The sequence below is a fragment of the Crinia signifera genome, chromosome 4 (genome assembly GCF_055691185.1).
Source record: "Crinia signifera chromosome 4, ASM5569118v1, whole genome shotgun sequence".
NCBI lineage: Eukaryota > Metazoa > Chordata > Amphibia > Anura > Myobatrachidae > Crinia > Crinia signifera.
In genome coordinates, this window is record NC_139220.1 from 122819567 (window position 1) to 122891655 (window position 72089).

The following is a 72089-nucleotide window of genomic DNA, read 5'->3' on the forward strand; positions in this document are numbered from 1 at the left end:
TAAATTATATATTTTTCACCCTGATTAAACACCTGTATTACATGGTGTCAGGGTGAAAATACTTTACAATGGACTCATATATACAACAGTGCAGAGCATGAACTTTAAAAGCAGTAATGTTTTGGAAATTAGATCAGATAGAAAGAGCCCGGCATTTGCAGGGCTTGAAGGTCATAAAGGACAGATGAATAGAATAAAACCAGATATTTGATACGCTTTAGATACAAAGGCTGAGACATTCAGAGCACTGAACACATGCAGAGTTTAGGTTACTAGAAGTTAAAGGTGTGCAAGGTAATATTTGCAATGTTGGAAATGGGTCATACAATTATATTTAATATATAAAAAAAAAATCACCTGCACAGTTGACAACACTGCCATCATTAAGCACACCAACATTAGCTGGTAGTGCTATTGCATGTTTCTGTTTTCTTAAGGTGCCCACATACGGTGAGATGTGTGCTTGATGCATTTTGTACTAGATCACATGACATCTAATTCAAATTGCATTTGATAAACTATAGAACAGCACGCAATTTGAACTAGAGGCGATGCAATACAAAAAGTACTGCCTGCATGTACTTTTTTGACTTGCGATATGTGATGCGCAGGAGCGCACATTATATCACAAGCCAAAAGAAACATGGGGCCCTTTTCTGGTTTCATCACTCCCCCGCGCTTTTGCACGGTGGAGCGATGTTTTGCATCTGAGCATTTATGCTCATGTGCAGATGCTGGGTGCAAGCGGGCAAGGTGAACTGCTATTTCACCACCTCATTCGTAGCTAACAATGTGGCAGGGGGGCAGCAGCGATGGGCTGTGCCCACGGGAATGCATTCTCATGCAAATGCTGGGCGTTCCCATGCAAATGGCGCCGGGACACAAGTGCCAGGGACGAGCAGATGATGTCACTGGATGTCAGCTGCCCACTTTCTTTCCAGACCATGCAAAGCTAAGACACCAGAGAGTGTCTTAGTTTTGTGTGCACCTTCCAAATCATTCGATGGTCAGCAACCCTCAGATGAATTGACCCCCACAACCAAGGCTACAGATGGATGTTTATGCAAAACATCCATTCGCAGCTGTGCGGAGAACTCGGCATGTGAGGTGGGAGGGGGGTCGGCGGCACCATGTATAGGCACCTTTACTTCATGGAGTGAAGCATTCTGAAATGGAAAGTTACAGATTTTTCCTTTACTTAAATAATTTATACATGTACTGTAGCTGCTTATTGTCTGCAAACAAAATAATTAAACAATTGCATTCTCATTTTATCTAGCTGTACTTTCTTTCAAATGTATAATTATTAAAGCTATTGTACCCACAATTACACTAGGGTAAATTTACTTAAGCTTCTAAAAATAAAAAAGGTAATGTTTCCCATAGCAACCATTCAGATTCTGTCTATCATTTTCTAGGGTGCACCAGAAAAATGCCAGACAGCAACAAATGCCAATAGCAACAATTAGTTGGTATATTGGCAACATCACCTCTTTTCATTTTTAAAAGCATCAGTACATTTCACATTCACATTGTAGTACAGATACTGGGCTGCAACTGTAGCAGGTATTTAACTTTAAACACATACAAAGTCACAGATAAAGGCCAGTTTGCTTTGGAGCCCTTCTTTCTCATATTTGGTCACACACATATGTACTGTAAAAAGTTTACAAATCAAATTGATTGGTGAAAATTTTATTGCTCCAAAATTGTATTAAAATGGTACAACTTGAGCAACAGTGAATAATAACTTATCTGTAGTCACATGATTCATCGTAAAGGTCAATACAGCTATTAGTTTAAATACTCATCCCCTTTTTGAGTAAGGAATCTCTATATGTGTTAATAACTAGTCAGATTAATACTTTGGGGGATATTCAATCTGTGTTGCTATTTCTGCCTGCAGAAATTGTGGCACTCGTCTATTCAATGCTGCTCTTTCCGACAGCATTGATTGCTTTCAGATTCAGCTTCTTTTAAAGTCGAATCTGAATTGTCGGAAACAGCATCTAATTGTTGAATTCACGGCCAAATTCGACAATTTAGCGGCCATTCCTGACAAAACGTGGCCTTCTGACCCTCGACAGTCACAACATACCGACTTTCGAGTTACAGTTGGAAACGGTTGAAAATGGACGTGAATCTGACTGTCGGAAACGTCCCAAAAGTTGGATTCGGGATTCAATACCCCACCTTGTCATAAAGCATGCATTTATTGTGTGATAACCACACAGTGCACTAAATGAAATCATCATGTTTCTGACATCAAATTTTAAAAAGTAAATTATAAAATATATTATACTTGGGGCAATATAAAATCCAATTTTTATTAAAAACATACAACATACAAACAATAAACAAAAAAACAGCTCATACAAAAAAGCTTCCCACCAAAAAGAATGGGATATGATATATGTCTTACTCTAAAGCAATGAGAAAACTCACCTCATCACCTGGGAATATAAATAGAATAAATAGTCAGGACAATACAAGATATTTAATCTAGGCAGAGTCACACCCTATTCAAAGCTGATAGCTACTAGAAGTTAATTTAATCACAAACTTATCCAAGCAGAAAATCACAGGCCTCAGGAGCCAGACAATACAAAAGATCCAATCAAGGCAGAGTCACACTCTAGTCTACATTCATGGCAACTACTGTAGAAGTTAATTTAATAAGAAACTGATCCAAGCAGCAAATTACAACCAACCAGGTCCTACAGTAACTGCCATATTACAGGCTGTGTTTCGAAAAAGGACAGGAGCTGGTTGGCTGGTACTGTACTTTATATCTCTTTACTTGTCCAAGCCTTATTACATAGAAACCTTGATCTCCAGGCTAGAACATTTTCTACCAGCTCTTATGTTACAGTATATCTCTATGAAAGATGATGTAACACAACTTTTTTTCCAAATGTCATGTCTGGTATTTGAATGAAATGTTATCTGGAATTCAAACCTAGAGAACATAAAGCATCACCCAGTATTTAAAGTGGTCATCACAAGTATTAACTGCACTTTTCCACTCATCTTTATCTCTGATTTGGATGAGGTTACAGACATCATGAAGATCCGAATTAGAAAATGTATTTGCACCTTTTACAGAGGATATTGATATTGATGGAAATCTTCTTTAGGCTTCTATAATCTAAGCAAGGATGTAAGCCACCCTACTTTTTTGATAAAAAAAAGTATCCTGCTGGTGATAGAATTATGAACCATCTGTCCATATTTTCTTTAATATAATCAAATCTGAGACACTGAGCTGCAACTACAGAGGATTCCTAAAGATATGTGCTATATAGTAAATTGCAAGTGCTGGGTATGGTAGAAGGGTTTACAGTATGTACCCAATTTGTGAAAATAACATATATTCTGCTTTTCATACACACACACAATCTTGACAAAGTTCATAATGAAAAGTGACGCAAAATGGACAACAGGGAGGAGGGTGATGGTGAGGATGATGACATATTCGAAATATGGTAGTGATTAACAACACTGCTTATTATCTTAAGCCTATTGATAGGTTGTCCAAACAAATGAAACACTTCATCCACGTAAGTAGTAGACCCAGTCACTGAAGTGCTTTGTTTGCTAACTGTGCATGCCCTTTTTAGTATACAGCATAAAGGTGGCTGTGAGGCCTTCATCAGAAATGGTAAATCCTGACAAGTGAGCCATTGCTGTATTTTCCCAACAAATTCACACCTGTATTCCTCTTAGCGAATCCAGTGATGCAGAGAACAGCATAAATTTGAAGGAGTGGTGTTTCGTGTTAAAAACTGCTGCTGCCCTGTTATACACCCACCTGATGTGTTGTCAAAGACATCTCATCTTTACTATGACCAGCAACAAAGATTATACATATAATAACTTTTTGATGAATGTTCTGGTACAGTTTGGGAATTGCTGTACTGGTAAAATGGAACAACAATTGCTATTTGGAATCACATGACCCCAACATTTAGTCCAAAACCAAACTATCATATGTACCCATAACATGGAATAGACCTGTTAAAGTCATATACAACCAGCTAAATATCAGATTAACCTACAAGGCGAACTGTAAAAGAAAATAACACTAAATAAGCCAATATATGCCTATATTTTGGACACAGAATTAAAAGGTTTAAAAACATACATCTAAACGTCCAATTAACCTATAAGGCGAACTGTGTACAATTATAACACTAAATAAGCCATCATAGGAGTTCTCTTTTGACTTTAAATATTGATTGACAAGGCCAAACGTGTATAAATCATAACACTTAATAAGCCTGAACAGGTTGACCACAAATGATGTGTACAAGCACAATGGAGTGCATAGGCTATTAAAAAAGCCAATTTAATACCAGGTGCAAGGGGTGTACATAAGCCCATGTATAATTGGAGAGCTACAAAAAGGTGAACCATCTCTCTATCACTGTACCTGGAATTTGTATTAGGTGCAGGAGGTGTATACAAGCCCTTGTGAAATTGGAGAGTTACAAAAAGGTGAACCATCTCCCTATTACCATACTGAGAATTGGGATACAACCATCTCTCAGTGCACTAACTGAGAAGGTGAACTGTGGACAACAGTGTACCAAAATACAAGCCCATACTAACCCCAGAGTTACCTATAGAGATATACCCTGCCTACGTATATCAAACAGCCAATACAGGCATGATGACACGGATATATCTATAGAATAATGCCAGAGACTGACGGCACAATCCCAGTGTCTCATAGATACTATCCAGCCCAGCCCCCACTGCCTACATTTTAAAGTCTATTTCACAATATATCTTTCAAACCTTTTTCACCCAAATGTATATATGTATGTTGTAAGTCCCTTATTTTTTAACCTCTTGAATTTCGCATTTTATTGGTGGTGTATCCCATATCCGGATATTAATAAAGATTACAGGGGATACTCCACTTTTTGAGAATCTACTCCCAAAAACCACCATGGAAATTGGTGGTTTATAATAATAATATTTTTTGGTGTGCATCCATAGAACTAGCTTTCCCGTCTCTTTCTTCTTGTTCTGAATTGGATGGTAAGGCAGGCTTTTCTATTGGAATTACCGCACAAAACTATTACAGGTAGTAAACTAGTGTCAGCATTAAACTCAACTGCTACATGCTATTTTGCTTACATTGAATTTTAATCTATAAAATTTCAAAAGTATTTTACACAACTGAAACAGCTCTATAGTGACATTAATGACAGTTCAAGAAATACAATATATCCACTGTCAAGTTCACCAAGTACAATAAATCCATTGTCAACAGAATTATATCTTACTGACATACTGAAAGACTATTCATCTTCAGAACACAATTGTCTGCCATCCTCTGCAGTATGAGCTTGATTCAGATGTGCGTGGAATTGATATCACAGCTGTTTAAATGGAATCAACAGCAATAGCACTTACATGTTAATGCAGCAGTAAGGACCACACTCCTGCTTACACTAGTGATCTGAGCTGCCTTCAAGGATACAAAATGTCATCATCTGTGAAACCATTGGCCAGCTGTGTGACCATGAGGTCATGCAAGCTTGCTGTTGGAGCTAAAATAAAGAGGCTAGGAAATGTCCAACCTCCAACAGAAAACATGGAATCATCCCCATCCTACAAAGGTGGTGCAGTGCCTCCATTTGGGGAAATTGAATTTGTCACCACCCTCTCTCACCCCTGAATGGCATCAGACTGTCAATCTTCAACAGTCTGCTACCAATCTGTGTTCTTTTTCACACATTCATACTGTATATGGGCAATATGGGTCTGGAGCATGCACAAAGGGCCAAACACCACTACTTTCCAGCATGTACTGTGAATCTGTCAAGACAAGAATCATAATATGCATAGCTAATGATAGACAGCCAACTCCAAAAAGACCTTAATATTTGGTGCACTTTTCATAACCTAAGTCCTGTCTGATCCTCCAGTGACTTCCTTCATGACTGCCTTCTCTTGCTCTGTTTTTGTTTTATATTTTTCCAAGGCACAGCAAAGAGGGCAATAAAATACCATAATGTTTCAGTCATATCACTCTGGGAGACTCAAGCATGTGTATGTGTGTATGTGTATGTGTAAGCAGTTCTGTGTGGTTACTGGGCACGTTTCTGTGACTGCTTTTAAAATAGTCTATTAATGGACTATTCAAACTACCTTGTAATGTAGCTGACCATTGAGGCCTTGATTTAGTTTTTACAAAATGAAGCTTCCTTCTGCCTTGTCATACTATAGGAATATGCTGGAGGGCTGTACAGAGCTGTCTATGCTAAAAAGTTTCCATAATCCACAACAAAGATTTATTGCATAAGGTCACACATAAAACTATACTTGAATACATTAAATTATACATAATAATGTGTTATCTTCAGAGATTAAACTATCTGCACATTGATATTTTTGTAATTTGCATAACAAAAATACAAATAAAAGATAAAGCTATATCAGATCATCCTGTTCTTTATTTTACCTTGTGTGTAAAGACCAACAAATTGCAGGTGTCACAGATAGTGACCTTGCTAGATTTCACACACACTGTATAAAACACTTTAATCTAACAGAAGATTGATATGACATATGAAGGTCAGGTTATTTTGTAATGACAAAATCAAAAGAAGCTGTGTGCATTTTAAAAATGGCTAACCTTTAAAAACAGCTATTAACTTTTAAACTATAACTGCATTTTTTACATAGAAAGTAATTCTCATACATTTTACTAGAATTTAAATGAACCTGAGCCTGCAGTTTACTTTCTCTGCATAAACTATTTTTTTTAGACAAAATTGATGTTTAAGTGCAAAACAGAAACTTACTGTGAAATAACTTTGTTATATTTTTGGGATCTTTGATATTTAACAGCCAAATGCAACATTTTAAAGAGGTTATTTAAGGTAAATTTCCCTTTTCTGCACAAACCATAATAAATCTCCATAGTGAAATGCAGACACTGTATACTGTATAAATGGCCTGAAATTGTTTAAAATTCTTTCTTACTTACATTCAAGCTCTGGGCATTGATTTTTTACATTTACAATAACCTAAAGTATCTTGTTGCAATAAAACATCTTTGGGAACAAAGTAAAGATATTCAGCCTGTGCAAAATTGTTCCATTTTATTGTCATTTGTCCTATTACTTTTTGTATTTGCTGCAGAAACTATTCCTTTACCATAAAACACAAAATTCAAACATAACTTCAGCATTTGGGGCATATTGCAGATTGTTACCTGAGGCAACCTGTGGTTATATGTAATCTGTAGAAGATTGAACTTGCTAAAGACATTTTGTCTCTCATTTTTACTATTGTGTAGTCTACAATCAAAGACAGAAAGAGCAACGATTTCAATCTTTTTTAAGACACCTACACTGTACTATGCAGTGATATACTAACAATGTTTTTTTCTATGAAACAAGGCTACTAGTACTCACGTAAAGTTTCACACAATTTTTTAAAAACTTCCATACTCTGAAGTGATTTAACTAAATTCTCGATATTTCTAAAACCAATTATAAGAATAATAAATATAACAAAAAAGGTGGTGATTCTAAAATTATTCAGTTTCAAATTTTTCTTTAAGAGAAGTACTCTACAAAAAGGGTACCATGAGTAAAAATGCCATACTTTGCATCAGGTTAATACATACTGTACAACTGAGACATATTTTGCTCCCTGTGCACCAATTTGATCCCTTTTTAAGAGGTAAAAGAAGTTATGTTGCCCATAGCAACCAAACAGATTCTGCCTTCAATATCCAGGAAGCAATAGGAGAAATTATAGACAGCCATTTCAGTATTGAATGCCATGACGTGACTCTGTAGCGCCGAGCAACTTTCTTTTAAAATAAAAATGAACCTATCCCAGTTTCCTATGCAGCGTGCCTATAATCTGTGTGCTACCGCATCTGTATCTGCATGAGAAATGCTATACTACAGTGTTTTTTTAGGAAACTCGGTATAAGGCTGTAGGTTTGTTTATTGTAGGATGTGAATAGAACAATTTGTTCCCATGGGTCTGGTCAGACTGACATGCACAGATGTGTTGTTATTGGGCTTAAGATGGCTCTCATAACAAAAGGTTACTGCGCACAGGTCTGAATTGGCCCAATAGTACCCAGTGTGTGATAAGTTACTGGGCATGGTTTTCTTTCCATTTTATTCTGAATATAACTCATTTTAAAGCATTTCAAAATAAATTGTTTATTTATTTATGTATTTATTACCGGTTATTTATATAGCGCATACATATTCTGCCGCGCTTTACAGAGAATATTTGAACATTATCATTACTCCCTGCCCCAGTGGAGCTTACAATCTATATTCATTACTACATGTTCCTACATATACTCTAGGGTAAATTCTGTTGGGAAACCGGAGTACCCGGATGAAACCCATGCATGGGGAGAATATGCAAACACCGCACAGTTAGAGTCATGGTGGGAATTGAACAAATTCTACTAATATTCCAGAATGATACATTTAGAATTATTTTGCTCCTTCACATTCAATGTTGTTTTTGACAATGGGATGAGCCTAATAAATGCTGAGTGAAATTGATATCCTTTTTTGGAACCTTTCTTTTCTGATTTAATTTTACAGTATGTTTCATGTTTCAGCAATATAAAACTAACAAAAAAACGAATAATAAATGATCAGTGCAGTAGCCCATTATCTGTGTAATAAATTAATCATTCAACCTTTAAAGTACTGCTAGTTTATGTTGATGATTAGCTTATTTGTAGAGTCTTCCTGGCAAGTACACCCTCATTTTGAACCTAATAGAAGCTGAGGGCCTCCTACTGCTATAATTGTATTTTCATGTTTTCTTTTGTGTTCTTTGAAAATAAACAGAAGAATTGTCTGTTTTATCCCATTTTCCTTTTCCTTCAATAGGCTTAAGATTCTTTTCATTGTTACCGTATTGTAACTTGAAGGTTCGCAAGTCCTCCACAAGAAATAAAAGCTGTTTCCCATGAATACTGTACTGTATGTGGAGCCACACGATTTTTCTTTGAAAGGGTCATAGGTGTGATTCAATAATGCCACAGTGCTTTTAAAAGGAAAATTAATTTCTTATTTGTATACTCCAGCTGTTCACCCACATCCATAAGTATAACTGGACTAAGCAGGGTGATGGCGATAATTCTAAATCAGCTTTGTCTTCACCCTTCCATTCTATTAAACAAAAACTAGTGATTTCAGAATGATTGTGCAACCTTTGAAAAAAGGCCACACTTTAAAGATGGTTTTTGAAATGATAGTACACACAGAAATAAAGCACTACTGTACCTGCAATGTGATATTGTATTCACAATATGAATAACTGTTTCCATGGTGTGTTAGTGCTGATATTCTGGAAGCAGTGACCTTTGTAGGCAAATAGTAATAGCCCAGAACTCACATGGAAAAAGCCTTCAGCTTTGGTTTATTTAGAAGTATGAAAACACACACAATGTCAAATTCATTACAGGAACCAAATCAGAGTTACTATAGGCAAGATGGCTGTAATTACATTTGCACATCATGCAATGAATAAAGAGGTTATTAGCCTGTATGGCAAGTTGTATGTACAGTATCTGTCCCGTATATATGTGCCAGGATAATTTGGTTCCCTAAGCAGTGGTAGTTTACTGCTTACGGAGCCTTTAAACGCCGCCCGACGGCTGTGCAAATGCCTGCCCCACCAACGCCCATCAAATATACCCGGCGCAATGTGAATGGATGCTTTGCATAAAGATCCATTCACAAGATAGCGTGCGGGCCCAAAATAATTTGATGGTCGCCGACCATTGAAAGTGCTTGCAAATCTAAGTCAGTTTCTGCTGACCTAGACTTGCGGCATCCTGGTTCTGAGAACTGGGTGGGAGGCTGATGTACTGTGATCAGTCACCCACCCCCAAAAGCAAGGTACCCATACGCGTTTGCATGGCAGAGCCCAGTGTTTTCCTGGGCGCACCCAGCATATTTGAGGGTACACCCAGGAAATGCAGGGCGCATGGAAATGCCTTCTGCCTACCTCCTTCCTGCCCCTCCATGAGAGTGCCATGCCGACTATGCAAGTCAGCGAAGGCACCCATACAGAAGCCCTGCACATGTGCATTATGCAGGACAGAGCACGCCAGGCATTGGTCTGCCAAACCAGCATCTGATTCAAGTGCTGCCACTGTAACATGGGCCTATAAGTGAGTATAAAGGGAGTTCATGGAAAGATCCATAAGGGTTGTGTGCAATATTAGTGACCAACAAGTGGTACCTCTGAGGTTTTGCTGCCAAAATCAGAGGTTTAATCAAACAGCATTAAATGGCAAATATACTGTCACAGACTTACCTACCTGTGCCAAGTATAAATTGCTATTAGAATATTAGGACTCATGTTCCGTTGGTAGTATAACTTTGTTTCCCAAAAATGACACATTTGTAAACATGTCATGCATATATGATTTAGCTGTAGCATACAGCATAGGTTTCAATAAAAGCATCACTCACCAAATGATGGTTGGACAGTAAGTTACAAGCCCTTCATTTAGAGAAGAACTGGCACCAATAAAATTTTCCATTGAAAAATTACCTCTGAAACATTAACCTACAATGCCTTGAACAAACGACCATACAGTGGAAGAAGTTTGGAAATAAAAAGTAGGTACTCAGGATGCAATTGCTACTACACATTCAAGACACAATTGCGGTACAATCATCTGAATCACTGTAGCAAACATCATGGTAATAACATTCTAGCAAGGATGCCTGCCTAACTGATGGAAAGATACCACAAAAACAAAAGAATCCTTCCTGAAACTGATATGGAGGCATGTGAATGTTATTAACCCTTACATGAGATATAGGCACAATATATATGGTGTATTTTACATGTCAAAATAAGGTACCACGAAGTGTAGATTAATGAAAGTGCTGTCATTGAATGGGTAGTGGTGATGGTTTGGTACTTCTTTACTTTTGACGGCGCCAGCATGGCGCCGCGCGTACTTCCGGGTTACGCTCGCCACTAATTTAGTTAAATAAACGGAGTTAACGCCATGCCAACATGGATAGTTCATACCTTCACTATCCATGTTGGCATGGAGTTGATTTTAATTAGCGTGGCGAGCGTAGCGAGCCACCGAGCCCGCAGCGTGGGCGAGCGAAGCGAGCCCCGCAAGGGGACTCTGACGCGCGGCCCCATGCTGGCGCCGTGAAAGTAAAGAAGTACCGATGGTTTTAATTTATTTTATTGTATTGTACTGTAATGTATGTTAATATAGACACATACTGTACTGTTACAGTTACATTATGCAGTATGGCTTGAAATATGTTGTAACCATACATTTATATTGCAATATGACATGGAACTGATATAATGGTGTTGCTGCTCCAGTGTGTAAACAATGACAAAAAATGTAACTGGCATATAAATCAGGGAGGAAAATATAGCTCTGTGGATTGTTTGAAGGAGGGGGGGGGGGGGCACACCAGTATCTTGCCTATTGTTCCATGAGGACTAAATTCGGCTTTGGTAATATCATCTCTTTTCATTTTTAGAACTTTACTAAATTAACTACTAGTGCTCCAAAAATATTTTTGGAAGGGTTTGGCAAAGGAAGGATCACATGGAAGGATCACTAACTAAAAGTAATCAATCAATGGAAGTGTTTTGGCCTCTCTATTCAAGAGTGTTTTGGAGCAACACTGCAAAAAAATATTGCTTAGGCTAGTAAGGTTCATATAAATCTTCATTCTTGGTCTATGAATTTTCTATGAATAAAATATTCTAGATTTTTTATTGAAAAGAATGACATGCCTATTCTCTTCGGGAGTTTCAAAGTGTTTCAGTCATAAGTAGTTCAGTGGGCTACATTTAATACCTGCGTTGTGCAGGCTATTCAGGACTTTCTTCAAGTCTGCCCACATTTTTCAAGTGGCAATCATTTATAAGGCAAACCCATATTGGTTAAGTCTCTTCAGGTGTGAGTGTGATGTGATATTTTTGTTTTGCTTGACTGGATGACTAAGTTCCTCTAAGCTCCAATACACTATAATGATGGAGGCTAGCTGAGTTACACCCAGAGGGGAGTGAGTGGACTGTTGGCTATCCAGTTCCTGTGGGTGGCCTTATTTTTTGAGCAATATGAGATGACTTTTCACATCCAAGCAAGTGAGAAAAGGGTAGTCATGCAGGATAGAGGCACATGGTCTTATTTAGCTAAATCAATAGAAACGGGAACCAAAATGATAAAATGTAGTTAAACAGTGATATATTTGTAAATAAAGTCCAAATGTCTAGCCAATGTCTGCAAATGTTATTATTGTTATTATTATTATTAATAATAATAATACTTATAGGTACTTATGTATTATCTTGGCTCCCATGTTAAATGCACCCCATTTTTTCATACCCCTACTATCCAACTACGCATGGAGTTGATTTTATATACAGTAGTGTGGCGAGCGCAGTGAGCCACCGTGCCCGAAGCGTGGTGAGTGCAGCGAGCCCCGCGAGGGGACGCGGTCTCATAAGAAAAACGGGAGCCCAGATATTACATAAGTACCAATTATTTTGATGTCTTTGAAACAAAAAACAGTCAAATTCCCAAAGGATTTTTAACGTACAGTATGTTTGTTTATAATGTATTTGGAGATGAAACTGATTATCATGCAACAGGTTTATACAGTATTTTCCCATATCAAGGTTATAAAGCTGTTTTTGGTTTCTTTATTTAGCAAAAGTCTTAAGGTACAAATTAACTTGAATATGTTCACTGGTGCCCAGATAATTCTATGCTGATGATGAAATTTGCTAATATCATATGTTCAGTTTAAATGCTGTGTGAATTTTAACTTTGGTGTTGCAGATCAGTGTTACTTTAGGATTTTCCTGAATTATTGGCCTGATTCACGTTGGCTCACTAAGCAGCGTAAATTCGCTGCTTAGCAAGCACTCTAATGCCAGCCACCAGGCAAGGGAATGCCCTGCCATCGCAAGTACATTCCCGCCACATTGCGAATGGATGTTTAGCATAAACGACCATTCGCATGGAAGTGTACATTGGCGAAACCATTTGATGGTCATCGATCATCGAATGATTTTTCCCCTGTTTGCAAATATAAGTCAGTCTTGACTGATCTATATTTGCGGTATCCGGCTCCAAGAACCGGGCAGGCACTGAAGTCATGTGACATGGGCAGGCATCGTCCTGCATGCATTTGCATGGGGATGCCCAGCATTTTCCTGGGCACACCCATGCAGTGATGTAGCTAGGGGCCACGGTGCCTGGAGCACGGGCATGTTTCGCGCCCCCCCCCCTTTTTACACATAATGCTCACTGTAGTAGTAGTCCTGTTGATACACATGCTTACAATAGTGCCATATACACATAATGCCCCTTGCATACAATGCCCACTGTAGTAGCAACACTTATACACATAAAACCCCCAATAGTAGCACCACTTATACACACAGTGCCCACTGTGCTTACAGAATGCTGGAGTCTGGACACTTACTTTGCAGGAGTAGGGACAGCTGGAGGCTGAGTGACATGAAGGACCTCCCTCCTCTCTGCTCTAATAGGTTGTGGAGCCCCGTAATTATAGTTGCTGCCAGTGCTGCAGGAAGATTAAGAGAGAGGAGGAGCCCCAGCAGCACAGGAAGGAGGTTGGATAAGAGAGGGCAACAACAGGACAGGAGCAGGGGATGCAGAGTGCCTCTCCTGCCCGGAGCGCCGGGACCCCGAACAACAAATTACAAGTCAGCTCCGGCTGACCACTGCTATTTTGAATTCAAGTCTCCCGCTGGACTATGGCACTGACCAATAGGCGCTCGCAGTCCAGCAGCCACCAATGCTTCTGATTGGCTGCTGGACTGCAAGCACTTATTGGCGAGCGCCGCAGTCCAGCAGGAGAGAGACTTGAATTAAAAATAGAGGCAGGCGGGCTGGCGGTGCATAGCTCCGGTGCCCGACTGAAGTGCTGTGACCTCAACGGCGACGTTCTCCTGCTTCTACCACCACCGCAATGCACTCGCCCATTAAAGCAGGGAGCGGGCGAGCAGGGCAGGGGGGAGCCGGTGGCAGGGTGCATGGCTCCGGTGCCAGGTGATGATTCGGCGCCTGGAGCTTGTGCTCCACCGGCTCCACTCTAACTATGCCTCTGCACTCATGTGCCATCCCCCTGACCGCCTCCACCCCCTCCCCCCAGTGCAAACACTGCAGTGATTGTGCAAGTTGCTGAAGGTGTTTGCATAGCGGCCCTGTACATGCGTATTACTGAATCAGTCCCTGTGTTTCTATTATTTTGAGTTGAAAACAGTGCCCTTTTTGCAATTGCATACTTTTGGTGTTTTACTGGTATTTAGTTTTTTTTGGTAATAAATCTGGCAATATCTAATCACAAATGTTAATAAATCCAAAACACTTTTACAAATCAGTTGAACTTTAAAAATATATAAAAAAACAAGGTAATAAAAGGAAAAAAAAGAAAAAAGTGTTCATAATAATTCTTGAGTGAATTAAGATAAACATATAGTCCTTCTTTTATCTGGCACAGATTCTGGAAGCTAGGCATACTGTAAATTAAGCTTTATATAAACATTTTTGCATCACATCTTGCACAAATAGGGGGTTAATGTAATTATAAATATGTAAAAGAGTGTAGTAATGTAGTTAAATAGGTCTAATCAACAGTGCACAGATATAGAATTCAGAGATTTCTTTTTTTAAATTTTAGTGTGCTCAAATTGGTTAATTAAAATGTATTAAAACTTGCAAGTCATTAAGGCAAATTACAGCTTTTTACAGAGCACAGTACATTACGTTAACCTAACGTATTTCTAATTAGACATTTTAACTTTTTTATCATAATTTTTTCATCCTGCATTTCATACTTTTTCAAACAAAAAAGTAGCATGCTGATGCTGAACAACTGATTTAATTACTTTTTAATTTGGAATTAAATACATCAATCCCCAATGACAGAGGCAAACATAAAAAATGTACATTCATTATAAAGAAATGATGCTTGAAATGGTGAGTGATGATATAGTTTAGTAGGGGACATTGCTCACTCCTGGTGTCTTTGTTATCTGATAGAGTTACTTTCTCAAAATAATTTAGTGAAAATCTAGCTACATACTGTACTTACTATTTAAAAATTAAACAACAAATTAACATTTGGATCTTTATAAAGGAAATATACTATTCTTGTATCCAGATGGAGCCCCTGTCATCCTTGGCCAGGGCTCGCCAGAGCCTCCCCTCTGGCGAGCGCCGGCAGACAGGGGCTACACTGAACTGGGACACGCATGTGTCTCACATGCACGCACATCCCAGTCTCTCGGCGGTGGCGCTATGGCTCCCTGCCCATCTCTGCTTCAGGGAGATGGGCAGGGTTGGGGGGGGGGGTCGGGGCGGCGAGGGGGACTGGCTACGACAACGGGGGAGGCAGTGGGGACTCAGGGCAAGCTCCATTGCCAATGGGCGTGCAAGCATCTTGTGGGTGCGCAAGCGTTTTGTACCACTGGCCACTGGCTAGGGCTAGCCATGCTTTTGCCAGCCCCTGCAATGAAGAGGCCGGCTCCATCTGTATGTGTAACTAGCTCAAATAAGAAGTATCTATCAGAAGGCATATTGCAAGACAAATGTTGTGTGTTTCAACATTCCCTATTAGCTGGAAAACTGAGCAGCATCATGTACAGTAATGCATCATTTACAGTAATGGCTAGATACAAATATTAAGCACGCTATGCTTGATTTCCAACATCACTGAGAAATGTGCAATATGGCCATACACAAAGGCTGACAGTGGTCACTGACAAATCTCATTTATCAATAAACCAACAAACCTGAAAAAGGCCTTACTGATTATAGTAAGATAAAAGTCAGGCATCATACATGTGTTGGTTCAACACATACTGCAATATTGAAAAAACAGAATACAGAAAGCAAAAAATAGTTACATTTTCAAAAGATACAATATGGGATAAGATACATAAAATACATCTGGGACCATTATGGTCAGAATGCAGACATTGGCATCCCAGTGGATCAAGATATGTATTTTAACCTTAACTTAATTCTGATTGTAAACCTAACCTACCCTTCCAACATCCTAACCTCCCCACAGCCCCCACATCCTAACTCTCTCTGACTTGTGCCTAACACAACCCCAATGTTACATTTGGGATCCATCAGTATTATGACCATTGCTATTCCTCTGCCAATATTCTGACTGCTTTACTGTTTTGATCTTGATTCCCGGAGATCCCTTGCATCCCAAGAAAAACATTGGATCCTTAGAGTATTATAACTGACCTACTTTGTTAAAGTTTCTCATCTTTCATGTCATGTCAAACAGGGAGTAAAACAAGCATATAATAAGATGTTATCAGAACAGATGAGCAAAGCAGTCCCCATTTGGTTACATTTTGACTACTAATTTTTATATTTGTTTCAGTTTACCTTTAACTACTTAAAATGTAAACATAAAATGACTATGGTGATGCAACCTGGGTTGTGGAAGAAGCACTTCCTCTAACTTGGCCAGGAGCAGCCTCTGCATTTACTAAAATGACTGGATCAACCATTATGATAATAGTACTCAACCCATCTTTTCTGCACATCAAGAAAGATCACAACAATAAAACACAAGGGATGCATTGAAATCTCAAAATAAGAAAAGGCTAAACACTGACAGAGCAACCCTTATGACATATATAAAACCCTTCCTATAATACTTCAATAGGCTGAAACCAAACATCAGTATAATATGTCAAACCAATAAACCTCCTCATACATGCAGTACCCAAACAAAAAGGGCTAGTGATCTCCAGCAACGTTGTCTACTTACTGTCATATATTATGGCCCTCAGATTCTTTTACCAATACTAGAAGGAAGTTACCGGTATCTATTTCTAAATTTTTGTTATCCATTCAAATATGTAATCATGAAGAAAAAATGGTGATTAAAAGATCATGTAACTTTGATTTTATTATTTATATTAACCAACTCAAAAATTAGTTAAACTGCAGATAGTTAAAATGCGACACTGGGAAAAAAATAAATGTTAACAGTCAAAACGTACTGTACATAGGTTCAAAATATTTAGTGTCATAATGTAGACACAGTTAAAATGTTGAAAGTAATAAGTCGACAACCAGAACGTAGATACAGTTAAAATGTCAATAGTCATAATGTCAACAGTCATAATAAAATAACCTAAAATGTATACACAGCTACAAATGTGGCAGCATGTCTTTTAAAACCTATCTCAGACAATCTTTAGAGCCATCAGTGGGTAGGATAAATAGTTATATTTAGGAAGAAAAAAAAGTGTGGAATCTCCCTCTTCCCAAAATGAAAAACCGGCTCATAATCTCTGATTCTGAGCTGGTTTAGGAAAATTGGGGAAAAATACAGTTCCGTAAATTTTCCAATAACCAACACCAGACTAAACTAACCTGGGAGGGATAGTGCTATAGCAGAGAGAGACACAATATTGGGTTACCTACCATAATATTAACCAACCCCAAACTTATTATACCTCAAGTAACAGACATTGCCTTGGCACTATTGGCCATATTGGCCTTGGCACTACTGCAAAATGAAGGTCATGCACCTCCATTTTGGGAAATATTTCTTATTACCACCTCCAGTTGCAGCTTATCCTCAGGCTGCAGCTGAGAAGCACTGTGTCCAATGATGCAGGACCATGCTGCACATGCACAGAACAGGCCCTGTGTAGGTGCAGTACAGATAACATCAGAATGTACATAATCCATCGGGTACATATATTTTAAGAGGCATTGGCTTTCTAGAGTCTTCTTTCATAATCTTGAAGCAGTTAGGCACATCTGACCTGACCTTACACATGTACATGAAAGCATTTTTTGGGGTTTTGCATATTTTCCTCTGAATCAGTGTATTGGCAATTTGGTTGCAAAAAAAGTGATTTGCCTTAAACAGTGGGCAGTGTGGGTGTGGGGGACAATGTTCTTCTTCACCACTCTTGCATGTGGTACAAGAGAGGGAAATCAGTCAGGGAATGTAGACTAATAGTTGATGTGTCAGCTTCAAGAAAAGCCCTGCATTAATACGTTCTCTAATTCATTTGGATACAACGTAACTATGCATTACATGCTATCCCAATCAAGAGCATAGCTATTTTTCTATACTGTTTTATGAACAAAAATTATTGACAGTTGCTGGGAGAGTTAAGATGTGTACACACGGGGGCGATAGGGGCTAAAATTGCTGGAAATATGGTCGCTGGCGTTTTCAGCCCCGTTCTAATCGCTGGTCGCAGGAGCTTGTTCCTGCGACCAGCTGATTACCTCTGCGGCACTGCCGGCAGAGGTTCCCTTACATCAGCGACCATCCCTGGTGAGCAATATATCTCCCCCGTGTGTACGGGGCTTTAGTTGTGGTGTTTTCTAGCAATCTGCAGTCTGCTCTAAAGCCCCGTACACACGGGGGAGATATATTGCTCAGCCATATATTGATAGCAATATATGGCTGAGTAATATATTGCTCAGTTTCTCCTTTTCATCAGCGACCAGAGGTAATCAGCTGGTTGCAGGAGCAAGCTCCTGCGACCAGCGATTAGAACAGGGCTGAAAATGGGAGCGCGCACCCGGGCAATTTATCGCCGGGGCACACTCCCATCACTGGCAATATGGTCGCCTGCGACCATATTTCCAGCGATTTCAGCCCCTATCGCCCCCGTGTGTACACAGCTTAAGATTGGGCAAACTATTTCCTAGTCATTTGGTTACAAAAATTAAACTGAACAGTATTTGTTGCAATAGCATTTGTCCAAATGTCTTAATATTTTGTATAGTGATTACTAAAACAATCATACATTAAAAGTATGTTATGATTCTTCATATTGCGGCATGTGTTGACTTATAAAAACTTTGATGCCTGATAAGTGTGCTATTGCTATCCTATTCCAATGACAAATATAGCCAACAATGATGCATAAAATGGGCCACCTGCACAACCTCAAAGTGGAAAATCTGGAACTCATGCTAAAGTATATATCCACTGGTATGCATGCCCAAACTGACTGGCCCTTATTCTGGTTGGTGCGGTCGAGCCGCATATGCGGCTCCGACCGCACCAGACGAATCCCCGCCTACAAGACGGATCGGCACGGCCGTCCGTACACGGACGGCTGCCGATCCGCATGAAAATGGCGGGGCATACGCCTCCACCATGTTGGGAGCTGCCCCCTGCATTCGATGGTCGATGACCATCGAAGGCAGGGCCGCACGCTCCCCCCGCTCACGCAAGCTTAGAGCACACGGACAATCGTCCGTGTGAAAGCTTGTATTGGGGCGGGCAGCTGACATCCGGCGATGTCAGCTTTCCGCCCCCATCACTGGCGTCATAGCCTCATTACCATGCATACGCCCCGCGTTTGCATGGGAACGCCCATGAAACGCTGGGCGTATACATAGGGTAATGAGGCTATTAAGCCCCTCACACCCCTATACGCCCCCTTTGCGGCGTCTAAATTTTTTACTCGGCGAATTCCCCTGCACATGCGCAGAGTGACCTCTGCGCATGTGCAGAGTGTAAACATCGGCGGTACGGCCGCACGCGGGCCGTACCGCTCAGATCAAAATAAGGGCCAGTGAGTCTCACACCACTCTTTGGAAACTAGAAAACGCGTAGCATATACTGCATTGCGAGCATTATACCACTTTATTTAAGTTATTAAATAATGTTGTGCACCATTGCTCTTTTATGCAATGTTCAGGTATAGTTTCATTATCCAGAAAGTAGTATTCCATTAACCACATTAATTAAACATGTAACATAGGTGTGACCACTACAACCTGCTAAACTGTATTGTTATTCAAAAACATAAGCATGTTTTATTTATATTTCATTTATATTATTTATATTTGGTTATTTTAATGGGGATTGATGTATTTAATTCCAAATTGAAAGGTAATTACATCAGTTGTGCAGGATCAGCATGTTACTTTTAGTTTTAGAAAATGTAAAACACAAAGATAAAAATGTAATGAGAAAGTGAGCAAAATATGTCTAATTAGGGCTAAGTTAGGCTAAGGTAATGTACTGTACTTTGTAAAAAGCTGTAATTTGCCTTAAAGGCAAGCAAGTATTAATACATTTTAATTAACCAATTTGAACACTCTTAAGACCTAAATTTAAAAAAATAAACCTCTGAAGTCTAAATCAGAGGGCTGACGATTAGACCACATTATCTGTATTGTAATGCTCTTTAAATTAATTAAATAATGATGCAATTAACCCCTTAGTTGACCAAGTGATTATGGCAATTCACAATTATACATTTACACATTCTGAACAAAATTCCATTAGGCTTACTTAACCTGTCCCCTGATATAATATATTCAAGAAATCATGCCAGATATCTATTTCAGAATGAAAGCTATCAGAGACTTTCTCCGGCTACATGGTGGAAACATTTGTGAATCCTGATCTGAAGGAAGACCATTAAATTAACCATACAAGCTTTAAATAAAATAAACTTAAATTTAAAAATAAAATCTGGAATTATCCAGCTCTCAATCTGCTGTAATATACAACCACCTTATCCAAATAGGAAAATGTCCATATTTTTGGCAACCAATCAGAATCTAGTTCTTATTTACAGATGGGGCCGGGCTCATCTTTGCAGGGGATGGCGATGGCGACGCCATTCGCCATTCCCTGCTCCCGCGCCATCTGTGTGTCGGAAGGGGACGCGCGCGCACGAGGTGCGCGCGCGTCCCCTTCCGACGGTGCTGCCGTCCCCTTCCGACGGTCGCCCGGTGCCCACACCGGGCGCCCGCAGCCCCCCACAGCCTCCTCTGGTCCCCCCAGCCCCCCTCGAGCGGGAGGCGGACAGTATTGCGTCCGCCTCGCCCGCCGGCCGCCCGGATACTGAGACGCACGTGCGTGGGGGACGCACGCGCGTCTCAGTCAGATGGCGCGCCGTGTTGCTGGCGGATCGCCAGCAGCATGCTGCTGGCGATTCGCCAGCAAGCATAAGGCCTGCCCTATCTGTAGGTACTTGTTTCCTAGCACGGCCACAAATCTTGGCCATCGGGCGTAATTATAGTGGCCTGCGACGCGACCGACGCGATGCCCCCGATTTTTCCATTGAAATGCATTGAAAACAGTGAAAAATCGGGTCGGTCGCGTCGTGTGCGCCTAAAAATGCTTAAATGGTCCACCCGCGATGGCCGCGATTTCCCCATAGGGAACAATGTTAAATGCCTCAATTTACCCGCGATGACCCCGATTTCCCATAGGAAACAATGTTAAATGGGTCAATTTACCCAAATCATCATAGGGAAGAATGGTAAATGGGCCAGAAAGCCCAAAAACCCCCCCTGACCAGTGAAATGTCCCCCCAAAAGTAGTTCACGCCACCCCGCGATGAACGTGAACCCGAAGCGTGGTGAGCGCAGTGAGTCCGCGAGGGGCGGCGGTACGCGTCCTCCGACCTTTTCATACCCCCACTATCCACTAGGGCGTGGAGTGAGAATAGAATAGTGTGGCGAGCGCAGCGAGCCACCGAGCCCGAAGCGTGGTGAGCGCAGCGAGCCCCGCGAGGGGACGCGGATACCTTCACAGGTAAACGCGTCCCTTCGTGGGCTTCACAGGTATCCGCGTCCCCTCGCGGGGCTCCCTGCGCTCGCCACGCTTCGGGCTCGGTGGCTCGTTGCGCTGGCCACACTATTCTATTCTCACTCCACGCCCTAGTGGATAGTAGGGGTATGAAAAGGTCGGAGGACGCGTACCGCCACCCCTCGCGGGCTCGCTGCGCTCGCCACGCTTCGGGTTCACGTTGATCACGTGGTGGCGTAAACTACTTTTGGGGGGACATTTCAATGTTCAGGGGTGTTTTTGGCCCATTTACCATTGTTCCTATGATAATTTGGGTAAATTGAGCCATTTCACATTGTTTCCTATGGGAAATCGTGGTCATCGCGGGTAAATTGAGGCATTTAACATTGTTCTCTATGGGGAAATCGCAGGCATTGCGTCTGGCCCATCGCACCCGATTTTTTTGCGCATGCGATGCCCGCGATGGCCCCGATTTTACCCCCGATGACCGCGATTATGATCGTTGTGGCCGTGCTAGGAAACAAGTACCCTTATTTATTTAGCACCCTCTAGAAGATAGTAGACAAGATCTAATTGGTTGCCCATAGCAACATCACATGTGAAGTAGAAAACACATCTTAGTAAATATATATACAGAAAAATATCAAGGAGAGCTATTTAGTAAATGTAAATAAATAATCATATATAAAAGTACAAACACCACATGTATGTATTATATAGTTTTCAAATTCTTCTACTTTGAAAATATCAGATAATAGATTATTTCTTCTAATTGGTATTTACATGATGAAGTTCAGTGAATAGAAGCGCAAGAGCAATCCAGTACTAATGATGTGGCTGCTGCCACTATTTATACCTCTATCTATAAGAGGAAACCACTGTTGAAAAATGTAAAATTGGCATTATCCCATAAACCACATGCATTGTAAAGGATAGGTTTAGACCATGGCATTTCTTTTCAATGGGTGAACCTGCTACTGCTGATTCATGCTATGATAAATCTATTGCAAAACCCAGAGCCAAAATCAGTCATGCAGCTTCCGTAACCCTGCATCCAAGGGCGTAACTACCATAGGTGCAAGGGGTGCAGCTGCTATGGGGCCCAGAGGTGAAGGGGGCCTATCTTTTCTGTCTAACTAATATGTTTTACATACATTTATCACCATCAGTTGCTAAATAGGGGGCCCCTACAAACTTTTGCTATGGGGCTTACTAATATCTAGGTACGCCTCTGGGCTGCATCCAATACCTTCTTGCTCTGAATCTAGTAAGCTGCTGGTTTTTAGAAGTGGAACCAATCAGATTATACTAATTATTCATCTAGCACCTTCCAGAAGACATTTGTCATTTAAATATCATATATGAGCCACAATAAAATCCTCATTCCTTCATCTGAGGAACATAGCCAGAATCAAGAACTTATGTATCTCAGAAGATCTGTTTAAAAGTCATTCATGCATTTGTATAATCTGAATTAGACTGTTTCACTGCCCTCTACTTTGTGTTCCCAGCAAAAGAACTGTACCACTTATAACTTGTACAAAAAACAGCTGCCAGGCTTTAAGCCAACCATCCACTTGACTACAGATATGTGGACAAGTGGTACTGGCCAAACTAAAGATTACTTGACTGTGATAGCCCACTGGGTGGGTGTTTCATCTTCACCAGCAGCATTGTCTAATATACAATGCCAGCTCATTCATAGATGGGTTACTCTCTGTATTACTAGTGTCACTAAAAGGCAAATAGGTGCCAATATTTTATAAATGTCAAGGATTTGACAGCAAAATGGCTTTCCCTGGTAAGACACTCCCCTGGATTGATTTATCATTTCTGATAACCGAAGTAACATTGTATGAGCATTAGGGCATGTACTGTTTCAACATGTACCATGTTTTGTACACACAATAGATTTGATGGTTCTGAGTTAACTACAAATAACTGGAGCATGAAGGACAACCTGTGGCTCCTGAAAATATGGACATTTTCTTCATTCACTAGAAGATTGCAGTGGCTGCAAGAAAAGTTGGATTTTCTATGCCACAAACTGAAGCAGGATGTCATATCCAGATGGGATTTCATCCTTTGTAGCCTTCAGTGGCTGGAAGAACAGCAAAAAGTCATCCAAGTTTACATATCAGATGATGAAATAGGGAAAGTGGGGATAGGTTGCTTTATTCCAGCATAGTAAGGAATACTCTCCATTTTATGCCAGCTACTGAAACCATTTTGAGAAATTGGAACCAATGAATTGAGTTCAGACACTTCCAGCCTTAGTTAATACCCTTAATTTAATACTGAAAAGCAGCTAAAAAACCTGAAGAAAAAAAAAATCAAATTCTGACTAAGTTGGACTTGTAGATCAAGTTCTTATGGAGCCCACACACGCACCGATCCCGGCGTGCGTTGTGGGCTTAACTAGCACACATAGCATCGCATCGTATGCCTTGTGCATGCGATGTGCATGCGATGCGATGCTATGCTAGAAAAAGCTAGTACAAAAAGTATGTGCAGCACATACTTTTTGTACTGTACGATGAGGTGCCGCGGGAGCGCGCACCCCATCGTACAGCATCGCACCGCCGGCAATGGTGCGTGTGTGGGCTCCTTTATACTGTATTTAGCTATACTAGAACACAAGGGTTTGCAACATCTTGACATTAGATTATTACATTTTGGCAAACTGTACTGTATTTGTACTTATACTGTTCCTATGATGATAGATACAGTATAAGCCCTATTTAACATATTTTGTTACAAATGAAATAGATATTAAGAAATAGAATGAGCCCCATGCAAGTAAGTTGTCAACTCAAGTTTCACATGACACAACAAAGAAGGTTATTCAGATCTGATCACGTAGCTATGAATTTTCGGCGCAAGCGATTTATTGAATGACTATGCATGCATGCGGATCATAGCATTCATGTACAAGGCTATCATGCCATAAAATTCTGCACTGGCTATACCCACAGTGATTTACAGGGAGCCGGCGCTTATGTGTGTTATGTGTATATTGTGGCAGCTGAGTAGGTCCTGGGCTATGCAAGGACTGCACACAGTGTAAAAATCACCTGAAGGTGAATGGATTTGCAGCTGATTAGAGGTCTGCAATATTTTTTCAACCTATTGTGAATAGGCTTGCACAAGGCGGGATTTCTGTCAGACTGAGCAGCAGCTAATCTAATCGTGGGGTGATCTAATCTAAATCGCACCACAGCAGTCAGGTATGAATAAGCCTCATAGTCTACTTCAGAATCTTCTATTGCTACCAGTAAGAAAATAAACATTAAAAGAAACCCACTGATGATGATGTTGAGTCAATTAAATGTAAAACTAAATTATTATATCCATCTGGCTTCTAAAAGTTGCTCACAATTATCAAGGCCTAAAATGTGACTTAATCTGATGCATTAAGCATCAACAGAATGCTGGAGGATTATGTTAATGACCGTGTGCAAATTAGCATGACCCAAGGTGCCTTTGAATACTGAGATAAAAAAGGCAAAACAAATTCTATGAGGAAAATTTGTGCCTCCAAATACAACAAACATGAACTTTTTCTATTAAAAAAGGTGGATTCCAGCAGAAATGAGCCAATAATAACAGCTGTTGATGATGATGATGATATTAGTAATAGCGAAGAGTGCAATCATCAGGATAATACTAACATATTCCAAATGTGATAATGATTACAAACACTTTAAATTGTTTTAAGCCCATTGGTAACTTGGTTTGTGAGGGCCAAATAAAATCAAGCACAAAAGTGTCAGTTGCTATTACTGAAGAGCTTGATTTGTTAAACTGTGCATGTCCATTTCTATATACAACATATGGGTAGCTGAAATGGTGTAAGAAATGCCATTATGTATTACTTTTATTTTCATTGTACTTTGCTGGGCTATAATTTTCTAGAACATTGTTGATGAATTACTGGTTTCCAAGGTCCAGGTCTCTGTTTTTATTTACTACGTAGTTGTAACCTTAATGGTATAATCAGTTATCAATCAAATGAATACATCAATGTCAGGCTTTACCTGGTTTCTACAGTACATGTTTGCAGCCCCACGTCTCTGTTTTCCATTTCTCTTTAGGAATAACTGCTTCTCTGTTCTTAGTAATATAATCAATAATCAATCAAGTCAGTCAGCCAATGACAGGCTTTACACTCAAAATGTGTTGGAAGGGAAAATGGGTCTGCTACACCTGGAGGACCTTGTGAGACTTTTTTTTTCCAAGAAAGAGATGACGTACCCAGGAATGTGGTCTGTCATCCCTTCATGCCTTGTTTTAAAATCTTCTTTGGTACTTTGGACCGGAAACCACATATCTCATATACTTGGGGTAAGTGTGTGTAGGATACATGGTATCATGATGAATCTGTGTGGATGCTGAAGCTGTTCCCTTTGGTTTAAAATTGAGCACATATAGGGGCAGATTTATTAAGCTTGGAGAAGAGATAAACTGGAGATAAAGCTGAGAAAAGGTAAAAGGAGATAAAGCACCAGCCAATCAACTCCCAACTGTCTTTTTCAAACACAGCTGATTGGCTGTGCTTTATCTCCTTTTACCTTATCTCCGCTTTATCTCCAGTTTATCTCTTCTCCAAGCTTAGTAAATCTGCCCCATAATAACTGAGGGAGAAAACAGCCATACAGCACAGGTATTAATAATACCACATTGGGAACATTGGGGCAGATGTATTAAGCCTGGTGAAGAGATAAACTGGAGATAAAGTGGAAGGAGATAATGCACCAGCCAATCAGATCCCAACTCTCATATTTTAAATACAGCTGATTGGCTGGTGCGTTATCTCTTCCATGTTATCTCCACTTAATCTCTAGTTTATCTCTTCTCCAGGCTTAATACATCTGCCCCATTGTCCATTAATATTGCATTTTGGACTTTGTATATAAACTGGATTATGGTTGTTGACTTTTAGGACAGTGTTTGATGTCTATACTATTGTGTTTTTGGTCTTTCGCACTACATGTTTGCCAGGGCGAGGTCACTGTATTTATTTTCCCTATAGTTAAAACTACTACTGTATTCTTAATCATACAATAATTATTCAATTTAAAAAAGTTCAACCAAAGACAAGCTTTTTCTGTTTCAGTTCATATAAAGAATCAATCAATCAGTGTTTTACCTGGCTTCCATTGCAAATGTTAAATGCTCTACCTTAATGCTCTAATTAGAGATGTGAGGGCTCGGATTTCCCAGATCTGAGCCCGCACAAACGGCAGGGATCTGAGCCTGGATCTCAGCAGCGTTCGGAGCCTCCCGCCTGACTCGGATCCGTGCGCACGGACAAAACGTCATCACCCGGCGTCGGATTCTCGCAAGATCCGGAACTCTATATAAGTCCCGGCTCCAGCATAATTCTTCATTCGGCATGTGAAAGTCAGACAGCACAGATATGTCCGTGCTGTCTGCAAGGAGGTTAAAGCTATGGGGGACAAAGTAACTCTAATGGGGGAGAAACTATATGGGCACTAACAGAGGCACTAATGGGGGCTGTTTAAGGGGGACAGAGGACGCTGAACGAAAGGGTACATTTACTAAGGGGAAACTACTAAGCGGGAATCTAGTAAAGGCCAGGGTACAACTACTAAGGAAGAACTACTGTTGTGGACACTATACTAAGGGGGCATTATTAAGGGCACTGTTATGTGGCACTACTAAGGAGGGCTGCTATGTGGGACTGCTGTGGGGGACATCTAAGGGGCTCGCTGGAAAAAAAAAGATTTTTTTTTATACTGCAGGGCTGCCCGTATCAGTCCAGCTGTCATGCTAAGTGTCCGATATCAGTCCAGCTGTGCTGCCCTGTGTCCCCTATGAGTCCCGGGGAGCTGCCCCCATTTTTAATAAAAATAAAAGGGGGGGTTGTACCTGCAAGGGGTGTTAAGTGTGCTATATTAGTGCCCCCATGTGTGCCATATAATTCTATGGGTGCCCCCATGTGTCGTGTATCAGTCCAGGGGTGCCCACATGTGTGCCGTATAATTCCAGGGGTGCCCGCATGTGTCCCATATCAGTCCAGGGGTGCCCATATGTGTCCCATATCAGTCCAGGGGTGCCCGTATGTTTCCCGTATCAGTCCAGGGGTGCCCGCATGTGTCCCGTTTCAGTCCAAAGGTGCCCCCATGTGTCCCATATCAGTCCAGGGGTGCCCATATGTGTCCCATATAAGTCCAGGGGTGCCCGCATGTTTCCTGTATCAGTCCAGGGGTTCCCCCATGTGTCCCATATCAGACCAGGGGGGTCTGCATGTGTCCCATATCTTCCAGGGGTGCCCCCATGTGTCCCATATCAGATCAGGGGGGCCCGAATGTGTCCCGTATCAGTCCAGAGGTGCTCGCATGTATCTCATATCAGTCCAGGGGTGCTCGCATGTGCGCCATATAATTCCATGGGTGCCCCCATGTGTCCTGTTCCAGTCCAGGGGTGCCTGCATGTGTGCCGTATATTCCATGGGTGCCCCCATGTGTCCCGTATCAGTCCAGGGGTGCCTGCATGTGTGCCATATAATTCCAGCGGTGCCTCCATGTGTCTCATCTCAGACCAGGGGAGCTGCCCTTTTTTATAATGAAAAGAAAAAAAGTGTTTTTTATTTTTTATTTTTACTGCAAGGGCTGTTAAATATGCTGTAGTCCTTGGGTGAGCCAAGTGTGCTGTATTAGTCAAGGGGTGAGCCAAGTGTGCTGTATTTGTCCAGGGGTGAGCCAAGTGTGCTGTATCAGTCCAGGGGTGATGCTAAATCTGCCGTATAATTCCAGGTGTGCTGCTCTTTTTTAATTAAAAGAATAAAGGTTTTTCTTTTTTTACTGCAGGAATGTTGCCATGTCTGCTGTATAATTCCATGTATGCCGCCATGTGTGCCGTATCAGTCCAGGGGTGCCCGCATGTGTGCTGTATAATTCCATGTGTGCCGTATCAGTCCAGGGGTGCCGCCATCTATGACGTATAATTCCATGTGTGCTGTATCAGGTCAGGGTTGCCTCCATGTGTGCCATATAAGTCCAGTGGTGCCGCCATATGTGCCGTATCAGTCCAGGGGTGCCACCATCTGTGCCGTATCAGTCCAGGGGTGCCGCCATCTGTGCCTTATAATTCCATGTGTGCTGTATCAGGTCAGGGGAGCCCGCATGTGTGACGTATAATTCCTGGGGTGAGCCAAGTGTGTCATATAATTCATGGGGTGCTGCCAAGTCTTCTGTATAATTTATGGGGTGCTGCATCAGTCCAGGGGTGATGCTAAGTGTCTCGTATCAGTCCAGTGGTGCCTGCATGTGTTCCATGTAATTCCATTGGTGCCCGCATGTGTCCCGTATCAGTCCAAGGGTGCCCGCATCTGTGCCGTATAATTCCAGGGGTGAGCCAAGTCTGCCGAAAAATTCATGGGGTGCTGCCAAGTGAGCGGTATTAGTCCAGGGGTGATGCTAAGTGTTCCGTATCAGTCCAGGGGTGATGCTAAGTGTGCCATATCAGTCCAGGGGTGAGCCAAGTCTGCTGTATAATTCATGGGGTGTGCTAAATCTACCGTATCAATCCAGAGGTGCTGCCATTTTTTTACTAAAAGAATTTAAGAAAAAAAAATTTACTGCAGGAAAGTCACCATGTGTGCCCGCATGTGTCCCGTATCAGTCCAAGGGTGCCCGCATCTGTGCCGTATTATTCCTGGGGAAAGCCAAGTCTGCTGTATAATTCATGGGGTGCTGCCAAGTGTGCTGTATTAGTCCAGGGGTGATGCTAAGTGTGCTGTATCAGTCCAGGGGTGATACTAAGTTTGCCATATCAGTCCAGGGGTGCTATTAAGTATCAGTCTAGTGTTTGTGCCGCCCACTTGTGTCGCTTATCATAGTTATCCAGCTACTTAGGTGCAACTTTGTGGCCTAAAAACAATATTGTGAGGTGTTCAGAATAGACTGGAAATGAGTGGAGATGAATGCTATTGAGGTTAATAATAGCTTAGGAGGGAAAAAAACGAAATTCTGTGATTTTAGTGTTTTTATGCTTAAAAAAAATCATAACCCAAAACCCAAAAACCGAAACGTTTAGGGGGTGTTTTGTCAAAACCCAGTAGAACCCAAAACCTGAAGGTAATCAGAACCCAAAACGCAAAAAGTGGCCGGTGCACATCCCTAGCTCTAATATTCAATGATCTACACATACCATATGTTAGAGGAAAGTTTGTAGCACATACAAATTTGTTTAAAGTTTGGACATTACAGTATGACCACAATATTACTTTATTTTTAATCTGATTGGAATATTGGTTTATATTTTCTTTGCGCTGAATTGAGTTGTAAGTGATGTTTAAGTATGCAGACATCTCAAACATGCCAGCCCAAGGTTACTCTATTTGAAAATTCTATAGAAAGAAAGTAACTTTTTTTTCTGGAACAAACCATGCTGGGGAGCAAATAAATTATTATTTTTTTATGTTCACGGTAAAAACTGGCTTTTTTTGCATGTACTATAGTCCAAACATAGTTTTGCAGCAGCTATGCTTGGTGACTGTCACACCTTTAAAATCATAAGCCAGTTGGGAGGTACACTTGAAACTAGTTAGCATACCTTAAGTTTCATCTTGATGTGATAGCCATTACCAAGGTTATAATTCTGAGTGATAGATATGGACTTGCAGTAAATTTGGATCTCTGGATGTGGCCAAAAAGCTTAAATGCATTAATGAATTCATGAAGTAAAAACTCTCTGTGATTTTTGTTTATACATTGAGGTCACATGACACTTTACACCCTAAAATGAAAAGAAGGGAAAAAGGCCTTATAAGCTAATGATAGCTTACAGCTTTTAAACTCAGTGGTTGTAATGAATTAGCTGAACCATCACATAGCCACATAAAGAAGTGCTCATAAAAAAAGCATTTTTATTTCCTAGAATACAAAGTGTCAGACAAAGCTTTCTCTTTAAAACAGATGGCTGGGTATTAAACATGCAAATTATATGCACTGAATTCTAAACTTTATAGTCTTTAGAGAAATGACTAAAACTGTATAATGGTTGACATTTTAGAATCCATTTGCTAATGCTTCCAAATTAACCAATTTGCAGCAGTAACTAATAATGCATTTGTCTTAATAATACATAACTAATTATATAACATTCTACCTTCAATGCAGTCTGCTATTTCTGGGCACCCTACCTACCTTTTTACAGATACGAATGCAAAATATCTAAATTAACCCCTCCTGTGATCATGTATCATCTCTCCACATAGAGCGAATGGCTGTCAGCACTCTGATTTCTGAATTGCTCTAACCACCCACCAATCAGAATGCAGACAGTCATTTTGGTGTCCTTATGCAGCCTTGGAGGTAGTCAGAAAATGCTTCCTGGCAACTCTGGTTTGTTGTACAAATGTGTGCAGATACACCTATCCTGAGTATACTACTGTAAAACAGTGAGAATAAGATACACACGCAGCTTCTGCTGATTAAAATAATATGCAGAATGAATATGGGGGTTATTCTGATTCACTCCTTCTGCCAAATTCCTTCTTAGATGGACAAAACCATGTGCACTGCAGGGGGGCAGATAAAAAAAAGAGAAAAGGAGAAAAACATCCATGGGTACAAATAAGAAATATAATTCGTCTGTAAAATACCAGAACCTACCAAATCAGCAATGGATATCTATACCAGGTTGAACTAGATGGACGCAAGTCTTTTTTCAGCCTTACCTACTATGTAACTATGTAACTATGTAAAATGTGCAGAGATAATTAGATTTGAGCAGAGATCTCACTTTGAAGTAAAACCCCCACCCAAATCTAACTCTCTGCACAAGTAACATCTACCCCACCTGCAGTGCACATGGACCCTTATTCTAGTTCACTCTTTCGGATGCGCGTTTGTTCGGAAATGACCGAATGCAACGCACGTCGGACCTTCAAACAACACACGCCTACATGTCGTCCGAATCCATTTGTACGGACTTTCAAAGAAGAGGGAGTGTCTTCAGACTGCATCCACGCGTCCGTGTGCGGTCGGAACTCAAAGATTCTGCACGGTCCTACTGCGTCCGAACGGACGGGAAGCTGACCATACGCACCGAGTTGGCATTTTTGCGCCCACCTCACAAATCTGTGTGTGCTGTGTTACATTAATGTAATCGCCAGATTTACATATAGATTTGGGTAACACAGTTATGTCCATTGAGTGCAGTGTAAATGTGGGCCAGATACCAACAATAAAGTAAATGTGTTTGCACCATATATTCAACTATTTTATATTGCCCCATTTAGCCAGCAATGACTTAGTGGTTCCAATGGAACCTGTGGAAAGTGTTTAATTAATCACTAATGACCAGAGGACTGGATTGTATTGTGCTCAGCTGCGAGTATTTAAGGTGCGGGCGTACTAATTGGGCGATCCGAATACCTAGCGCATGAACCATTGCCTTCCGAGAAGTGAAAGCTGCTTGTTTTCACCAAAGATTTCTGCCTCGTTGGTTCGCTTGCGCGCGGTGCCTGGTCCGAATGCACGCCTACCACTGTTTGTGCACTCCCACATCTATGCCCACATTAACGCCCAGTTTCGCCCACTTTGAAACCACGCCCTTATACACGCCCACATGACGCCCATATTTCCCAAGAGTGTTTGGTGGACATTTTTAGACTGTATTGTTGAGAACAAGTGCGGAGACACAGCGTTGCACATGTGCATTGCATTGCTTAGGCATGCACAGTTAGCTAAAAGTCGCCGTCCAAAAGAATTCGGAACGGACCGCCTTAACCAGAATAAGGCCCATGGTTTTGTCTATCTAAGAAGGAATTTGGCAGAAGGAGTGAACCAGAATAACCCTCTATATTCTGAGTGTGATTGTGGTAACACTTTAACATAGCAATTATATGTACTGTATGTATATGTAGCTTTTACAGAAGAAAATTTGGCAGCAGTGCTTAAACCATTAGAAAAGGATGTATACTACAATTGGACTGATTATACAAAAAATAAATACATTTAATGAAACATAAACAATAGTGACTAATAAGTATTATGCAGATTAAAAACAATTAAATATGCATGTAAAACAGAATATAATCCCTACACAGTTCCTGGTTAGTAAAATGGAGAAGCTGTCCATTCCTATTATGCCCCCTGTATTAAAAATAGAGCCTGTCAATGTAATCTTCCCATAACAATGCTCACACATACTTTATACATTTTATGCACTAATGTCATACCCAAATTGTTAAACAGTGGTGACGAGATACAATACTGTAGCAAGCTTTATTTAACTGTACTTTATTGATACTTTCATCTGTCTACTTTGTATGCCTTTATTTTTTTTTCAATGCTTTTGCTTCAATAAATAAATATTTAAAAAAGTATTTAAAAAAGTGTTGAGGGCACTTGGAATAAAAGACTAATAATAATCTGAGGCTGGTTTGGGTCAGTCCAAATATGTGTATGGGGTATGTACTATATATCAGTTCAGGATCACTGTGAGGGCAAAAACATGTGACACATTTTGCCATATCAAAACAGTTTTATTAAAGGATAGCTACATATTGCTCCCAGAAGGGCGTTTATAATGAATGAATGGGATACAGATTGGTCACATCACACACATTAGTCAGTCCAATTAAATAAAAAATAAAATATATTATGAAAAGGAAGCAGAATCTACTAACACTTAATAGTCATCATACTAAATCAAATTTGTGAAAAAAAGAAAATAGAATTTCGGTCGCTTGTATATCTGCAATTTTGGACAGGAAATCATTTCATTGGTTGGTAGTGGTCCCATGTGTCGGGTTGTAGCTTTCGCACTGTATTTGCTCCACTTTAAGAAACAGTAGAAAAAAATGTATGCAAAGACACTTGACTCAAACGAGTCAAACCAGACTGGAAGAAGACTGGATGGAAGAACAATGACTGCGCATGTATATATGTATATGTATATGAGATTTTTATTATGTCGAACCTGCAACAATTAAGAGCAAAAAATGAACACATCAACATGCTACACATACATCATGTTCAATGTTGACATTTCAAATCTGTAAAAATCTAAACTGTCGACATTGTGAAGTTGACATTGTGACTACAACCTGTGAAGAGATAATTGTGAGAGAACCCTTTATTCAAACTGTGGGTATCCACTTGTTGGCAGCTCCAGGATAAGGAAGTATGCACAACTATTGCACAGCTGTTTTGTTTTCTCCAGGCAAGATCTTTTTGGGAATTTCCAGGGAATAATAAAACAGTTTGTAGGTATTTATGTATTTATTTTTATTTATTGCAAGTATACTTACCATGCTTATCATAACAGAAGGAAAAATAATAATAGATCAAATTGTAATGATTATAGTGTATGTGTATCTTATTTACTGAGACTGTATCATACATCCTTCAGCTCTAAGAGAAATCTGCTCAGCTTGTTGTGTGTAAATGACCTGCGCATGATGTAACCTGCTGTGCATGCACAGCTTCTCTGTCAGTGCCGGCAGCTTAGCTATCGAAACATGTCCCTTTCCTGCCATTCAATGCAGAACAGGATGCTTGCTAAGTGCCAATTTCTCAAGAATTTAAGACATGGAGTGTGGTAAGGAGGATGCAAGTGAAAAAAAAGGAGAAGGACCAGCTCAAAAACATTTTAAGTGAAGGGGGTAAATAGTTGTAGCGTGAACTTGAAAGCAAATAAGATGCATTAAGTGGAGGGGTGGTAGGATTTAGTGAAAAGTGTTCTTTAGGGAACATTTAAAGACGGGGAGACTAGTAGCAAGTTGGAAATAGTGAGGGAGTTAGGGCCTTATTCTAGTTCACTTTTTCTGACAAAATCCTTCTTAGATGGACAAAATCATGTGCACTGCAGGTGGGGCAGATGTTACTTGTGCAGAGAGAATTAGATTTGGGTGAGTTATATTGTTTCTGTGCAGGGAAAATACTGACTGCTTTATTTTTACACGGCAATATAGATCTCACTTTGAAGTAAAAGCCCACCCAAATCTAATTCTCTCTGTACAAGTAACATCTGCCCCACCTGCAGTGCACATAGTTTTGTCCATCTAAGAAGGATTTTGTCAGAAAGAGTGAACTAGAATAAGGCCCTTAGTTCCATGGGAGATGGTAAATACAATAGAATATGTTTACACCAATTAACAATTAATATTTCCACTTAAATATAATTATAAAATAAAAAAATGAAACATTAATTTCCCCCAAATGATAATTTATTATAATGTTGTCTGCAACACATAATGATCAGTATAAGTGTATTGTTATTTCTCTCCCGCAGAATGACCATATACTGTAGCTAAGGAAGCATACATTTTGAACTCTCTCATCTTTCACAAAAAACACATTTTTATTAGTGGTTTTCGTAGCAGTTTTTCATATAAATGATCAGAAGAATTGAGTTTTGCAACCCAATGTCTCATATAAAAAAAACTAACGTTAATTCTTATGGTACTCTAGTACGAGCGAAACTGAAACATAAGATACTGCTAAAACATTTTTATTGTTTTTGCTATGGATGGAAGGGACAGGGGTGACATGGTATAACATTTTATTAACCAAAGGTATCACAAAAAGTATTATCAGACAGTGTCATAAATGGACTTCAATCAAAATTGTTTTCAAAAATATAATTTGTCTAAAAAAATTACAATTTAACAGTCAATACATTAATGACTGCAGGACAAAGTGCCACCTTTTGTCTTTATATCATATCATTTGGGAATACAAAATGTATTATAGATAAAATTTTGTGTCATTAATATGACAAGATACATTTTCCAGTTAGTAGTAAAAATTGAATTAATAATATACAATTCACAGATGTTTCTAAAATGACCTAATAAGGACAATTAAATGTTTGTACTTAACGTAGGGGGCTTAACCCCTTCCCGCCGCAGCCTGTTTTTGCCTTCCTGACAGAGCCCTTTTTTTCAAATCTGACAGGTATCACTTAAGTGGGGATAACTTTTTTTTGCTTTTACTTATCCCAGTGATTTTGAGATTGTTTTCTCGTGACACATTGTACTTCAAGTTAGTGGTAAATTTGGGTCGATACAGTCTGTGTTTTTTTGTGAAAAATACCAAAATGTCGTAAAAAAATGGAAAATTTAGCAATTTTCAAAATGTTAAATTTTCTGCTTGTGAGACAAATAATCATACCACTCAAAATAGTTATTAACTAACATAGACCATATGTCTACTTTATGTTGCCATCATTATTTCAACCTCCTTTTAATTTTTTGGACACTAGGAGGCTTAAAATATGAATAGCAAATTCTCAAATTTTCAAGAAAATTTCAAACACTGATTTTTTTAGGGACCAGTTCAGTTCTGATGTGACTTTGAGGGACTTGTATGTGAGACACCCCCATAAATGATGCCATTTCAAAAACTGCACCCCTCACAGTATTCAAAACAGCATTTTGGAAGTTTGTTAACCCTTTAGGTGTTTCACAGGAATTAAAACAAGTGTAGGTGAAATTTCAAAATTTCATTTTTTTTGCAGATTTGCAATTTTAATACATTTTTCTAAGGAACACAGTAGATTTTACTAGAGAAATGTGACTAAAAATTGATTCCCCCAATTCTTTTGTTTTCATAAATATCCTATATGTGGCCCTAGTGTGCACGTTGACCAAACCACAGGCTTCATAATAGAAGGAGCACCTACTTGATTTTGGAGCCTCCTTTTTATGAGATTATTTTTTAGGCACCATGTAGGTTTCTAGGCACCATAAGATGCTAAAAGTTAGGAACCCCCCCACAAGTGACCCCATTTTGCAAACTACACCCCTCAGGGAATTCATCTAGGGGTATAATGTACATTTAAAACCCCCAGGGGTTTCACAAATTGTGGTACAACTGGGCAGTGAAAATGAAAAATTAATTTTTTTACACAAAAATGCAGTTCTGGCTCAAAATTTTTCATTTTCACAAGGAATGAAGGAGACAAAGCACCCCAAAATCTGTGCCCCAATTTCTCCCGAGTACGGCAATGCCTCACATGTGACCAAAAAATACCATTTGGGTGCATGGCAGGACTCAGAAGGGAAGGAGTGATTTTTGGATTTTGCAGCTCAGATTCTGGTGGAATTTTGGTGGGTGCTATGTCGCAATAGCAAGACCCCCAAAGCACCAATACAGTGGAAGCCCCCCACAAGTGACCCCATTTTGCAAAGTACACCCCTCAGGGAATTCATCTAGGGGTATAGTGTACATTTCAAACCCCCAGGGGTTTCACCAATTTTGATACAACTGGGCTGTGCAAATGAAAAATTACATTTTTTTTACACAAAAATGCAGTTCTGGCTCAAAATTTTTCATTTTCATAAGGTATGAAGGAGAAAAAGCACCCCAAAATCTGTGCCCCAATTTCTCCCGAGTATGACAATGCCTCACATGTGACCAAAAAATACCAGTTGGGTGCATGGCAGGACTCAGAAGGGAAGGAGTGATTTTTGTATTTTGCAGCTCAGATTCTGGTGGAATTTTGGTGGGTGCTATGTCGGATTATCAAGACCCCCGAAGCACCAATACAGTGGAAGCCCCCCACAAGTGACCCCATTTTGCAAACTACACCCCTCTGGGAATTCATCTAGGGGTATAATGTACATTTCAAACCCCCAGGGGTTTCACCAATTGTGGTACAACTGGGCAGTGAAAATGAAAAATTTAATTTTTTACACAAAAATGCAGTTCTGGCTCAAAATTTTTCATTTTCATAAGGTATGAAGGAGAAAAAGCACCCCAAAATATGTGCCCCAATTTCTCCCGAGTATGGCAATGCCTCACATGTGACCAAAAAATACCAGTTGGGTGCATGGCAGGACTCAGAAGGGAAGGAGTGATTTTTGGATTTTGCAGCTCAGATTCTGGTGGAATTTTGGTGGGTGCTATGTCGCATTAGCAAGACCCCCAAAGCACCAATACAGTGGAAGCCCCCCACAAGTGACCCCATTTTGCAAACTACACCCCTCAGGGAATTCATCTAGGGGTATAGTGTACATTTCAAACCCCCAGGGGTTTCACCAATTTTGATACAACTGGGCTGTGCAAATGAAAAATTACATTTTTTTACACAAAAATGCAGTTCTGGCTCAAAATTTTTCATTTTCATAAGGTATGAAGGAGAAAAAGCACCCCAAAATCTGTGCCCCAATTTCTCCCGAGTATGGCAATGCCTCACATGTGACCAAAAAATACCAGTTGGGTGCATGGCAGGACTCAGAAGGGAAGGAGTGATTTTTGGATTTTGCAGCTCAGATTCTGGTGGAATTTTGGTGGGTGCTATGTCGCATTAGCAAGACCCCCAAAGCACCAATACAGTGGAAGCCCCCCACAAGTGACCCCATTTTGCAAACTACACCCCTCAGGGAATTCATCTAGGGGTATAGTGTACATTTCAAACCCCCAGGGGTTTCACCAATTTTGATACAACTGGGCTGTGCAAATGAAAAATTACATTTTTTTACACAAAAATGCAGTTCTGGCTCAAACTTTTTCATTTTCATAAGGTATGAAGGAGAAAAAGCACCCCAAAATTTGTGCCCCAATTTCTCCCGAGTATGGCAATGCCTCACATGTGACCAAAAAATACCAGTTGGGTGCATGGCAGGACTCAGAAGGGAAGGAGTGATTTTTGTATTTTGCAGCTCAGATTCTGGTGGAATTTTGGTGGGTGCTATGTCGCATTAGCAAGACCCCCAAAGCACCAATACAGTGGAAGCCCCCCACAAGTGACCCCATTTTGCAAACTACACCCCTCAGGGAATTCATCTAGGGGTATAGTGTACATTTCAAACCCCCAGGGGTTTCACCAATTGTGGTACAACTGGGCAGTGAAAATGAAAAATTAAATTTTTTACACAAAAATGCAGTTCTGGCTCAAAATTTTTCATTTTCACAAGGAATGAAGGAGACAAAGCACCCCAAAATCTGTGCCCCAATTTCTCCCGAGTACGGCAATGCTTCATGTGTGACCAAAAAATGGCAGGACTCAGAAGGGAAGGAGTGATATTTGGATTTTGCAGCACAGATTCTGGTGGAATGTTGGTGGGTGCTATGTCGCATTAGCAAGACCCCCAAAGCACCAATACAGTGAAACCCCCCCACAAGTGACCCCATTTTGCAAACTACACCCCTCAGGGAATTCATCTAGGGGTATAGTTTACATTTCAAACCCCCAGGGGTTTCACCAATTTTGATACAACTGGGCTGTGCAAATGAAAAATTACATTTTTTTACACAAAAATGCAGTTCTGGCTCAAAATTTTTCATTTTCACAAGGAATGAAGGAGACAAAGCACCCCAAAATCTGTGCCCCAATTTCTCCCGAGTACGGCAATGCTTCATGTGTGACCAAAAAATGGCAGGACTCAGAAGGGAAGGAGTGATATTTGGATTTTGCAGCACAGATTCTGGTGGAATGTTGGTGGGTGCTATGTCGCATTAGCAAGACCCTCAAAGCACCAATACAGTGGAACCCCCCCACAAGTGACCCCATTTTGCAAACTACACCCCTCAGGGAATTCATCTAGGGGTATAGTGTACATTTCAAACCCCCAGGGGTTTCACCAATTTTGATACAACTGGGCTGTGCAAATGAAAAATTACATTTTTTTACACAAAAATGCAGTTCTGGCTCAAAATTTTTCATTTTCATAAGGTATGAAGGAGAAAAAGCACCCCAAAATCTGTGCCCCAATTTCTCCCGAGTACGGCAATGCCTCACATGTGACCAAAAAATACCAGTTGGGTGCATGGCAGGACTCAGAAGGGAAGGAGTGATTTTTGGATTTTGCGGCTCAGATTCTGGTGGAATGAATGGTGGGTGCTATGTGGCATTAGCAAGACCCCCGAAGCACGGTGAAATGATGAACCTAATAATCCATAGATGTGTGGTATATTTAAAACACTCCTTTATACATAGGCCGGGTTTGTCGGGGCAAGTGTCACACTGGAAAATAGTTTGCTTTCTTATTCCCTTTTTATAGCAAACTTTGCACCTTTTTTGTGTCCTGCCCTTTTTTCCAGTGGAGGGGATTTCATCAGGAAAATACTGCCCTGGTACAATACGGGGGCCAGTACTAGAAGTACTGGGGCCCTCTGCCTGCTGGTTCACAAATATTAGGCTCTTTATGACTTCCTCTTGAAAGTGCATAAATGTCCCCCTCTGGCTGGTAGAACGGAATAGCACGTAAGCGTTATACAGTGCCATCTGGATGATATACACGGCCAGCTTCTTGTACCAGATTTTTGTTTTCTGCAGGGCATTGTACGGCTTCAGTACCTGATCTGAAAGATCCACTCCGCCCATGTACTTATTGTAATCCAGGATACAATTAGGTTTTGAGGTGTGGGTACTGGTACCTCGTACAGGGATGGAGGTTGTACTGTCTCCATGAATTGTTGTCAGTATAAGGACATCCCTCTTGTCCTTATATTTGACCAACAACATATTTTCGGTGGATTGTGCCCTGCTTTCACCCCTTCTCATTACTTGGGCAATGTGCGTTTTTGGGAGGCCTCTTTGGTTCTTGCGCACAGTACCGCAAGCTGCTGTACCTCTTGAACCAAGGGCCTTAAACAGGGGGATGCTAGTGTAAAAGTTATCCACATAGAGGTGATAACCTTTATCCAGGAAGGGGTGCACTAAATCCCAGACAATTTTTCCACTAACACCTACGAGGGAGGGGGGGCATTCTGGCGGTTCAATTCTTGAATCCTTCCCTTCATATACCCTAAACCTGTGAGTGTACCCTGAGGTGCTTTCACACAGCTTATACATTTTTATGCCATACCTTGCCCTCTTATTGGGAAGGTACTGGCGGAATTTAACCCTTCCTTTAAAATGTATAAGGGACTCGTCTATGCAAATGAATTTATCTGGGATGTACATCTCTTCAAATTTGGCACTGAAATGATCAATGACCGGCCTGACTTTGAATAGCCGGTCAAAGGTGGGATCATCTCTGGGTGGGCACTGTGCATTATCGTTGTAATGCAAAAATTTAAGGATTAACTCAAATCGAGTCCGGGTCATGGCCATACGGTAAAGTGGGGTGCTGTACAGAACATCTGTACTCCAATATTGCCTAATTTCTGGGTTTTTTACTATGCCCATATGAAACACCAGACCCCAAAACGTCATCATCTCTACTGCATCTACAGGGGTCCACCTAGCAAATGATGACGTGGGGTTTTGAGCAATAAACTGCTGGGCATATAAATTAGTTTGGTCCACCATTAAATTTATAAAATCATCAGAGAAAAATAATTTGAAAAAGTCAATTTCTCTGAGACCTGTGGAATCAAATTGGATTCCTGGGATGGCCAAAAACTCAGGAACCTGGGGCTCAAAATTGTCTGGTGGTGGGGTCCATACGAGATCAATTATTGGGGGGGGGTCTCAGCTGCTCTACGGGGGCGTCTTTGAGGGGGTCCCTCATCACTAGAGGAGGAAGAGGAGCTTAAGATGAATCCTTCAAATTCCCCGCTTGCCTCACTGGCTGTGTCAGAGTCAGAGGCAAGCATGGCATATGCCTCCTCCGCTGAATACATTCTTCTGGATGACTGGGATGACATTTGGGATGACATTTGGGATGCCATTTTTATTTTTGTGTTTCTGGTAGTGAAATGTTTCAACACGTGTATAGTGTAGGGGGGGTACAAACTTTATTTCAACACGGGGGGTATGTAGTGTGTAGTGTGTATGTAGTGCAGAAAAAAAAATACTTTATACAGGAATTTGATCCCAATAAAAAAAAAAAATTGAAGGGGTCAAAAAAAAAACAGCGCTCAAAGGCAACAGGAATTTGATCAAAAAAAAAAAAATAGATCAACCCTGTGCCGAAAAAGCTGATCAGTGATGTACGTCACTGATCAGCGCACAGTGGCCACAGGACACCCACAAAATCACAGTGTGTGTAAAAAAAAAAATTAAAAAAAGACCCCACAGCACCCTCAAAAAAAAAAAAAAGGTAATCAGTGATGCGACACTGATTACCAGTGAGGGGCAGCAGGTGCACAACCTTTGGTGCAACTGACAGTGCAACTGGCAGCAACTGACAGGTATATATAAAAAAAAAAAACCTGCACCCCCAAAAAGTTGCTGATCAGCACAGATATACTGATCAGCACAAAAGGGGGGGTAGCAGACACAAAATATAGCACTTTCTATCACTCTCTGTCACTATCTCTCTCTATCTCTCACTATCTATCACTATCTATCACTCTATGACACTGCAGCAGCAGCACTGACAGTTATATATATAAAAAAAAACCTGCACCCCCAAAAAGGGGGGGTAGCAGACACAAAATATAGCACTCTCTATCACTCTCTGTCACTATCTCTCTCTATCTCTCTATCTCTCACTATCTATCACTCTATGACACTGCAGCAGCAGCACTGACAGTTATATATATATAAAAAAAACCTGCACCCCCAAAAAGGGGGGTTAGCAGACACAAAATATAGCACTCTCTATCACTATCTCTCTCTATCTCTCTATCTCTCACTATCTATCACTATCTATCACTCTATGACACTGCAGCAGCAGCACTGACAGTTATATATATAAAAAAAAAACCTGCACCCCCAAAAAGGGGGGTAGCAGACACAAAATATAGCACACTCTGTTACTATCTCTCTCTATCTCTCTCTATCTCTCTCTATCTCTCTATCTATAACTCAATCACACTGCAGCAGCAGCAGGAAGTCACAAGAAGTCCGATCCAGGAAGCATCCAGCACGCTACAAGCAGTGATCAGGTGATCAGGTGATCAGGTAAGTATTTTGCAAGGATCAGGTCAGTATATCACGGCAGATAGGTACGGTGACCGCACTGCACGCAATTCCAGACCGGAATGGCGTCTGCAGTGCAGTCACCGTTAGTTTAAATCACCCTCCATGGCTGTGATTGGTCCGTCGGTCCGGCGAACCAATCACAGCCTTTGGGGGCGGGTGGGGTGAGGTGGGGTGACACCAGTGTCACCCTTACACCCCGTGGTGATTGGTGCTGTACTTTACAGCACCAATCACCACCGATCCCTGTGTCACCGGCGAACGTTATTCGCCGGTACACAGAAAACGCTGTAATTGGCTGTTCACATTTGAACAGCCAATCACAGCAATCGCCGACGGGGGGGAGGCATCGCCACCCCCCCTGGGCATGCAGGGACATGTCTGCTGTCAGGGACAGCAGACATGTTTAAACTGTCACCGCGTCTATAGACGCGGTGACAGTTAAATGGCATGACGTACATTTATGCCATGTGTCGGGAAGTACATCCCGGCCATGACGTAAATGTACGTCAAATGTCGGGAAGGGGTTAACAGAAGTGTAGAACCTGATTTTACTACTGTATGTCTGCAATGTAGTTAAATAAAGTTTTTGAATGTAGAAATAATATGATGTACTTTGCAATGGCACTGTGCTGCTGTGTTGTGTTGGTGCCATTTTTTTTACAAATGAAAGGGACTAATATTCAGGGACAGATTAAAATGTTTCCTGCCCATCCCGGCACTCATGCGATGCCGCCAGCGGTATTCAAATGCTTCTGATGATGTGTGTGCAAACATCTTTTTCAGCTGGGCACCCCTGGGGGTGGAAAGCTAAAAGTCATGAAAACTTACCTGTTTGGGAATGCAAACAGGGCTTTTCTGATTGTGCCCATTAGTTTCGATAGGTTTATCCACTTTGTACACCTAAGGAAGATCGATATGACATTTGAATCTGAATCTCAGTATCAGTTTGCAGATCTCAGACATAAAAAAATTAGCTAAACAAAAACAACTAACTAGAATGCAGGAACTCATCATGTGGTCTTAATTATTCCATTTACAACCAGACATCATTCTCCTTCACAAAAGGTCTAATTATTGATTGATATTATTATTATTATTATTATTATTAATAATAATAAAAGATATTCAAATATTATAAACATTAGAATCAATTGTAACAAAACACACACATACGGTGGAATGCACCAGTCAGAACTTTGACCATGGAGGCATGTTTATTGCTTTCCACTGGATGGATTGGGAAAGATTATTGTCACACAGTGGTAACATTGGATCCCAGAAGCCATACTAGGGGGTTGAGGTCTTGGTCGGACCTGCGCCTGCCAGAAATATGACACAAGAAGCCTGTTCTGGGCCTTCCACTGGTTTGATTTGGAACAAAAATTCAGTGTTGAGATTGCATACCAGACCAAAACAGGGGATTGGGGTTGGACCGAGCTCACAGTAGAATGCGCCTGGCAGAACTGCAACCCAGGGAGCCTGTTCTTGGGCTTTCACTGGATGAACTGCAATTACTTACAGATATAACCATAAATAACCATAATTTAAATCAATAAACTTAAATAACTGAAATAAATGGAGGTAGGAAGACAGAAATGTTGTTTTCCCAAATAGGTACGGTGACCGCACTGCACGCAATTCCAGACCGGAATGGCGTCTGCAGTGCAGTCACCGTTAGTTTAAATCACCCTCCATGGCTGTGATTGGTCCGTCGGTCCGGCGAACCAATCACAGCCTTTGGGGGCGGGTGGGGTGAGGTGGGGTGACACCAGTGTCACCCTTACACCCCGTGGTGATTGGTGCTGTACTTTACAGCACCAATCACCACCGATCCCTGTATCACCGGCGAACGTTATTCGCCGGTACACAGAAAACGCTGTAATTGGCTGTTCACATTTGAACAGCCAATCACAGCAATCGCCGACGGGGGGGAGGCATCGCCACCCCCCCTGGGCATGCAGGGACATGTCTGCTGTCAGGGACAGCAGACATGTTTAAACTGTCACCGCGTCTATAGACGCGGTGACAGTTAAATGGCATGACGTACATTTATGCCATGTGTCGGGAAGTACATCCCGGCCATGACGTAAATGTACGTCAAATGTCGGGAAGGGGTTAACAGAAGTGTAGAACCTGATTTTACTACTGTATGTCTGCAATGTAGTTAAATAAAGTTTTTGAATGTAGAAATAATATGATGTACTTTGCAATGGCACTGTGCTGCTGTGTTGTGTTGGTGCCATTTTTTTTACAAATGAAAGGGACTAATATTCAGGGACAGATTAAAATGTTTCCTGCTCATCCCGGCACTCATGCGATGCCGCCAGCGGTATTCAAATGCTTCTGATGATGTGTGTGCAAACATCTTTTTCAGCTGGGCACCCCTGGGGGTGGAAAGCTAAAAGTCATGAAAACTTACCTGTTTGGGAATGCAAACAGGGCTTTTCTGATTGTGCCCATTAGTTTCGATAGGTTTATCCACTTTGTACACCTAAGGAAGATCGATATGACATTTGAATCTGAATCTCAGTATCAGTTTGCAGATCTCAGACATAAAAAAATTAGCTAAACAAAAACAACTAACTAGAATGCAGGAACTCATCATGTGGTCTTAATTATTCCATTTACAACCAGACATCATTCTCCTTCACAAAAGGTCTAATTATTGATTGATATTATTATTATTATTATTATTATTATTATTATTATTATTATTATTATTAATAATAATAATAAAAGATATTCAAATATTATAAACATTAGAATCAATTGTAACAAAACACACACATACGGTGGAATGCACCAGTCAGAACTTTGACCATGGAGGCATGTTTATTGCTTTCCACTGGATGGATTGGGAAAGATTATTGTCACACAGTGGTAACATTGGATCCCAGAAGCCATACTAGGGGGTTGAGGTCTTGGTCGGACCTGCGCCTGCCAGAAATATGACACAAGAAGCCTGTTCTGGGCCTTCCACTGGTTTGATTTGGAACAAAAATTCAGTGTTGAGATTGCATACCAGACCAAAACAGGGGATTGGGGTTGGACCGAGCTCACAGTAGAATGCGCCTGGCAGAACTGCAACCCAGGGAGCCTGTTCTTGGGCTTTCACTGGATGAACTGCAATTACTTACAGATATAACCATAAATAACCATAATTTAAATCAATAAACTTAAATAACTGAAATAAATGGAGGTAGGAAGACAGAAATGTTGTTTTCCCAAATGACTTGGAATAGCAACATTGATAACAGAAAGAAAACTTAAACCCATCTGGCAATGAAAAGGTGATTATAAAACTGAACAGTAAGAAAATCTGGAGATCGGGGCTACTGGAAACACTGAAGCAACTGAAGCCACCTCATCCGTGTATTGGAAGAGCTGCTAAGCTACTAATTATTGCTAATATGTTGACAGTTACATCCAAGTCATTAATAACTTAACTGGAAAATATAAGCTTGGGCAATGGAAGGTACTTCAGCTAGTTGAAAAGAAAAATAATTTATGACAGTGTTTGCATAAAATAAGTGCAATAGTGTTCTCTTAATCACTTACCTGGCATGGACATTATATGAATACAGTGCATTACTTGTGACTCCAGAAAAGATCTTCGGTACTTGTGGATTATCACGGCTCCCATCGCATGCCATCGCATGCCAAATGTAGTGGGGGCGGCGGTACGCATCCTACGACCTTTTCATACCCCCACTAGCGAGCCACCGAGCCCGAAGCGTGGCGAGCGCAGCAGACACCTGTGAAGCCCGCGAGGGGACGCGGATACCTGTGAAGGTATCCGCGTCCGCTCGCCACGCTTCGGGCTCCGTGGCTCGCTGCGCTCGCCACACTTTCTATTCTCAACTCCATGCCGACGTGGATAGTGGGGGTATGAAAAGGTCGTAGGACGCGTACCGCCGCCCCTCGCGGGCTCGCTGCGCTCGCCATGCTTCGGGTTCGCGTTGATAGTGGGGGTGGTACAGCCTCAAAAATGCCATTTGGGGGCAATTGAATATGTTTCATACTAATTTCAATACATTTGGATGCTTTTCTGTAAAAAATCGCATGCGATCGCATGCAATCAAATCGCATGCGATGCGATTTTTTCATGTACGATGGCCATGGTGGGAGCCGTGATACTCCACAAGTACCAGATCTTCTTCTGCTTCTCTGCACCTTGGGGAGTGATGGTGTGGTCTGTGACAGCAGATATTACTCATGAAATTGCACTTTAGAATTCCAAGCCAACTGTACTCTGGCGTACATTTTGCCATAATCAAGTGTGTATATGGGATCTGTTAACAATTATAATTATAATAATGGGAAGGAGTGGAAGAGTGTGAGACAATTCCAGGAGTATATTTTTTAAATTAAATCTCAAAATGTTTCAGAATATATAAAAAAAAACATTCTAAATTTAAATAATAAAATTTGAGTGGTTTTAGGTAGAATTAGCCAGTTAAGAGGTTAAACTAAAACATAGCTGTTTGTCTACAGGAAGCTTTAGCTCTCCCTAATTTGTATGATTAACAATAAAATCATGCATACTGGATATTTTGTAGGCTTAAAAACATGGTACAGATGGGTCAGGTCCCATCTTTGCAGGGGATGGCGCTGGCGTCGCCAGCGCCATCCCCCGCCAGCGCCATGGCGATGGTGAGAAGGGGACGCGCGCGCACGCGCGCGCCCCTTCCGACGGCGCTTCCATCCGTTCCCCGGGTCCCCGCCGGCTTGCCGGCGGTAACCCGGGGTCCCCGCCGCCTGCCCGCACCCCCCCCTAACCCCCCTAACCCTGTCCGTCTCCCTAAGGCGGAGACGGACAGGGTTTCCGTCGCGCTAGCGACGGAGACTGAGACGCGCGTGCGCGTGAGACGCACGCGCGTCTCAGTCTCCTCGCTGGCGTGGCTGCTGGCGGGTCGCCAGCGCGTACGTTCTGGCGACCCGCCAGCAAGGATGAAAATAGTAACATACTGTACTTGTGTACTATCACGGCTCCCATCTCATCCCATCTCATTGCATACCATAAGGCTTAAGATGGTATGCAATGAGATGAGATGTGCTGCGATTGGACCCAATCTTATACAATTTAAAATTGTATACCATTGTATATGGCAAACGATGAGATGAGATGAGATTTTAAATTGTATAAGCACACTAATGGGTGCTTTCAAGGTCAATTGGCCCCCCTATAAGATTTTTAATTGTATAAACACCCTAATGGGTGCTTACAATGTTAAATGCACACCCACGCCACGCCCACTATCAACGCCAAACCGAAGCGTGGCGAGCGCAGCGAGCCCGCGAGGGGCGGCTGTACGCGTCCTCCGACCTTTTCATACCCCCACTATCCATGTCGGCGTGGAGTTGACTTTATATAGTGTGGCGAGCGCAGCGAGCCACCGAGCCCGAAGCGTGGCGAGTGCAGCGAGCCCCGCAAGGGGATGCGTAATACATGTAAAGTATTGCTCGCTGCGCTCGCCACGCTTCGGGCTCGGTGGCTTGCTGCGCTCGCCACACTTTATAAAATCAACTCTACGCTGACATGGATAGTGGGGGTATGAAAAGGTCGGAGGACGCGTACCGCCGCCCCTCGCGGGCTCGCTGTGCTCGCCACACTTCGGGTTGGTGTTGATAGTGGTGGTGGCGTGGGGGTGCATTTAACATTATAAGCACCCATTAGGGTGCTTATACATTTAAAAATCTTATAGGGGGGCCAATTAACATTGAAAGCACCCATTAGTGTGCTTATACAATTTAAAAATCTCATCTCATCATATGCCATTGTATGCCATATACAATGGTATACAATTTTAAATTGTATAAGATGCCATAAGATGGAAATCGTGGGAGCCGTGATAATACACAAGTACCAAAAACATAATACCAAGAAAATTATATAAAGATTACTTCTTTATTTCATAAACTAACCATTTTTCTAATTACTTTTATTGGATTAATCAGGGTTATTTGTGCAGTGTTTTACATGTAACCAACCTCCTTTGGCCGAGCCTAGCAATATGTTATGGATATAATCACCAGCATTAATCTTTTTCCAATTAGTTTCAGACTACTGATCAACAACGTAATTGATCTTTGTAGATTTATTTAATTGAAATTGTGTGCAAGGCAGTAATTTAAGGGAAATCTAAATTGTACATTATGCTTATTTTGAACAATCCAAAATTTACTGTAAATCTAAATTTCTTTAAATAGAAAATAAGTAAAATGGAAAATAACTTTAATATATAAACATGCATACATTTTCAAATTATTATTATTATTATTATTATTATGAATATATTGTTATCATTTATTTATACTAGCCTACTTCATAGGGCAGTATTCAATGAGAATTATCGTGATGTGCAGCGAATCCTGTTTAGGATTCGCTGCACAGTTGCCTTGTTCCGAAGGGCTGGAGCATTCGCTGCCAGCCCTCCTTGTCACCCTATTCAACGCCACAGGGGCTCGCTGCCCCTGACGGCAATTCTTAACCCCTGCAGCGAGCGCCGCAGGGAGCCGGGGGATGGCGGCAGGCAGGGAGATGGAAGCCTCCCTGCCTGAGCCAGACACTTGTGGCGGAGAAGGGAGAAGGAGGGCTCCTGGGGACATAGGCAGCAGCAGCTGTTCCCCCCCCCCCCCAAGAGCTGGCAGGGGACGCGGGAAGGGAGCCGCTGCACTGCTCCCGCTCATGCATATGTAATGAGCGGGAGCAATGTGAAGTGAATATATAAATATCTAATGAGCGGCTCCCAGGTCCCAGCCCCCTGCTGGCTGTTATGTGTAAAAAAAAAATATTTAAAATTAAATATATATTCATGTGCAGTAAGCACATTAAAAAAAATAGCATGCGCCTTCACAGAAGAAAATACAGATTTGTTGACACCAAACAATTATAAAAAACCTTTATTTTAAAATATCACAGTTCAGATCACACACGGCGAAAATCACTTAGAAAGCAATTCGCCATCTGATCATTGAATACACTCACAACGAATCACATTGATAAACCCATTGAAAAACCGCAGTGAATTGCGGCAACTATCAGATGGCGAATTGTCCTTCCTTCACTGTTCGCAGTCAGCGAATATTGCACGTTGAATAGGGTGAATCACTTTTTCAGTAAAAAGATTCGACTTAGAGCATGAAAATAGCACACATTCGCCGTAGAACATGGCGAATCAGCCTCATTGAATACTGCCCATAGTGAGAAAAAAAGACTGTAATGAACAATGTTTTAAACATCAAATAAAAAAGAGGTCCATGCTTGCAAGCTTACAATCTATACCTAAATAGACATTTGATACAGTACATAAGGTTAAGTGCTACAGACTGCATATGAGTCCAGCAATTGGAAAAATGTTTAATGATCCATACATCAAGATAATTATTTAAATATAGTAGAATATATGTAAGCCTGTCTAGAGAGGTGGTAATGAGGTATAGGAGGAATTTGTTGAAGGTTGAGCCTTAAGAAATTTAGTAACATCAAATTATTTTATCTAGTAGCTAAAAGTACAGCACAATGCTTTCTAAATCTCTCTGTATCTTGCTTATGCACACTGCACAATTGACCTGATATAATCACACAGCAAGTTGCAGTATTGGGCAATTACTACAGTACTAAGAAATAAACATATAGATCATGCATTAAAGGATACAGTGCCAAAGCAGTTGGACACCAAGGGGACTTGTCTAGGTTGGATTGTGAGTGTTTCAATGTTGCTGCTACATTATGTGTCAAAGCCATGCGAGTGATTGGTGGCAGTAAAAAGGTGCAACTGCTGGAAAGCCTCTTATGCAGTCAGCGTGATGCTGTCATGGAAGTATACTGTGTCTTGTAACATACATTTTGGTAGACAAGAATGCCATAGACATGTAATAGATCTTACAGTACTTCCCAAACAGATACATACCAGGAATTAGTACAGGGTACCGCTATAGATGGTGGGGGTTACAATATAATATTAATCTAGATATGTTTATCTGCCATCAAAACTTGCAGACGATTCAAAAGGATATGTTTAGTAATGTAGTTGGGAAATAAAGTAAAGCTTATAGTAAATATTGTAGTATTTGTTATAAATAGGTACCAAGACAATACAAATGCACAAGATAACTTTGCATACCTTTCAACACCAGATATCTACATTTTGCTACAGGGATTGTAGCCACAACACGGAGTACAGTGTAGTATATTTGCTCTATTGTAGGGTCAAGATAAAAACATACCTAGAAATTGCTGCATGCCTCTTTGGTGAATATCACTGTAGGAACTTTCCTTGGGAAGCTACTGATGCCAGTGCCTAGTCTACCCTTTAAAATTATTTTGGAACTGGTGATGTGAAATCTGCTCTCGTACTACTCCTGATGTCATCCAAATGCTTACTTTCACTATTTCCTTTATCTTTGGGAACAGAAAAAAGTCATTAAGGGGCTAGACCCAATGAATCGGGGGGATATTCCAACACAGTTATTGGTTTTCTGGCAAAAAAACTCCCTCACCGACAGTGTCATATGACCAGGTACATTGATTGTTGTGAAGCAAGATCTATGAGTTGTTTGCAAAAAGTCATATCTGTCTAACTTTTTTCACACAGATTTTTCGGTACTTCCAAAGAGTCAACTTGTTTGATGTTCACTTGCTCTGCTTTGCTACTAACAATCAGTCAATGATTTTAACACACAATTTGAAAAACTTGTGCAATGTTTTCTTCAGTTCTGCTCGTTGCTGTTCATCCTGATCTCTCACTATCAGTGACACTTTCTCTTCCCTCAGAATGGTTTTTAGGACACTTTCGATCTGCATTTGATTCGATGCACGCTCCCTTTTTCTCAAAATCGAAAAGAAAAATAGACTGTGCTGCCAAGGAAATATCGAATTTGATCCAGTAAATCGAATGTGTACAATGTACCACGAATGTAAATCGAATTTTATGTCGAAATCGATATCTAATGCAAAAGTACAGGTCTAATGACAAATTGAATGGGAAGATCTAATTCTAATCGAATCTAATATTGAATCTAAAGCAAAACAAAGTGTGTGTACATAGCTTTACATTTATTTTATTTTGTGAGGAGAGTTCCCGCACCAGCTTTAATAGAAAGTTATTGGACTGTCCTTACTCCAATGGCTTTATTAGTGTGGGATTAGTGCCCTTTGTTTTTAGATTCCTGGAGGTGCTACCCTTGACTTTTTAGTAAGATCCACAACTACACAAGAAAAGAAAAGTATAGTAGGGTGCACTGGGCGTCCTATTCAATATTGTATAAATTTAACTTTTAATGAGTTTTTACAAATAAAAAGGTGAAAGTTTTTTTAAAAGATAGAACGACATATGTGAAGAAAACAAAAAGATTAGAAAAGTGTTTAAAATTGTGTCGGACCACTGTCTAATTAAATATTTTGTTTGCAGGGTTATGTTGTCCCTGTGTGTTTTCGTATATTGTTGTCAGAAAAATGAGTTCATACTGTGCACCACTATTCTCTGTGTGTCTCCAATATTTTGTAAGTTAGTATATTTTTATTCTGGCACAGAGATAGTGTGTGTCACTTTATTTTTATTATGTTGCCAATGTGACTTTTGGGAGTTAGTAAATGTATAGTTTCTGTGGGGTTATATATTTTCACACTCGCATACACACCATGCAATTTTCAATACGTTTTTCTCTATTTTTAATGTAGAGCTTTGCAGTGTGCAGTTTTAATGTCTTTATATTGGACTTCCACAGAAATAAATGTAACAGGTTATACAAGTCCCCCAGGGGAATAAACGGCTTTTATTAATTTATAGGGCCACTGTCACTGTACTAAATGTGTATATATTGTCTGTAAAAGAGCCAATTTGTAAGTGAGAAATATTTGTAGAATATCAGTGTATATCAGTGTATTACAGGTCCCCACTGCTACCTCTTAGTCTGCATAGGACGGGCGACGGAACAGTGTTAGCGGCGCTATAGCACTGCTGCATAGCCGACTCACAGACTCTCCGTGATACTGCCCACCTCCACAGCAGAGGTGAGATAACAGTAAACTACAGTACCTGCGACTAAGCTAACGGGCATATCAAAGCCCTAATCGCAGTTACAAAGTACTGATAGTAACTTAGACTGTATGCTACAAAGCCAGTAAGCTGAAACTAGCATAATACGGAGGAACGGCAAAAATAAATAAATAAAAGCCGCCAATACATCCAGGGGGACTTGTATAAACTGTCACAGCTATTCTTTGGGAAAAATCAACACAAATACATAAAACAGCATACTGCAGGGTTCTATGCTAGAATTGATTAGCGGTATCTGCAAGAAACCAGGAAATTGTCCAATTATTAAAAAAAAATTGTATGGTGTGTATGCAACTGCTTAAATTGTATAACAATCCACAAAGAATTTAAGGTGGTTGAGACAGTGGGCCTTATTCTGATCGGTGCGGCCAAACGTGCGTACGTTCACTATTAACGTACGCTATCCGTACGCGGCCGTTGGGGTTAAGTCCACCCACAACTCAGCCGCATACGTACGGCCAGAAACAACGTCAAAGGGGAGTGGCGTACAATTGAGCGTACGCCAACGTACACGGACGGGCCAGCCCTTACACTCCGATAACTGGCGTACAACAGAGCGTACGCCGCCGTTTACGGACGTCTCTCGGCCGTCTTCCCACCGACTTCTTGCAGAGATCTGAGCGTACGCCAGCTTGCACGGACGGGTCCCTATTGTTTTCAATGGAAAACTCAGCTTATGTCACCGCTCGTGAGAGTGAGCGTACGTCCGTGTACGCTGGCATACCCTTCACATATATGGACCTGCAAATCTTGCCTTTCAACTAGAATTCTGACAATTGATTAATTAATCTATTTGTTATTCAATTATTGTTTTCTATTAACTCAATTGTCTACCTTAATAAAAACCCTAATAAAACAACATTTTAACCCTCATTACATGTATATTTGTTATGTTCTAATGTGGCATTTTAATCACTATCTATGTGTCCCCATATTGCTGTTACTTTTAAATCAAGTTATGTTGGTGTTTCTGTATATGTACTAAATTATGTCCATAATTAGTTTGTCCAAAATGTGTAACATGTATACCTACCCTGATGTTATGTGTGATGTTTTAATCGAAAAACATTAAACATTCATGCATTTTCACTATGTGTTATTTTACTCAAAAACACACACATTTACACATCAATCATTACCCCTCACCTCAAATTACTAATATAACTTACATTACACATCTGTATGTACATACCCTTACAAGCCCTCTAACATATTTATTATTAAAAACACAGGCAATTTATAACACAATATAAACTTTTATTTATAACAAACATAATAAGGGGGGGGGGGGATAAAAATAAATTAAATGCGGGCCTCCAGTAGGCCAAAAAGAAGTTGCAAATAAAAAAGGGTCAGGAAGATCTCCCGAATAAGGGCTGCCACCTCCTCCTGCTGCTGTTCAGTGTCTGTAGTGAAGGGATAAAAAAAAAAAATAATATATAACATACACAAATGTTTGTTGTATTTGTACATAATAAAAAGTTGTGAGTTATGTGTGAAGGCCACATACATTTTTAAACTACATTGAAGATGGGTCTGCTGTAAACACAGTACTAAAAAAAATATGTTAACACACACATACTGTACATAGTAAATAACATTAATTAAATTACTCCTTCTTGGATGAATGTATGCTGTATCCCAATTGGTACTTTGGTTTTGGGGGACTCTCCTCTAACCTCACAATTAGGCTGTGCTATTTAAGGGTTATGACATTGTTGTGGCTTAAGCACTCCTTACTATTTTAAATTTAGGACATTGCTGTACAAATTATAGGCCTACAGCTATGTTTGTAAAGCATGCATCCGCATGGCCTCACACACTATTAACAAAACAATCTCTACATTTATGTTGCACATCATGCTGGGAACTGGAGTTACCCAACACCTGGAGCCACATAACTACCACACCACTAATGTCGGATATCTCATTGGATGTACTGTTATGTCAATTATTCAAGGGGTGAGGCATGGCCACACTCAAAAAAACCACCAAGGGGACCCTTGTTCCTGGAGAAGGACAGGACACACCTCATGGTCGCCCTGCAGTGATATGTTGCAACTAATGTTGATGTTGGATACACATACAGTATGTGGTTGTTGTGATTGTTTATGTGTAGAAATGTGTAGGTAAACATTAGACACATTATTTACTTACGGCTACTTGAGCCATCCTGGTCGCCGCTGGTTGGGTGTGCGGTGGTTGGGGGGGTCAGGAGCAAGGGGGATGGGATTGGAATTTGGATGCTGGTAGTGGGTGTGAGTGGGGATTGGAGAGGTTTGGGGGTGGGTGGTGGAGAGGTGTAGGGGGGTTGGAAATGGGGTGGGGAGGGGGTGGGGGTAGGGGTGTGGGTGGGGGTAGGGGTGTGGGTGGGGGTAGGGGAGGGGGTGGGGGTGGGGGTTGGGGAGGGGGTGGGGGTTGGGGAGGGGGTGGGGGTGGGGGTTGGGGAGGGGGTGGGGGTTGGGGAGGGGGTGGGGGAAGGGGATGGGGAAATTGTGTGGGCCCCAGCTTGACCCATTGTCTCCTCCTCCTCTTCCTCCTCCTCTTCTTCCTCCTCCTCTTCCTCCTCCTCTTCTTCCTCCTCCTCTTCCTCCTCCTCTTCTTCCTCCTCCTCTTCCTCCTCCTCTTCCTCCTCCTCTTCCTCCTCCTCTTCCGGCTGCTCCTGGGCTGCCTGCTCCCGGGCTTCTATGCGGGCTCTTGCCCGTGCTGAAATGTTCATGTTGATGGCATAGAAATCGAAGATTGGGTTTCATAAAAAAGGGGGAAAGAAAAATTCACATTAGTCATGCTCATAACCTTCCAAATTATCATTGCTGTTATATTTCAGACATTTATCATGCAAACTAATTGATATGCTACACCCAAAAACTGAGCAACTACTTAAACCCCCCCCCCTATACACCCCCTATACACCCCATATACACCCCATATACACCCATATACACCCCATATACACCCCCTATACACCCCTATACACCCCCTATACACCCCCTATACACCCATATACACCCCATATACACCCCATATACACCCCATATACACCCCCTATAAACCCCCTATACACCCCCTATACACCCCATATACACCCATATACACCCCATATACACCCCATATACACCCATATACACCCCATATACACCCCCTATACACCCCATATACACCCCCTATACACCCCATATACACCCCATATACACCCATATACACCCCATATACACCCCATATACACCCCCTATACACCCACATACTCAGGAACATATTTATAAAAAGTACAGAAAACATTTGCAAAAAAACGCAGACATACTAGTAATAAAAACTTACATCGGGCAATATGGCGGCGAAGTGAGCATAGCAACACTGGCTGCCGCCGGCGCAGGTCAGACCAGCGCCGCTCAACTTGCCCCAGGCTTCTGCGGACGCCGGTCGTGGAGTATATTAGGCGGCGGGCAGCAGTATACGCCCGCCGCTTGTCCATATTTGAGACATATGGGCCCCTGGGCCCCAGGTGACGGTCCATGACCTCAACCAAGGCCAACAGCTCCTGGGTCGAAAACGGCCTAGCCCTGGTTGAAGTCATAGTGGCAATGGCGCAGTTAATAATTGCAGGTACATATATCACTTTTGGTGCTTGCTGATTGGTCTAAAAAATTGTTTGTTTGGTATTAACTTTATTAATCCTTCTTACATTAACAAACTGGATGCGAATAGAAACTTACGCGGACCGTTCCGATATACACAGACCAAAACCAACAGCATGCATTCAATGTATAGAGAGGAACTGTATATACAGTGTGCGGAAAATAATACACGCAACCGTCTACTTATAAATACGCTGCTTAAAGGGGCACAATACACCCATTTCCATGGAGAGACGTACTGTATATACAGTGTGCATAAAAGAATACACGCAAGCGTCTACTAATAAATACGCTGCTAAAAGGGGCCCAATGCAACATGTTGGTGTATGACAATTTCAGACTCATTACATATGTAAGGAAAGCATTATAACGTGATGTTTTGAAATGTGACTCACAAAGCATACACGAACTCCAACAGATACCAGCTGACAACACTCATCATTGGAATGACAGGTGCACACATTTCACGATGCAGAACACAATGCTCCACAACCTGTGTATGTGCATATACAGGTGATTGATCAGGTGCGTGGAGACCTGCGTAATTTAAGCGGCAATTATCGGCGGGAAATATCGGCGTAAATTAGCAAGTACATTGCGGGGAAAAATATACGCCCCCTTGTTCATGGCGGGAGATTAACATATAAATATTCAGTCAGATGCAGGCCAGAATTGCTGCAAACATGTCTAACTCAGACGATTCCGCAGCTGAGGACGCTCTGCAGAGAGCACAAGCAGAATCCCTGCTTGAAGCATTACAGAAGAGGAAACAGGAGCGGAGAAGGAGGGCTCAAGAGAGAGGTAGCCTGCAAGACCAAGCGGGCCCCTCACTAACAGGCCCTGTTCAACCTCCACCAGCTCCACAAGGGCCAAGCAACCAGCCAGAACAAGAGGTTGCATCTCTCCAAACAGGTGTGACCCAGCAGGTGCATGTTGAGAGAACTGGGGCCACCAGAAAACGAGCTGCAACATCTAGGGTGAGGACTGAGCAGGATACCACCTCCAAAAAGAGAAACCCTGCATTTGTAGAGACAGAATTAAGAATTTTAGTGCCCAGAGCACGTGAATGGATAGAATTGCCAATCAGGAAGCCGGGTGCCAGTGCAAGGAGAAACCTTTGGGACAAGATAACAGAGGATATACAGAAAACTTTTTTCTCCACTGTAGCGACTGCGCCTAGAGCAGCAATGAAGATTACAAACCACAATGAGGGATAGTTCGGTCCCTCTACACAAATGATACAAAACACAAAAATGTGGTGTGATCCTCGTAGCGCTCACAATTTTTAACACATAAAAAAGGTAGAATAATAAAACATGGTAATAGGAAAACAGTAGTTACGTGGTCATATGTCTCATACGTTCCAGGTATGGAATGTGTACCATCCGCAATTCAAGGATGATTCGTACATAAAAAGAAAAAGAGGGCACATATAGTGTGATTTGCTTTTTAAGAAGTTCACAAAGGGTCAGCAGTTCCCAAAAGGACACAAATGAGGTTCTCCTCTGTGTGGTGTTGTTATTCTTTTATGGGTTCACCTCCTGTGTCAGTAGTAATGGATAGTGCTTACAGTAAGCTTACATTCAAACAGGTGGTATAAAACACATCAAGGTATCTTTCAATCGCTCACTTGTATGCTTACATAATCCTCGTAGTGGATCCTCATGTAACGGTTTCTTTTCCAATAAGATCACATCCAGGCAGAAAAATTAAAAAAAAATGTTGAAAATTTATTTTAGAATAAAATAGTAAAAAAAGGGAGGGACTAGTTTGATAACAAATACAATTCAAATAGTCTCCTCCAGCATCATTAAACACCAACGCGTTTCAACAGTATCTGTCTTTGTCAAGGTGTAAAGTCTGTCTGCCTGGAGCTTCTACTTATACCTGAGGGGAATAGGACCACCCTTATGGTAGGTGTGGTTACACATTAACTAGAGTGGGCTAAAATAGCTAGATGGAGGCTAATAAAAGTGTATATACTGCCACACATAAGACAAACGATATTAAGATAGCACTAATATCCAGAATATAAGCATATAATATGCTAGAAAGGGTCTAAAAAGAGTTAATTAGTGGCGTGCGTTCCACACAGGTGGAACGCACTTCATTTCCGCCGGAAGTATGTATTGCGGTGATACATACTGATTAGAGTGTTACATGGGCTATTCCCCGATATATAGAGACCACTATGGACTAGGTCTATATCGGGGGAAGGTCTGATGAGCAACGCACTGTGTGTGCCGTGACATTCAGGGTTTAGCGCTATCACAGAAGTATGTCGCGCTCCCGTTCACTTCCGGTTTCGGGACTCAGCATATCTGGTCCCATGAAAACTATGCACAGTAAGGAGGGTTCCTACTAGACAAAAGAAACTGAATGGAACGCAAATGCGTTCCAACTGATAGGAAGTGCCCCGTTTGGAGGCATATAAACGTCACTTACAATAATGTCACAGCATGTATGATAAATCCCGGATATATACAGTGTTTAAAGCAACATATGAACAGTTAATACATGAGATGCACTGTTTAGCAGCATATCAACATAATTGGCAGCAATTTATCCGGCATACATAATAGATTATTTAAAGCGACACATACATAATTAATTCATAACATGAACTGGGTGTTTGAACATAAATAAATAAAAAATAAATAAATAAATAAATTTTTTTAAAGAAGTGGGGAAGGAATATGGGATAAACTCTATATATATCTTAGAGAAATATGATTTTTATGACTGATGCAGACTCTACAAGGGATTTTATTCTGTAGAAATCCACATGTAGAGAGGTGTATTTCTATTATGTATTTTTTGTATAATTTAATTGTGTATTTTATTTTTTCTATATTATTTCTGATGTAAGGCTTCACAAGGGATTTATTTCTCTGGAGGATTTTCATAGGAACCATTTTAGTTCGAACTCCAGATTCAATCCACCTGGTTGGAGAGTACCGAAATTAAAGATGTTTCTCATCTCATTTTTGGCCAATAATTCTTCTAGATTATTCTTCCTCCAATTATTCTTAACCAGTTCGATTCCGCAAAAAAAGGATAGATGTTTGGGATCACATCCATGAGTTGATTTGAAGTGGGCCGAAACACTGTGAGAATCTAGACCCTTCTTAATGTTCCTCAGATGTTCTGACATCCTATCCTTGAGTTTTCTGCTAGTTCGGCCTATGTACTGTAAATTACATGTACACTGGAGGAGATAGATCACACTTTTACTGTGGCATGTTATGAACTGGTTGATGGAGTGTTTTTTACCCCATTTGGTGGAAGTGACTTCTGTGACTTTCCGTTCGGAACTCTTGCAATTCCTACACATCATGCAGGAACCACAGCGATGGAAACCTTTGGTGTAAATGATACCTGGTATTCTCTTTTCTTGGTAATTGCTTACACTTGAGACGACATTGTCTTTGATGGTTTTCGCTTTTCTGTACACGAACTTCGGTCTTTCTTTCAGTATATTTTTCAGGGTATTATCCCATAATAAGATGTTCCAATGCCTTTTTATAATTGTTTCCATTTGTTTATGCTGACTATTATATTTGGTTATGTAAGGTATGGTATCCAATTTTGTTATAGTTTTTTCTTTTGTTAGGAGTTCTCTTCTGTTGCAATTTTTATATTTTTCAAAGGGTTTTTGAATTGTTTCTATTTTATAGCCTTTGGAGAGGAATTGTTCTTTGAGTGTTTTTCTTTGGTTTCGTAATCCTTTAATGTAGTACAGTTCCTGCGGATTCTGTGGAACTGACTGTTTGGCACCGATGTTAACCAATTGTTATGATGGTTACTGTTAAAGGGAATGAGGGAGTTGCAATCTGTAGGTTTGATGTATGTTTTGGTTTGGATGCAGTCGTTTTCAATGTATATCAGAAGATCCAAAAAATTGACGGATTCTTTGCTGTATATGTAGGTTAAATTGATATTTCTTGTGTTATTGTTGAGGTACTGGAGGAAGTCTTTAAGTGAGTCTTCATCTCCCTTCCACAAGAACAGAATATCGTCAATGTATCTTGACCAGAGGACCAGATTCGCCCCTAGGTCATGCCCCTCATAGACACACTGTGACTCCCAGTGTGCCATAAAGAGGTTAGCATAGCCCGGGGCAAACCTGGTCCCCATGGCCGTGCCGTTGGTCTGTAGGTAGTACGATTCGTTATACCAAAAAAAATTATTTTTCAATATGAACTCTATTCCTTCCAGGATAAAGTGAGTTCTGTCCTCTATCGATTGTTCTTTGTTCAGGAAATAGGTCACAGCATCTAATCCATCCTTGTGGTTGATAATTGTATAAAGAGAGGAAACGTCCGCTGTGACTAAAAAATATGTGGGGTCCCATGTAACGGTCTCCAATTTTTTTATGACTTCCATGGAATCTTTGAGATACGACTCCGTCTTTACAACTAAAGGTTGAAGGAAGTGGTCCAAAAGGTGGGACAGATTGGCTGTCAAAGATTCTGTGCCGGCGACTATAGGGCGACCAGGGGGATTTTCCTTATCCTTATGGATCTTCGGCAAGATGTACATAACCGGAATAGATGGATTGGGGATAAGTATGTATTTTCTCGTAACCTCTGGCATGAATTCTTTTCCCGAATACTTGTCAAGCATCCGGATGAGTTTCCCTTTTATTTCTTCTGAGGGGTCTTTTCTTAATTTTTTGTAGGTTTTGTCGTCGTTGAGCAACTTCATCACCTCATTGTGGTACGCCGTGGAGTCCATGACGACCACCCCTCCGCCTTTGTCTGCTGGCTTAATAGTAATGGCCTTGTTGTCCTGTAGGTTCTTCAAGGCTTCCCGTTCTGCTTTGTTGAAATTATTCTGGGGTATCTGTTTAAATGTTGTATTCTCCAGATCTTCCCTGACCATTCTTTCAAAAGTTTCTATGAAACATCCCTTTTTGTGGGTAGGGAAAAAAACAGACTTTGGTTTGAAAGGGTTAATCGGTCTTTCTGATTCGTCATCCTCTTTGTCCTCGAAGAATTTTTTTAAAGTGATTTTGCGTATAAAACGTTGTAGGTCTATATAGGCCTCGAATGGATTGAGTTTGCTGGACGGTGCAAATTTAAGACCTTTCTCTAGGACTTTCACTTCTGTATCGGTCAGGGTGTGACTACTAATATTGAAGATTTTTGTACATCCTTTATCCTGATTCTCAGTCGTCATTCCTCTAATCTGCTCCATATCTGTATTATTCTTCTTTTTTCTTTTTCTACTTTTCTTTTTTGTTTTTTGTTTGGGTTTAGTGACTCCTCCTCTTTTCCCTCTTCTCGTTTTGCTTGGTTTCTTAGAACCAAGCTCCCTCATTCTAAAAAATCATTTGCTATTTCTGGGTTTCTTAGGAGTTCGAATCGGTTTGATCTTCTTGATCTTACTCCGAGCGATTGGAACGTGTCCCTTGTGCCGTGATGTTCCTCTCCATGTTCCCGATAACTCGACTCATACCTCCGGGTCGGTTGGTACTGTTCCCTTATGTGGTGGTCCCTATGGTTACTATGGTCTCTGTATGATTTTCTTCTTTGGTACATGGGAGTGGACCGTTCGTTCCGATTATTAGGATAAGATCTCTGTTGTCCAAATCCGTTACTCCGTCTCTGGAGTTTAGGTTCTTCATATCCCTCTTCAGCGTCTCTCCTATAAGTATTTCTTTGTCGGATATTATCTCTTCGATTGTACTGATCTCTTCTATCCTGGTCCCAAATCCTAATGTTTCTTCTTATGTATGGTTTGTTATTGCGGAGGGGTCTCATTTCCCTATTGTTCGTGAAGAAGTTTTTCTCTTTGTTGGTGATGAGATGTTGCTTTCCTTCTTTGAAGTCATTGACATCCCTCAGGTATTTTTTCTTTTTTTTCTCCATGAGTTCCTTTTCATTCCTCCTTACTTTCTCTATTATTTCTTGTTCCGTGTCCAAGAAATCTTGTGAGTCTTTAATGGGTTCTACCATGCTTTTTAGGGAATCGATTTCTGATTCTAAATCCTTCAGTTGTTTGGCTCTTTCCCTAATGATAAGTCTCATAAGTGATAGTGAACATGAGTCAAGTATTTTTACCCACTCTTTTTCAAAACCTTCTGACTGATTATGGAAGGAGGGTAATTTATCTAATCTAAGGCCCCTCGGGATAATTTCTTCAGCTACATATCTTTCCAGAGAGATTAGTTCCCACCATATTTTACCTTCTTTAATAAGGGCATTTTTAATTTTTTCCATGAGGTTTTCTAGGTCATCATCTATAAGTGAGGTGGGTTCAGTTTTGTCTGAAAAGAGGTCGTTAAATTTTTCCCTTCTAACGTTTCTATGTTGAAACATATTTAATGGCAGCGATCAGAACTGTGGAGAATGAACTAAATAACAAGGTATACAGAAAACTTTTTTCTCCACTGTAGCGACTGCGCCTAGAGCAGCAATGAAGATTACAAACCACAATGAGGGATAGTTCGGTCCCTCTACACAAATGATACAAAACACAAAAATGTGGTGTGATCCTCGTAGCGCTCACAATTTTTAACACATAAAAAAGGTAGAATAATAAAACATGGTAATAGGAAAACAGTAGTTACGTGGTCATATGTCTCATACGTTCCAGGTATGGAATGTGTACCATCCGCAATTCAAGGATGATTCGTACATAAAAAGAAAAAGAGGGCACATATAGTGTGATTTGCTTTTTAAGAAGTTCACAAAGGGTCAGCAGTTCCCAAAAGGACACAAATGAGGTTCTCCTCTGTGTGGTGTTGTTATTCTTTTATGGGTTCACCTCCTGTGTCAGTAGTAATGGATAGTGCTTACAGTAAGCTTACATTCAAACAGGTGGTATAAAACACATCAAGGTATCTTTCAATCGCTCACTTGTATGCTTACATAATCCTCGAAGTGGATCCTTATGTATTGGTTTCTTTTCCAATAAGATCACATCTAGGCAGAAAAATTTAAAAAAAATGTTGAAAATTTATTTTAGAATAAAATAGTAAAAAAAGGGAGGGACTAGTTTGATAACAAATACAATTCAAATAGTCTCCTCCAGCATCATTAAACACCAACGCGTTTCAACAGTATCTGTCTTTGTCAAGGTGTAAAGTCTGTCTGCCTGGAGCTTCTACTTATACCTGAGGGGAATAGGACCACCCTTATGGTAGGTGTGGTTACACATTAACTAGAGTGGGCTAAAATAGCTAGATGGAGGCTAATAAAAGTGTATATACTGCCACACATAAGACAAACGATATTAAGATAGCACTAATATCCAGAATATAAGCATATAATATGCTAGAAAGGGTCTAAAAAGAGTTAATTAGTGGCGTGCGTTCCACACAGGTGGAACGCACTTCATTTCCGCCGGAAGTATGTATTGCGGTGATACATACTGATTAGAGTGTTACATGGGCTATTCCCCGATATATAGAGACCACTATGGACTAGGTCTATATCGGGGGAAGGTCTGATGAGCAACGCACTGTGTGTGCCGTGACATTCAGGGTTTAGCGCTATCACAGAAGTATGTCGCGCTCCCGTTCACTTCCGGTTTCGGGACTCAGCATATCTGGTCCCATGAAAACTATGCACAGTAAGGAGGGTTCCTACTAGACAAAAGAAACTGAATGGAACGCAAATGCGTTCCAACTGATAGGAAGTGCCCCGTTTGGAGGCATATAAACGTCACTTACAATAATGTCACAGCATGTATGATAAATCCCGGATATATACAGTGTTTAAAGCAACATATGAACAGTTAATACATGAGATGCACTGTTTAGCAGCATATCAACATAATTGGCAGCAATTTATCCGGCATACATAATAGATTATTTAAAGCGACACATACATAATTAATTCATAACATGAACTGGGTGTTTGAACATAAATAAATAAAAAATAAATAAATAAATAAATTTTTTTAAAGAAGTGGGGAAGGAATATGGGATAAACTCTATATATATCTTAGAGAAATATGATTTTTATGACTGATGCAGACTCTACAAGGGATTTTATTCTGTAGAAATCCACATGTAGAGAGGTGTATTTCTATTATGTATTTTTTGTATAATTTAATTGTGTATTTTATTTTTTCTATATTATTTCTGATGTAAGGCTTCACAAGGGATTTATTTCTCTGGAGGATTTTCATAGGAACCATTTTAGTTCGAACTCCAGATTCAATCCACCTGGTTGGAGAGTACCGAAATTAAAGATGTTTCTCATCTCATTTTTGGCCAATAATTCTTCTAGATTATTCTTCCTCCAATTATTCTTAACCAGTTCCATTCCACAAAAAAAGGATAGATGTTTGGGATCACATCCATGAGTTGATTTGAAGTGGGCCGAAACACTGTGAGAATCTAGACCCTTCTTAATGTTCCTCAGATGTTCTGACATCCTATCCTTGAGTTTTCTGCTAGTTCGGCCTATGTACTGTAAATTACATGTACACTGGAGGAGATAGATCACACTTTTACTGTGGCATGTTATGAACTGGTTGATGGAGTGTTTTTTACCCCATTTGGTGGAAGTGACTTCTGTGACTTTCCGTTCGGAACTCTTGCAATTCCTACACATCATGCAGGAACCACAGCGATGGAAACCTTTGGTGTAAATGATACCTGGTATTCTCTTTTCTTGGTAATTGCTTACACTTGAGACGACATTGTCTTTGATGGTTTTCGCTTTTCTGTACACGAACTTCGGTCTTTCTTTCACCTGAACCAGGTGTCCCCAGTGGTCAGAGATTGGCTATCGGTGAAGAAAAGGCAAGTGTGTTTGTCCCCCTGATAATGTCATATGTGTGTACATATGTTACATGTATGTTTTGAGAATAATAGAAAGGTGTGTTTGTAGATAGTGCTACACTTCAATGTCACATGTGAACACAACCATGTCTAATAACCCACATTGATATATGAAACATGCACCATTGGTGTGATGTGAGGTTATGGGCACAGTTCTGCTCATGTGAAGTATGTGAACTATGTGATGGGACAAGAGAAAGTGTGTTTTGGAAAGAGTTGTTGTAAAGGTGCCCATACACGTTACAATTATTGTATACAATATTGTATACAATATCGCATCTCATAGCATATCGGTTTAGCGATGAGTACAAAAAGTATGTGCAGCACATACTTTTTGTACTAGATCTCATCTAATCTGATCTCATCGCAAAACCGATATGCTATGAGATGCAATATTGTATACAATAATTGTAACGTGTATGGCCACCTTTACATGTTCCATATGATGCAACTGAAACAAGAATGAGCAAACTGTGCACATGTAGCTTGTGAGAAACTACACATCCCAGTATGCCATCCCATAGTTAAATGACTCCATAATAACCACACTGTCAAGCTATGGTGGAATGTGTAGTTTCACAACAGGTGGAGGTGCCTAATTTGGCCAGGGATGATGTCATTTCTGCATAGTGATCTATGTATGTGCATTTAGTGGCCTAATGAATGAGATGAGACACTGAAATGCCTCCTAATGGAGACATTAATGTGTGTGTGGGACACATATGGATAAAAAACATAAGATCACCCACACTAGGAAATGTAACGTAGTCATGATGTTCACTAGCACAGTGGTGCACATATCTCATGGTGATATTTGTATTTTTAAACTTGTAGGTGGACCGACTTCAAAAGTACACTGAAGAGGAAGATGACTGACCGGTACAACCACAGCATGTCCACCGGGAGAGGTCCTATGCCCGATACTTTGGAGTATACCCCCCTGGAGCAGGACGCCTTGGACGTCATTGATGTGGCCGAGGTCAGGGGGATCTCCAATATGGACAGTGAGCTCCCGGCGGAGGTCTTTGATGCTCCTTTTGATGGTAAGTCACAGTAATGCATTGTATTTTGAAAGAGATTTTTTAGTGCGTATGTGATGGTGACATTGTTTTCAATTATTATCCTAGCAGAAGCAGAAACCCAGGATGTACCGGCAGCATCTTCCTCTGCAGAGCCACAGGTGGAGCAAGTGGTCCAGCCTCCACCAAGAAGACACCCCCAGCCCCAGCCACAGGAGACATGGGATGAGAGCATGATGGTGACGCTGGAGAGGATCGAGCAGCAAGGGGTGGATGCTGCGCTCCGTCAGCAGCAGATTGGGGAATTTTTGGAGGATTGGAAGGCCACAAACAGGCAGCAGTGTGAGGCCTTCAACCGCATTAATGACACTCTGGCGGCTGGCATGCAAAACATTGGCCAACACCTCAGCCGCCTGAATGACATTCTTGCGGAGCTGCTGCCCACCGCCAGGTCCCTAAGGGACAATCCCCCATCTGCTGCCCCACCCCAAGCTGCTCCCCAACCTTCCACCTCTGCTGACCCTCCTGTGTCCACTAGGGGAAGACGCCGCAAGCCATCTGACCCAAAGGCCCCTGTCCCCAAGGCCCCATCTAAAAGGGGGAGAAAAGGGCCCAAATAATGAGACCTGGTTCACTTCCTCTGTGGTTGGACCCCAAATGTTTAAATTGCACTGGACATCCACTTCCTGAGTTGGCCATCTATCCATTTTCGTGCCATGGGCATTAAAGTTCTTATTTTGACCTCTACAAATGCAGGATACATTTTTGGTGGTGTGTATCTTGCTTAGTATTCACCCTGGTTGTTGCAGTACGTATTCTGGTGTCCCCATTTCTTTCACCATTGCATTTGCAGGGTAACACATGTTTGGAGATATGCAACCTCTTGTTCTGGCTGTTTTTTTATATTTTTGTGTCTATTTTATTTGTTTATTTGATTTATGACATGAAAGTGTCTACTAAGCTGTGATGCTGAACAGCAAATAAATTTATTTTACCAATTAAAACAAAATTGTTGTATGTGTAATTTCTTGTGTGAAACAAATACTAGATTTATGTGTACTTACTGACCAGGGTATTTTTGAACATTTGTTGAAGTGTGGTCGAAGTTTCCCATGTGTAACCCTCTCCATGGTCATTCCCATGTTCCTATCCAACTTTTCCCTGCTAATTAGTTTGTGTCAGCACATGTGCAGAGCAACTTAATAGGTGAGAAAGCAGTTTGTGTGCAGGTGAGGTAGCTCCTACAGTAGTAGGTAAAAGCAGGTCCAGAACAATGCTTTCCTCATGGAGTGGGTGAGGCAGACAAACAAGGGTCAAAAGGTACATTTGTGTAGGAATGCATATGTGTCCTCCCTAAAAAAAGATGTGTGAATCGGCCAAACATGATAAAATTGCTTGTGAAGAAACATGTATAAGTTTTTAAATATATATGATTTTACAGTGTCATAAGCAGATGTAGGAATCCTTTGTTAGAGAGATGTGAGTGCAATAATGTGATTGGTGGCATCTTACATCCAGAGTGTAGTAAAATCCAATTCATAGCAGATCAGATAGTGGTACAGTTCTGTATTTTGGGTACTATACAAAGATTGTGTGCAAAATAGTGGGCATGGGCTTAAAACATTGCTGAAACATCCTTTGTAGGTGTTAGATGTGGTTTATGTTATTGTATCATAAATACAAAACCTATGTTTGTATTAGAGTGAACACGTTGACACATGTCGACTTGTGTAGATTGAGTGTGCTACTGTGTAAAGTCTATGAAAGCACGTAGTGAATGTGTGTAACTGTTTAGCAAATAGCTACCTTAGCATATATAAGCAGGTCTTAAAAAGATTCTTACCTTAAATTAAACAAACCTTTAAATGTAGAGAAGTATAGAAAGATAAGCTTCCAATGTGTTTGAGTGCTGTGTGTGGCTTGCAGGTAGTGAAATCATGGTTTGGACTTAATAGACTGCAGCATTGCTTATTACATTCAGGTGTATGTGTTTGAGTAGTAATCAGCGTAAATTAGCAAACCCAGGCGCACGCTGGCATGCGGTATCTGTAGGGGTGGTTTGAGATGGCGGTTGGCGGCCGCCTGTTTTGTGTCCGAAATGAACGGTGCCTTAGTCGATCGTGCGGTAGTAGCACCGCTCATTTTTGGTACCCCCGTGTACGCCCATATTTATGCCCATTTTCCCTCATTATTTCGGCCGCTCCCCTCTTCACGCCCCTATGCCGCCCCCAATGCCCGTACACTCGCGTATAGGTTTTTTCGCACGTAGAGGCCCGTCCGTAAGCGTTTTGGAGTGTTCGCGCCTGCGCATTAGCGAATGTACGCATGCGCAGATCATAAAAAATCCCGGGACGTACGCGTACGGCCCGGCCGCTCCAACCAGAATAAGGCCCAGTATGCTGCAAAACCAGTGAGCTGCAGCAAACACAGAACAGTGGACGGCAACAAATAAATTAATTAATAAAAGCCGTTTATTCCCCTGGAGGCTTGTATAAACTGTTACATTTATTTCTGTGGAAGTCCAATATAAAGACATTAAAACTGCACACTGCAAAGCTCTACATTAAAAACAGAGAAAAGCATATTGAAAATTGCATGGTGTGTATGCAAGTGTGAAAATACACAACCCCACAGAAACGATACATTTACTAACTCCCAAAAGACACATTGGCAACATAATAAAAATAAAGTGACACACACTATCTCTGTGCCAGAATAAAAATATACTAACTTACAAAATATTGGAGACACACAGAGAATAGTGGTGCACAGTATGAACTCATTTTTCTGACAGCAATATACGAAAACACACAGGGACAACATAACCCTGCAAACAAAATATTTAATTAGACAGTGGTCCGACACAATTTTAAACACTTTTCTAATCTTTTTGTCTTCTTCACATATGTCGTTTCACCTTTTTATTTGTAAAAACTCATTAAAAGTTAAATTTTATACAATGTTGAATAGGATGCCCAGTGCACCCTACTATACTTTTCTTTTCTTGTGTAGTTGTGGAGCTTTACATTTATGTTCACAAGCAGACCATGTTTCACAGTATCCTATGCATTTCATTAGTTTCCCCTTCCTTCATAAAACAAAGCAGGGATGTCAGTTATGTCATTTATTTAGGCATTGTGTTTGACTGCTATTGTGCATGTAACCTAATGGTTTTTGTGTTATCTTAATACAATACACAATTTTATAGATGGAAATTAAAAAATGAAAAGAAATGATAGATTTATAGAACAGCCACTACAGTTATTTGTTGCTTATTATTTGTAAACAATACATGTTGTCTTCATTGCTGAAACAGCATGAATTTACACCAATTTATACTTATAATCAATCATATGAAATATTAAAGTACTTTATTGTTCAGGAAATGAGATATGCCAACAGTAAACATGTATAATTAATATAATTTTTGATTTATACATCAGTCACACAGCAGTAAAATCCATTTAATAAAACAATTAACATTTGTCTGTAATATTAAAACAAGTATAAAAGTAGAACAAGCAACAGCTATATACTGTACATAAAGAGAATTGCTGTCTACAATACACATTTACCTTGTAGGTACATTATATTTATTCATGTTCAAGGTACAAAGACATTATCATGTTTATCACTGTCTATTCTTTTTAGAAAGCTGCATAAAATTAGGACTGTGCACCAGACACTTTTAGTGTTTCGTGAAACATGGTTTGGATCTGTATCTCAGGCATTGTTTTGGATCTGGATCTGTTACAAAACACCACCCTTCAGTGTTTGGTGTTTAGTGTTTTGGATCTGTATTTTTTTTTTTAAATCACTAAAATTGCAGAATTTGCTCCTACGCTATTATTAACCTTAATAACATTAATTTCCAGTCTATTCTGAATACCTCACAACTCACAATGTTGGTGTTAGGCTTAAAGGTTGCACCAAGGTAGCTGGATGACTATGCTAAGCTTCACAAGTGGCACTGCAGCGGCAGACAGGATGGCAGTTTGAAAAGCTAGACCCCAAAGAGCACATAATGCCAAAAAAGGTACAAGATGGAATTGTCTTTGGGCACACTTTAACAAACCAATCATTTCAGCGACAGGGTCTGTGGCTGAAATAATTGGTTTGTTTGAGCCCCCACAAAAAAAAACAATCTCTCCCTGTATACACCGGCTCTACAGAGGCAAGATGTTGTTCGCATCCTCTGATTCCTCACACCCATCAGTGTGTACATCCTCATCCTCAGATTATCAATTTGTTCCCACTGGAATCCACCATTACGGGTCCCTCTTAGGCTTTAGAAGCAATTGCTGGTCTTCGTTGAAGAATTGATCATTTATTTTGAATCCACATTTTTCAGAAGCAACCTCCTACGCCGCTCACTAACCAGGTTCCTGGCTGCACTAAAAACTGTTTTGGAGTACACACTGGAGGAGGGGACAACTCAGATAAAATAGAGCCAGTTTGTACAAGGGCCTCCAAACTGCCTTTTTTCCTGCCAGTACAATTACGGACTGTCTGACATGTCTACTTGGATGCTGTAACCAAAGTAATCCTCCACCATTTTTAAATGGTGACAGCATTAGTGACAGTAGACATATCAGCAATTATTCATTAAGGACCAGATGTCCAAACTCCCTCCTGCCTGCCATGCATGACCGCCAGCGGGTCAGGTAGAAAATTTGAGATGTTTCCTCGCAGCCACAGCTGTTGGAGAAAATTAAGAGGAGCTGTTGCCATGTCACGGTCCACTCCCGATGATAACCTCAGACCAGCAGCACTTTGCACTGCTGTGGACTTGTATCTGCCGGAAACAGAGACAACATAGGCTTTAAACCACAGTTTAAAGCACGGTGGCCAGAATGTGACTTTAATAGACTGACCACCCGTGTATCCTGCCAAAGCGTATGAAGGGCTTCATCCACAAGAGCTACATGCTTTGTGGAATTGCAAGGGAAGGTCAGGCATCACAAGCACCAACACCCTTGAACTCTACTTGGGGATTTGTGATACCATGTCTTTAGAAGGCACAGTTGTTTACTGTTTTTTTATGACAGCATAACTCTCTTAAATTTTCTGGCTGGGGGTGGAGGAGGGCTAAGATCATTATGTAAAGCTGAATCACTAGTCATGAACATAGGCCAGGGCTTCAGCCATTCATTGCCACCCTGTGTCTTAAATGGCATATTGGCAAGCTTAGGTTTCTCCTCAAACGATTTACAATGACTTTTTTTCATCAAAATAAACTTTTGGATTTTACATGCCCTCTATGATGATATTGGGCATTGGCAGACAATGTTGCTGGCATTTCATGTTCTATGTTATGACTAGTGGCAGCAGCTTCAGCACTAGGAGGAAGTGGTTTTTGAGCATTCACTATTTCTTTACTCCAAATTTTAGATCTCTATTATCTTTCTGGAGTATCACTGGACTGGAATTATGCAGCACTATAGCTGGACTAACAGTATGTAGCAGTATCAGTGGACTTTAATGGCAGTATTACTGGACTTATGCAGCAGTACCAATGGACTTTAACGTATATGCCACTGGACTGGACTTATGGAGCAATATCACTGGACTTTAACGGCAGTAATACTGGACTTATGCAGCAGTACCAATGGACTTTAATGCCAGTGCCACTGGACTGGACTTATGCAGCAATATCTCTGGACTGGACTATACACACAGTATCACTGGACTGGACTATACAGCACTTTCACTGGACTATACACACAGTTTCACTGGACTGGACTATACAGCAATTTCACTGGCACTGGACTATAAAGCACTTTCACTGAACTTGACTAGTACTCGTTACTCGCTCACATTCACAATTGCAGGACACGATTCGAATGCTCTCCCATGAACAATAAGACTCTCCTCCAGTCTCCAAACCTACAAGTGTTCCCTGAAAACTCACCTATTCAGGAAAGCTTATCAAATTCCAGAGCCAGCCACTTAACCTTCATATACCATTCCTATCTAATTACATCCCACTGTTCAGTCCACACATATCGACTCTCTTTCTTTTTCACATTTCCCTTCCTCCTGACCCATGGCCAAACTGCTGGGTCATCATACAGCACACCAGGAATCGTTGCATTCTGGTGGAACTAAAGCCAATATCCCTATAGATTGTAAGCTTGCAAGCAGGGCCCTCATACCTGTGAATGTCTGTAAATACCCTGTTTGTT